The sequence below is a fragment of the Zingiber officinale genome, chromosome 1A, assembly GCF_018446385.1.
Source record: "Zingiber officinale cultivar Zhangliang chromosome 1A, Zo_v1.1, whole genome shotgun sequence".
Taxonomy (NCBI): domain Eukaryota; kingdom Viridiplantae; phylum Streptophyta; class Magnoliopsida; order Zingiberales; family Zingiberaceae; genus Zingiber; species Zingiber officinale.
The window spans coordinates 117,603,826-117,665,907 of NC_055987.1; the positions used below are offsets into that span (position 1 = coordinate 117,603,826).

At 40.1% G+C, this 62,082-nt stretch overlaps 4 protein-coding genes and 1 non-coding gene across 6 annotated transcripts; 2 read left to right on the forward strand and 3 right to left on the reverse strand.

The window, feature by feature from the left end:
* Nucleotides 1-36,386: 36,386 nt before the first annotated feature.
* On the reverse strand, nucleotides 36,387-38,150 carry LOC122002073 (zinc finger MYM-type protein 1-like). The gene is made up of 3 exons (XM_042557131.1): nucleotides 37,520-38,150; nucleotides 36,700-37,402; nucleotides 36,387-36,612 (listed from the first exon to the last, which is right to left on the reverse strand). Exons 1-3 carry the CDS (start codon nucleotides 38,148-38,150, stop codon nucleotides 36,387-36,389), a joined length of 1,560 nt encoding a protein of 519 aa, XP_042413065.1.
* A 3,812-nt stretch (nucleotides 38,151-41,962) lies between these two features.
* LOC122009463 (cytokinin riboside 5'-monophosphate phosphoribohydrolase LOG-like) lies at nucleotides 41,963-43,840 on the reverse strand. The gene is made up of 7 exons (XM_042565635.1): nucleotides 43,648-43,840; nucleotides 43,383-43,480; nucleotides 43,280-43,310; nucleotides 42,760-42,859; nucleotides 42,590-42,660; nucleotides 42,362-42,505; nucleotides 41,963-42,214 (listed from the first exon to the last, which is right to left on the reverse strand). Exons 1-7 carry the CDS (start codon nucleotides 43,780-43,782, stop codon nucleotides 42,140-42,142), a joined length of 654 nt encoding a protein of 217 aa, XP_042421569.1. The 5' UTR covers nucleotides 43,783-43,840; the 3' UTR covers nucleotides 41,963-42,139.
* A 1,401-nt stretch (nucleotides 43,841-45,241) lies between these two features.
* On the reverse strand, nucleotides 45,242-45,312 carry TRNAG-GCC. The gene has a single exon. It is a non-coding gene; the product is annotated as a tRNA-Gly (tRNA).
* Nucleotides 45,313-45,831: 519 nt separating this feature from the next.
* LOC122029122 lies at nucleotides 45,832-50,587 on the forward strand. Of its 2 annotated transcripts, none has more exons than XM_042588075.1 (3): nucleotides 45,832-46,015; nucleotides 47,602-48,274; nucleotides 50,200-50,587. In XM_042588075.1, exons 2-3 carry the CDS (start codon nucleotides 47,736-47,738, stop codon nucleotides 50,267-50,269), a joined length of 609 nt encoding a protein of 202 aa, XP_042444009.1. In that variant the 5' UTR covers nucleotides 45,832-46,015; nucleotides 47,602-47,735; the 3' UTR covers nucleotides 50,270-50,587. The 2 variants fall into 2 exon arrangements, with proteins under 2 accessions (XP_042444009.1, XP_042444015.1); XM_042588081.1 differs by having other exon boundaries at nucleotides 45,833-46,015; nucleotides 47,623-48,274; nucleotides 50,200-50,584.
* Nucleotides 50,588-50,843: 256 nt separating this feature from the next.
* Nucleotides 50,844-54,211, forward strand: LOC122029136 (light-harvesting complex-like protein OHP2, chloroplastic). Its single transcript, XM_042588088.1, has 2 exons — nucleotides 50,844-51,329; nucleotides 53,940-54,211. Exons 1-2 carry the CDS (start codon nucleotides 50,950-50,952, stop codon nucleotides 54,052-54,054), a joined length of 495 nt encoding a protein of 164 aa, XP_042444022.1. The 5' UTR covers nucleotides 50,844-50,949; the 3' UTR covers nucleotides 54,055-54,211.
* The last annotated feature ends 7,871 nt before the right edge of the window (nucleotides 54,212-62,082 follow it).

Genomic DNA, 62,082 nt, shown 5'->3' on the forward strand with positions numbered 1-62,082 from the left:
ATTGGTCGTTGACATGCATGTCATGATATGATGCGCCAAATGCAACAGTCATCATACAAATATAAGCAGAAATTAGATATGCTACATGAAGCTAGCATACTTAATATAGTACATAAATAAACAACAGTCAAAACATACAAACATGGTATCTAGTATCTGCTGCTTATCATGGACAACAACAAGAGACTGTATAGATATGGAAACGAGTTTCTCAAAGATCACGTGGAAGTATCAAGCGCAGGAAAATAAGAGTGGAGTCAACGTAAAAATAGTTTCTATCCAAAGATAGCTCATGTACCAAGTTCAAAGAACTACAGAATCAAGGTAAGAAGTATCCGCCTTTATCTGTCGGTCGTATAAGACTAAAACTCACATCATGACGCTCGTCTCAAATCAACATCCTGCAAATCATGTGATGTATAATTTAGTTAATTTCATAAACAACTAGCTAAATCCAAACCTAACTTAATTAGGGAAAAACCCTAATCTAACTATGAACCTCGATTCACTCAAATCCATCCAGAAATCCGAGAGTAGCATGCTAAAATAGAACCAACATCGAAATCATCTCACAATCTTCCAAATCCATCCAAAATTCAAGGTTATCTGCCGAAACCAAAACAATATTGAGGTTGATTCAAAATATACAAATCTGCTCAGAAATCCAAAGTTGTCTTGCCGAACAAAAACTACATCAAAATTGGTTCACCGTCTCCAAATCTATCAAAATTCCCAACTACCTTAAAGAAACAAGAACCACATCCAAAATGAGTTACAATCTACTAGGTCTGTCCCAGAATTCCAATTAAAAGAAACAATGAACACCGCATCAAAGATCAATTCACCATCCCTCAAATCCGTCCAGAAACCCAGCATCATCGCAAGGCCCAAGATCGCAACAAGGAAACAAATCACTACCTTCCAATCTATTCGGAACAAAACTATCATAAAGGAACAATGCATAGAAAACAAATCAGATATCAAAACTCTCAAATCTGTTCCAGCAGATCCATACACTATGAAAGGACAAAATAATATTGGCAATAGAACCAATAATAGCTTCCCAAATATGAAACCCAAAACCGACACAAAAACTTCATGAATAATCCATGGTCATCTTCGAAATCTCTTTGCACGTCTACACCCATTCCCCTGTATTCATGAACCCATACCTACAGAAAAGATCATACCTGCTAGATCAATTAGGGCACAGCTGTGTTGGTGGCAGGGCTCGAGAGTGAAGAAGATTTGGCGACTGGGGTGCTCGTGTGAGGAAGAAGGATCACTGGCTGTGCTGCTCACATGAGGATGTAACGACATGCCTTCTACTACTAAGCTGTAAGGTCGATCGCTACATTATGCTGTGCTAAATTACTATTGCGGAAATCTGGATTGATTAAAATTTTACTAAACTGATTACTGTAAAATCTGAACTTAATACTCTAGGTGTACCTAGGAGTTGCACACATGCTAGGGAAGATAATCTATGCCTCTAGCTATAATCAGGCATTTCAATCGATCCATGAATCGATTGGGCTGTCGGATCGATCCAGTGATCGATCCAGCTTAATACTGGCACGGAGAAAGCTCTGGATCGGTCGGCTGACCGATCCACAACCCATCTCGCTTCTGTATGCGGCTGGATCGGTCTACCGACCAATCCAAGAGTACACTGATCGGTCGGTAGACCGATCCAGTGGCTCACTGATCGGTCGGTGACCGTCGGTGAGCTTCTGCACTCCATTACGCATCCGGATCGGTGGTGACCGATCCATAGACTTCGTTGTTGGATCGGTCGCTGACCGATCCGGCACAACCCAACTCTGATCGATCTGTAGATCGATCTGGGTTTCTGAATTCGAATCAGAACCCTGATTTCAACACTAGTTCGTGCCAAAATCTCATAAAAGAGTTCTAAAAGTAATTGAAATAAGTTCTAACATCTATTAACTAGCATTCCAACATAATTACTAACAACTTAAACAAATCTTCCATGGTTTAAACATTCTAAGGTCTGAAAGTGCATAAAGGTACTTGAGAAAAGAAACTAAGTTCTCAATTTGCTAAACTCCCTAAGGATCTTCATTCCAGGTTCCTGCCACACACACCATCACTGCATTGACCTCCAACTTCCTCTGCTAGTCCATCTTTCCTTTACCCTTATCTGCAGTATAAGGAAAAATAGTATCTGTAAGCTTTAAGCTTAGTAAGAAACCATCTACCTCACTAAAACATGCAACGATGCAAACATGTTTTTAAAGAATGCTATTTGAAAACATGCACTGAATTTGTTAAAGCATGGCATACTGGAGTTACATGGCATAAACACTGAAACATGGCATGCATAATAAAATCTAAGCATAAAACTATCTCATGATATCAACTAGGAGAAAATAAGCTGAAATTGTAACTGAAACTGAGCTAAAACTGAGCTAGTGCTGATCTTAAACTATAATCACATAACTAGATTATGAGTTTGAAAGCTATTATCGTAATAAGTGAAAATATATAATCATGTTGCTAGTGGGCCCGACAACTGTACTTTGCTGTGTGCGTATCCCTAACTAGACCCGGGTTTGCAAGTCCCGAATTTAGTAGGGTTACTAGGTTGTCTGAACCTAGCGACGACTGTGGGAGCCCAACCCAATGGATATCTAATCCAGTACAGTGCCACTGAAAATAAAATACTGAATATAGCTACTAGTTGCTTATTTTGCTGTTTCTAGGTTATCTGAACCTAGAACTAGGTTATATGAACCTAGAGGCAACTGTGGGAGCCCACCCATTGGATCGTAATCCCATGTAAGCTGAAACTAGACTAATATACTGATTTAAATGCTACTAATGCATTTAACTGAGCTGTTAAAAATATATGAGGTGGTATCTAGCTACACTAATCATTTTGTCGAACACTTGGTGTGCCCCAACTCTCCCCTCTAATAGGGAGACCACCTCTAGGCACCCGACAACGTCTAGAGCCTCCAACTGAAGGAGAATAACGTGTCTGGCCCATCTAGAGGTGCTCAACTAGATCCCTAGTCTGCGAGGAGGGTTTAAACACACCCTGGGCGCCGAAAAATCTGCATATAGCTAAACTAAAGGCATACAATCAAACGAAAGCTACTTATACTGCAGGTGAGGGGTCTCTTACCTCCTGTTCGTAATTTCTTACGATTATAATCGCTAGGTTTCACGGAGGAGAGATCTCTTCAACGATCTTCTCGCGTCTATGCGTTCCTCTTGCGGAGGGGAGCGTCCTCGTGCCTTTGATGTTGCCGGGAGGTGCTCCTAGGGCCCTTGGCTTGGTGCACCGAGAGAAGGAGAGGAGAAGGGAGGGTTGCGGCGTGGCTAGGGTGAGGAAAGAGAGGTTGCCGATTAAAATAAAACCCTCACTTAATAATTTCTTATTTATATTAAGTGGGTAATTTCACCCAACTCTAATATAAATTTAATTGCCTCCCTTTTCTTTCAGCACAGCCCTGTTGGGTTCAACTGGTTACTAGTATTATCCGTAAACCATAGGTCTCGGGTTCAATCCCCGCTTAGGCCATTTTCGTTTTCTATTTATTTTTGCTACTTCTGCTGCCCTAAGAATTCCGGAGAAATATCTAAAAATTCCAGAATAATTATAGAATATTTCTAATATAGTTTTAAAAATTTTCGGGCGTTACAATCCCCCATACCTTATAAAAAGTTCGTCCTCGAACTTAGAATAATTCTGGGTACTTCTGTCTCATGCTGGCTTCTGTCTCCCATGTTGCCTCTTCTGCTGTGTGACTGTGCCAAATGACTTTGACTAATGGTACTTCCGCAATTTCTTAACTGCTCGGTCTATTATCTGAATAGGCCGACTGTCATAGCTGAGGTCTTCGCGGATTTGTACCGACTGGGGCTCAATCACCTGGGTGGCATCTGGGATATGCTTCTTCAGCATAGAGACATGAAATACATTGTGGACAGCTGACATTTCCTGGGGTAGCTCTAGCTCATATGCTACCTTGCCCACTCTTCTGCTGATAAGGTATGGTCCCACATATCTGGGACTTAGCTTGCCCTTCTTCCCGAAACGCATTACTCCCTTCATGGGAGCTACTCTGAGGAACACTGAATCCCCAACTGAAAACTCTAAAGGTCTGCGCCGTGTATCAGCATAGCTTTTCTGGCGGCTCTGAGCTGTCTCTATCCTCTGGCGGATCTGCTGTATAGCTGCTGTGGTATCTGCCACTAGATCTGTCTGAAGTTCTAGTTCTTTCTGTTCACCACTCTCATACCAGCAGATTGGAGATCTACACCTCCGCCCATAGAGAGCCTCGTAAGGTGCCATGCCGATAGTGGCCTGATAGCTGTTGTTGTATGCAAATTCTGCTAGACTCAGATATTTGCACCAACTTCCTTTGAAATCTAGGGCACATGCTCGGAGCATATCTTCGAGTACCTGATTTACCCGCTCCGTCTGTCCATCTGTCTGAGGATGGAAAGCTGTGCTAAACTTCAACTTTGTGCCCAAAGCTGACTGTACACACTCCCAGAAGTGTGATGTGAATCTGCTATCTCTGTCTGAAATAATGGTTCGTGGGACTCCATGTAATCTAATGATCTCCTTGAGATACAACTGTGCTAGCTGTTCCATAGAGTAGGATATCCTGATAGCTAAGAAGTGGGCTGATTTAGTCAATCTGTCGACTATTACCCAGATGGTATCAAAACCATTCGTGGTTCTGGGTAATCCCACTATGAAATCCATAGAAATGTCTTCCCACTTCCATTCTGGGATCTGAATAGGCTGCAAAACTCCTCCTGGTCTCTGATGTTCTGCCTTGACCCTCTGACAGGTCAGACAGGTGCTAACATATCTAGCGATGTCTCTTTTCATCCCAGGCCACCAAAAACGTATCTTCAAGTCCTGATACATTTTGGTGGAGCCAGGATGCATCGCATAGGGAGTCTTGTGAGCCTCATCTAAAATCTTTCTTCGTGGTTCCTCCTGATCTGGAACGCATAATCTGTCGCCAAAGTACAACACCCCACTAGCGGACACTCAAAATTCTCCACTTTCTGATTCTGCAAATCCTTGCTTGATTTTCTGAATTTCAGGATCCTGCTCCTGAGCTGTCTGGAGATCACCAAGCAAGGTAGACTCTAATGTCATAGTAGAGAGTTGTCCGACTATGAGTTCGAGACCGAAATCTGAGATCTCCTTCTGTAGGGGCGGTGTTATGGCTGCTAGAGATAATAGGGTAGCGCTGGACTTTCTGCTGAGGGCGTCTGCTACCCTATTCGCTTTTCCTGGGTGGTAGAGGATATCTATGTCATAGTCTTTGACCAGTTCTAGCCATCTGCGCTGTCGCATATTCAGATCCTTCTGAGTGAAGAAGTACTTCAGAATCTGATGATCTGTATACACTCTGCACTGAGCTCCATACAAGTAATGTCTCCAAATCTTGAGAGCGAACACCACTACTGCAAGCTCAAGGTCATGAGTAGGATAGTTCTTCTCATAATCCTTAAGTTGTCTGGAGACATAGGCAATCACCTTGCCATCTTGCATTAGCACTGCTCCTAGTCCCAACTTCGAGGCATCACTATATATGTCAAAGCTATCTGCGTTCTCTGGTAGAGTCAGAATAGGTGCACTGGTCAATCTCCTTTTCAGCTCGCTGAAACTATTCTCACAGTCCTCTGTCCACTGAAATTTTCTGTTCTTTCTGGTAAAAGCTGTCAGTGGGGAGGCTATCCTGGAGAAGTCCTCTACGAATCTTCTGTAATAACCTGCTAATCCCAGAAAGCTTCTGATTTCACTGGCGTTCTTGGGTCTTTTCCAATTACTCACAGCTTCTATCTTACTGGGGTCTACCATAATACCATCCTTTGAGATGATATGGCCCAGGAAGGACACCTGATCTAACCAAAATTCATATTTCGTGAACTTGGCGTACAGCTGGTTTTGCTGAAGGGTCTGCAATACTATTTTCAGGTGCTCTGCGTGTTCTTCCTGAGTTCCTGAATAGATAAGAATGTCATCGATAAACACGATAACGAACTTATCTAAGTAATCTCTGAATACCCTATTCATGAGGTCCATTTTAGAGAACACTGCTGCTCTCTTTAGCTGATCAAACATGTCATCTATTCTGGGAAGAGGATACCTGTTCTTGATTGTGACTTGGTTCAGTGCCCGGTAGTCTATACACAGGCGCATGCTCCCGTCTTTCTTCTTCACGAACAATACAGGTGCTCCCCATGATGAGAGACTAGGACGGATGAAGCCCTTGTCAAGCAACTCCTGTAATTGCTCATGAAGTTCTTTCAGTTCTGCTGGGGCCATGCGATAAGGCGCTTTGGAAATAGGATTTGTACCGGGAATGAGCTCTATCTCAAATTCTATCTCCCTGTCTGGTGCTAAGCCTGGTAACTCTTCAGGGAAGACTTCTGGGTAGTCACATACGACTCGGACCTCTGCTAGCTGTCGGTCCTTGTCCTGACTGGTACTGACTACGTGTGCTAAAAACCCCGTACATCCTGAATCCATTAACCTCTGTGCATTCATAGCTGAGTGAAACTTCTTGGCCTTTCTCCTGGGTTCTCCGACGAATTCGAACTGTGCTTCCGTTTCAGGTTGGAATATGACTTTCTGTTTATGGCACTCGATGGAGGCACCGTATTTGATCAAGAAGTCCATCCCGAAGATGACGTCGTAGTCGGTCATATTAATCACTATCAGATCGTAAAAGAGCTCTCTGTCTGCTATAGTGACCGGCACTGCTCTGAGCCAGTGCGTAGATGCCATAACTTCTCCTGAAGGTAAGGTCGTCAGGAACTGACTACTGAGTACCTCTGGAGGTACTGCTAACTTCTCGGCAAATGCCCCGGATATATATGAATGGGTTGCCTGTATCGAATAAGACAGTTGTACTTTCTGTAAAATACTAATCGACTGTAACAACTGTCGAGGCATTTTTGCGTCCTCTCGGTGAGTGAGTAGATCCTCGCATTGGTCGTAGGCGGAGGGCTTCTAATGCCTGGCGATATGTGGACCATCTAAGCGGCTGCATCGATGTAACGGTGGTGGCCTCCATACTGAATTGGCTGTGGATGAGGAAGACTGGTCTTGTTTGGACACTGCTTGGCCATATGCCCTTCCTGTCCGCATTCAAAGCATCCTCGTGTGCCCTTACGACAAACTCCAGGATGGAATTTCCCACAAGTAGCACACTTTGAATAACTGGGCTGCTTGCTGGCTGGCCCTCCTTTTGGGTAACTCCCAGCCTTGCACTTGTTGTTGGAGTTCCCTTTCCAGTTAGAGCCATGGGAGCTGTGGCCCTGCTGTTTCTGAGTGCCTGAGCCTCCTTGACCTTTAGCTTCTGAGAGGACTTGCTTCTGCTGCTTGATGCTATTCTGGTAATGCTCAGTGATTAGAGCACTGCTCACTAATTCTTCTGTGGTTTGTGGCCTATGAACGCCACCAGCCACGTTCATCGCTATTTCCGGTCTCAGCATCTTGAGCATCAACCGGATTCGTTCCCTTTCTGTGCTGACTAATTCTGGGCATAGACGAGCCAACCTGTTGAATTTTTTCACGGCTTCCTCAACTGATAGGTTGCCCTGACGAAACTCTGTGAACTCGTCGTAGTGGCGGTTCGTGACCCGCATGTGAAAGAATTCCTCAAAGAACTCCTTCTCGAAGTCAGCCCACAACATCTGGTTCACTGGGCGCTTCGCTCTGATTCTCTCCCACCACATGTGTGCATCCCCTGTCACGCAGAAGGAGACACACTTCACCTTCTCGTGTTCTGGCCAGTCCAGAAGCTCCATCGTACTCTCTAGTGTTTTGAACCAGGCTTGTGCATCCCATGGTTCACTGGTGCCTGAGAAGTTCTCGGGCTTGACTCTCTGCCACTAGATCAGATAGGCTTCTCTCTGCGCTCCTGCTGCTGGAGCTACTGGTGCCGTAGGCTGGATTGGTGGAACCTCTAAAACTACTGGTGTTGCCAAGTTTGGCTCCGGGGTGACAGTGGGAGTTTTCTGCTGACTAGCCTTTAAGGTGGCTATTTCCTGTTGCTGTTCAGCTAGCTGCTGCTGTAACTGAGCCACTAGTGCTGTAAGGTCTGGGGGAGCCACTAAACTGCCTGCCTCATGCTGGGGCTCAGTGGCTGCTGCCCTTCTAGCTGGGCGTCCTCGTGCCATTTCTAAAGACACGAAGGACATACATGACTAACACAAGCATAATTGAGTAACTATTGTTATCATGTTAACTACTATCATAAACAAGCATGCTTCAGTTATATCTAAACATGAAAACAAGAAACCTAAAGAAAGTGAGAGATGTTCTTACTTGGAAGCTGTAGGTACAATGTTGATGTGTGTGTAGGAAGTATGGAACACGGCTCTGATACCACTCTGTAATGACCCGCCTTCTACTACTAAGCTGTAAGGCCGATCGCTACATAATGCTGTGCTAAATTACTATTGCGGAAATCTGGATTGATTAAAATTTTACTAAACTGATTACTGTAAATTCTGAACTTAATACTCTAGGTGTACCTAGGAGTTGTACACATGCTAGGGAAGATAATCTATGCCTCTAGCTGTAATCAGGCATTTCAATCGATCCATGAATCGATTGGGCTGTCGGATCGATCCAATGATCGATCCAGCTTAATACTGGCACGGAGAAAGCTCTGGATCAGTCGGCTGACCGATCCACAACCCATCTCGCTTCTGTATGCGGCTGGATCGGTCTACCGACCGATCCAAGAGTACACTGATCGGTCGGTAGACCGATCCAGTGGCTCACTGATCGGTCGGCTGACCGATCAGTGAGCTTCTGCACTCACTGTTCGCATCTGGATCGGTCGGCTGACCGATCCATAGACTTTCTGTTCGCGACTGGATCGGTTAGCTGACCGATCCAGCGGCACAACCCAACTCTGATCGATCTGTAGATCGATCTGGGTTTCTGATTTCGAATCAGAACCCTGATTTCAGCACTAGTTCGTGCCAAAATCTCATATAAGAGTTCTAAAAGTAATTGAAATAAGTTCTAACATCTATTAACTAGCATTCCAACATAATTACTAACAACTTAACAAATCTTCCATGGTTTAAACATTCTAAGGTCTGAAAGTGCATAAAGGTACTTGAGAAAAGAAACTAAGTTCTCAATTTGCTAAACTCCCTAAGGATCTTCATTCTAGGTTCCTGCCACACACACCATCACTGCATTGACCTCCAACTTCCTCTGCTAGTCCATCTTTCCTTTACCCTTATCTGCAGTATAAGGAAAAATAGTATCTGTAAGCTTTAAGCTTAGTAAGAAACCATCTACCTCACTAAAAGATGCAACGATGCAAACATGTTTTTAAAGAATGCTATTTGAAAACATGCACTGAATTTGTTAAAGCATGGCATACTGGAGTTACATGGCATAAACACTGAAACATGGCATGCATAATAAAATCTAAGCATGGAGCTATCTCATGATATCAACTAGGAGAAAATAAGCTGAAACTGAGCTAAAACTGAGCTAGTGCTGATCTTAAACTATAATCACATAACTAGATTATGAGTTTGAAAGCTATTATCGTAATAAGTGAAAATACATAATCATGTTGCTAGTGGGCCCGGCAACTGTACTTTGCTGTGTGCGCATCCCTAACTAGACCCGGGTTTGCAAGTCCCGAATTTAGTAGGGTTACTAGGTTGTCTGAACCTAGAGACGACTGTGGGAGCCCAACCCAATGGATATCTAATCCAGTACAGTGTCACTGAAAATAAAATACTGAATATAGCTACTAGTTGCTTATTTTGCTGTTTCTAGGTTATCTGAACCTAGAGGCGACTGTGGGAGCCCACCCATTAGACCGTAATCCCATGTAAGCTGAAACTAGACTAATATACTGATTTAAATGCTACTAATGCATTTAACTGAGCTGTTAAAAATATCTGAGGTGGTATCTAGCTACACTAATCATTTTGTCGAACACTTGGTGTGCCCCAACTCTCCCCTCTAATTGGGAGACCACCTCTAGGCACCCGACAACGTCTAGAGCCTCCAACTGAAGGAGAATAACGTGTCTGGCCCATCTAGAGGTGCTCAACTAGATCCCTAGTCTGCGAGGAGGGTTTAAACACACCCTGGGCGCCGAAAAATCTGCATATAGCTAAACTAAAGGCATGCAATCAAACGAAAGCTACTTATACTGTAGGTGAGGGGTTTCTTACCTCTTGTTCGTAATTTCTTACGATTATAATCGCTAGGTTTCACGGAGGAGAGATCTCTTCAACGATCTTCTCGCGTCTATGCGTTCCTCTTGCGGAGGGGAGTGTCCTCGTGCCTTTGATGTTGCCGGGAGGTGCTCCTAGGGCCCTTGGCTTGGTGCGCCGAGAGAAGGAGAGGAGAAGGGAGGGTTGCGGCGTGGCTAGGGTGAGGAAAGAGAGGTTGCCGATTAAAATAAAACCCTCACTTAATAATTTCTTATTTATATTAAGTGGGTAATTTCACCCAACTCTAATATAAATTTAATTGCCTCCCTTTTCTTTCAGCACGGCCCTGCTGGGTTCAACTGGTTACTAGTATTATCCGTAAACCATAGGTCTCGGGTTCAATCCCCGCTTAGGCCGTTTTCGTTTTCTATTTATTTTTGCTACTTCTGCTGCCCTAAAAATTCCGGATAAATATCTAAAAATTCCAGAATAATTATAAAATATTTCTAATATAGTTTTGAAAATTTTCGGGCGTTATAGAGGAAGAGAGGTCGGTGGCTGGGGCTCGTCGCGACCGGTGGTGGTGCAGCGTCTCTGGTGCTAGCGTGAGGAGGAGAGGTCAGTGGCATCCAGGGGCTCGCGAGAGGGCAACAAGGATGGAGAGGGCGGCGTCGCGAGGTGAGGGCTTGGGGACGAGGGAGAGGGGAAGGGTGAAGTCGGCGGTTTCGCGAGCTAGGGCACGGGAACTTGCGAGAGGGAGAGGAGAGGTCGGCGATGGGTTGGGGAGAAGGGTTTCAACGAAGGCACAGAGGGTGGCGGCGTCGTGTGAGAGCTTGCGGGAAGAGAGATCGAGGAAGATGGAGAAGAGAAGGAAATCGGCATGAGGAAGAGGGGTAATACTTAGGTTTATATATTAAACTTTAGGTTAATTAACCTAATCAACTCCCAATTTAATTGGGATATCTAAAGAGACTTTCTCCTACGCCAAATAGCTTTATCTCCTAAAACAGCTCATACGAACTCCGATTAAATCCCAGAAAATTTTTAAAAATTCCTAAAAAAAATCCAATAAGATTACTTGTCAAATAACCTTATTATTATTTAAATATTATTTGGGTACCGTATTTGATAAAGATAGTACTAACTGTTATACTCATGCATATTACTACTCATGTATTATAACTATGCTAACTTTGTTTTGCAGGAATATTATTGTTATATCGAACTAACTTTGTGTTGCAGAATCATATGACCCCTTGAACTTCAAATGAGCATAACTTTTGACTCAGAACTCATAACCAGGCTCTGTCAGCGGCCACGCAACCAACACTCAGAAACCTTCATTTAACCAAGGGTTCAGTCAATTGAACAGGAGGTTCAGTTGATCAAAAAATGCATTTTATCAGTCGACTGAGCAAAGGTTCGGTCGATCGAACAAGCAAATTTGGAAAAACATTTCAGGCTCACAAACATGGTATCACAGCATGATCAGTGGACTGAAAATGAGGTTTGGTCGACCGAACAGTAAAAGCATTAATGGAGCATTAAGTGCGAATCTCGACGAGAAGCGAAGTTCACCATTCGGTCGACCGAACAAGGTTATCGGTCGACTGAACTGTAACGATCCAAATTTCCTCATTCCAAGTCCTAATATCATTTAAAAATATTTATAAATGCTTTAGAAATATTCTAGAGATTTTTAAAAAATTTTAGAATATTTTTAAGTAATTTTTGGAGTTCGTTTGGTATTTTTACTAAACGAAAGAAGTTTCGACTAAAATAATGTCCAAGCCGAGATTTCAGCAGGAGACCTCCGACCGAGCCAACTCTTAAGCGAATCCGGCTCACCAAGTGCCCAAGCAGGCGTTGCTGATTAAAAGGAGAACAAAATTTATTTAAGCAGTAGTTAGGAAATAGAAAATAAATGGTAATAAAAGGTTCGGATGAGGAATCGAACCCGCGACCTCTAACCCGGTCAGAGGTTTCGGCGAAACGCAGCTAGCCAAGTGTTCAAGCGGGCATTGCTGATTAAAGGAGGAGTGAAAATTATTTAAGTGGTAGTTAATAAACAGAAAATAAATTGGAATAAAAGGGTTGCGGCCGAGATTCGAACCCGCGACCTCCGACCCGAACCGAACCTTAAGCGAATATGGCTGACCAAGTGCCCAAGCGGGCGGTTCTGTTTAGAAAAGGTAGCAAAATTTATTTAAGAAGTTAACAGAATATTGGAGATTATAAAAGGGATAAGTTAGGAGAGGGTTTTATTTCTCGTGACCTAGAAACCTTTCTCCTCTCCTTTCTTCTGCGCGCGGCGACGCCGATTTCTCGGGCGGAAACAAGCCGGAGCTAGGCTTCTCTCCGGCGGTTGGCGAAGGGCAAATCCCGAGAGTTCTTCACCTCCTTAAGATCCTCTCGTTGAAGAGAAGCTGTGGGCACGAAGAAGAGCCAAAATCTCAAGCTCTCCGAAAATCCTAGAAGCCTAATTCGGATTGTAAGACCAAGAAACCAAGGTAAGTGCTACTCACCTGCGGTAAGGGTAGGTTCGAGCTTTGATTTAGTGTTTCTTTTAGTTTTCAGAATATGCTGTAAAGGATTGTGGTTGCTTGGGAATTTAGAGTAGATCCAAGATTTGTTTTTCCCTTGTAATTAGAAATTCAGATTTTTATGTGAGCTTATAGTGCAGATTTTTAATTAAGCCTATAGTACAGATTTTAATTAAGCTTATAGTACAGATTTTTATGTAAGCTTATAGTGCAGATTTTAATTAAGCTTATAATGCAGAATTTTATGTAAGCTTATAGTGCAGATTTTAATTAAGCTTGTAGTGTAGATTTTAATTAAGTTTATAGTGCAGATTTTTATGTAAGCTTATAGTGCAGATTTTAATTAAGTTTATAGTGCAGATTTTGATTAAGTTTATAGTGCAGATTTTTTGTGGAACTTGTAGTGCAGATTTTTGTTAGAATTTATAGTGCAGATTTTAATTAAGCATATAGTGCAGATTTTAATTAAGCTTATAGTGCAGATTTTTATATAAGCTTCTAGTGCAGATTTTAATTAAGTTTATAGTGCAGATTTTTGGTGAAATTTATAGTACATATTTTTGGTGGAACTTGTAGTGCAGATTTTTTGTGGAACTTATAGTGAAGTTTTTTAAAAAAAATATTATAGTGCAGTTTGGTTAAGTATTATAGTGTAGAATTTATGTTTGCATAGTATGCAGAAATAGTGTAGCATAGAATGCAGAATCTTGATTAGTATAGTATGTAGAATTTTGATTAGCATAGTATCCAGATTTTTGTTTATGCATTTCAAAGTTAGAATTTGTTTAAACATTTCAGTTTTTAAAGAAGCATTCTTTTATTAGAGGTATTAACAAGTATAAGAAAGATAAAGAAAAGAAAGAAAAAGGCCAAGGCCTTAAGTAGATCCCAAAGTCAAGACTTTAGGGATTTTGACACACAAGGTGCTCGTTAAAATGCCAAGGCATTTAAAGAAGAAGTAATTAAGATAAATCAGCTTATGAATCAGTATTTTACTTTTATTAGTGGCACTGTGCTGGACTCTTAGTTATCCTTGGGTTGGGCTCCCATAGTCGTCCCTAGGTTTAGATAACCTAGTAAACCCTATTAGATTCGGGACTAGCTACCTCGGGTCTAGTTAGGAATGCGTGCATAGCAAGTACAGTTGCCGGACCCATCAGCAGCTTGATTATTATTTTTATCTATTATGAAAATAGTTTTCAAAACTTCACAAATTAGTTACGTGAATACAGTTCAGATTCGGCATTAGCCTAGCATCAATTTAGCTCAGCTTATGTATCAGTTTAGTTAAACTTATTATTCTGAAGTATAAAAGTATAAGTTTTGAACAAGTAAAATAAGCTTTACATGTTTAGCATTTCAGCATGTTTTGTTTCTTTTGCTATTAGATGAGCATGTGTAGTATTTCCTTTAAAGCATTCAGTTTTAGATTTATTTTATTCACATGAATATTCGAGTTTTGTGAGTTAGATAGCGCTTACTAAGCAATTTTGCTTATAGTTGCATTTCCTCTTACTGCAGATAAAGGAAAAGGAAAAGTTATAACAAAGGAAGGCGACAAGAAGGTGCGGATGGATGTGTGATGCCTGGACTATAGAAGCCTTGGGATTTAGTATAAGAATTTATTAAGATTTCCATGTATTTAGAATTCTTTCATTTAAATTGTTATGCACATTAGACCTATTATCTGATTTGTACAATGGTTGCATGCATGTTCAGATTAATACATATATTTCAGCACGATTAGATTGATGTATAGTTTTAGTTGTGTTCATATGCTGGAGTAGTATGTAGAGATAGTTGATTAGGTTTTCCGCTACTATCAGTTGCATGTTTAGAGAGTTTTATGTATTGATATTCACATGTGTGCAATGTTAGTTAAGATAAGTTAGTAGTCCAGTAGCGCTCCACCCTCGTAGACTAGTAATGAGGAGGGTGGGGTGTTACATGAACCATTAAAGATCAGTTGATGATCAAAGATCAAATCTCAGCACAGAAGGAAGAGAGCTGGTTCGGTCGACCGAACCCAGAGATCGGTCGACTTAACATCGATAGTTCTTATAAAAGAGAGCTCGAGGTCCAAGGCTGAGTAATACTGTTTTGGTTTGAAATTCATCTCTGTGGAAGCTTCTGTTGATCGTGCTACTACTCTACAACTTGCAAGCTACACCATCCAGAAGTACCGACCAAGCTGCATCCTAAATCAAATTGTCGATATATTTTTATTATAAGCTTGCATTGTAATTAACTCAAGTAAGATAGTAGGCTATTACTATCCTACTCATCTTTTGTACGCACTGCTTCTTTCTGAGGTTTTCGGAAAGAAGAGACTTTGTGGATTGCCCATCGGTGATGTCAAGGATCGCGGGCCTTGGAGTAGGAGTCGACCTAGACTTCGAACCAAGTAACCGAACGAGTTTTTCATTCTACTTTCTATTGCACGACTTTGTTTTCTAAAGTAAAAGAAAAGTTTTAAAAGCGTGATATTCACCCCCCCCCCCTGTCTATCGCACTGATCTGATCCAACACCCTATAGAGTACATAGTCATGAACTTGAAGGGATACTAACCTAAACATAATCATAGTGGGTACTCGCTCTCCCCCAAAAAAATATGAATAAATCGTATCCAAAGTAATGTGTGAGTAAGGATCAACAAATGGTAGATCCCTAGGAGGGTAGCACTGAAAAGCGCATATAGATGGTCATAGGTCTAAAAAGGTCCGGATTATGGTAGGGGATAGGGTGATGTTAGTACCAACTACCCTAGTAGTATATGTAAGATCATCTGCCCTGACTAAGTTGTTGTAAAATTCAGCACATAAACTTATGTTTACTGAACTGGTACAATAAACAAGGTTCTGCAAGCTATAGTGGTTAATGACCTCTACAGCTGGAATGTAGGAGCGCAAGAAAAACTGTCTATCCAAGCACCTAGTCCTGATAGACATATAAATGGTAGACTCAAACCTAATCCTAAGTTCGTCAATAGGGAACCTATGGTCGGCACTAGGAGTAGAGGGCCCAGCACCAGATCTAGAACGTTTCCTAAATTATTAAATAATAACTATACTAAGCATAAATTATAGAAATAAAGTATTTTAAAAATTTAGAAAAGAAAAAGAATTTACCGAGGCATCGTAAATAAGAATTTTAGAAATGGCGACCTCAGTTAACTAGTAGCAACGTAATAATCAAAGACAAGAAAAAAAAATTAATTATCAATCCCTCTCTCATTAAGGCTCGAAGAGAACCTTTGCAAGAGATGAAAAGATGAGATGCAAGAGGGGGAGGGGGGCGCCCTGAGTGCCTTCCGGGCCATACCAGGGGCGACCACCCCGGATTTTTTACCGGGACTTTTTTTAAGTTTTAAACATTTTAAAATAAATTTTTGAGTTAAAAAAATTAAGATAAAATTTTAAATTTTAAGTTAATATAAATTTTTTTAAAATAAATTTTAAGTTAAAAAGATTTTTTAAAAATAAATTTTAAGTTAAAAAGGATTTTTAAAAAGAAATTTTAAGTTTAAAAAAGGATTTTTAAAATAAATTTTAAGTTAAAAAGGTTTTAAAAATAAATTTTAAGTTAAAAATATTTTTAAAATAAATTTTAAGTCAAAAAAAAAATTAAAATAAATTTTAATACAAAATACTTTAATTTAAATTTAATTTTACTTTTTAATTTTAATTTAAGTCCTTAGTTATCTCACTCGATCTATGTTTTCAATCAAGAAATCTTATAATTTTGTGAGATGAATTATGTTAGGTTTTAGGGTTTTGTTTAACTTTGTGTTAGATTCAGGTTTAACTTTGGGCTCAACAAATAGGCATTCTTTGGATAAACTTCTGGGCTCTGGTGAGTCACTTGGATATCATTAGAGTAATCATGCCTTCGAGATTTTCCAAATAGTCCTATCCACTGAACTTAGTACAAAACTTTGATCAAACTGGTTAGGATCTGTAAAAGGTAGCTTCGGTTAGTTCCACTAAGCCAAATGCACCAGCTCGAAGTCATATCTTCTTAAACATGCATAGACATAGTTTTCCTAACATACTATCATCCAAAACTTCACCAGTACCGTAGGTCAAGTTAAACTATTGTCCCTTTGAACTAGTCCTAATTACCCTGCCGGGTAGGTTGGTTTTGGTTACCCTGTTGGGTAGGTTAATTTTGGAGGTGTCATTTATTATGGAGCCCCCCTAAATTATTTGCCTATATTTTTAAGTTTTAGTTCTAGGTTTATGTCTATTATTTTTATAAGTATATTTAACTTGATAATAATCTGATTTGTGATGGGTTCTAAAATTTTTTGATTTTGATTTTGTTGATCTAGGATTGTGTTTTGATTTTTGATTTGGTTTATTAGATTTTATATAGTATATTTTATCTTTAGGTATGTAATATTGGTTAATTCCTACTTATGTGGTTAAGCATGCTTTCGGAACTCAAGCTTTATATTGTTGTTTGTGTTGGATTATTAATGATTTAAATGTTTTATTTGAACTTGACTTGTAGCCAAGTCCAGTTTTATTGTAGACTGCTTTTTGATTGTTTAAAATAAGATCTAAATTTTTAGATCTTGTTGTAAATTTTTCTAACATACTTTTTAATTTATTATTTTATGTTTTTAGTGTTAAATTTTCCTCCTCAAGTGTTAGGTCTTGAGTTGGATTAGAATTTATGATTTGTTCCTTGAGGTTTTGGTTTTCCTCAAGGAGCAATTTATTTTCGTTTTCTTTTACTGTTAATTTTTTATTTAAACAAGCAATAATTTTAAAAAATTTCTTATTCAGATTAAAATTAACCTCTTCGGGACCTTCGGAAATGAGTACGGACTCGTGGCTCGATTCGAGTTCTGACCTGTCTTCCGATTCGTCCTCCGATTCTTCTTTGCAGGCCATCAACGCGAGGTGACTCTGGTGCTTCTGATCTTCGGCCTCTGATTCTTCTGAGGAAGAGTCGTCCCATGTTACTTTAAGAGCCTTCTTCTTGGATGTCTTCGACTTATTGTTCTTCAATCTCGGACACTCATTCTTGTAGTGGTCTTTCTTGTTGCACCCGAAGTAAGTCACGTTCCTTGGTTCAGATGGGGAGTTGATCTCCTGCAGGTCCTTTTTGCTGAAGCCATTCTTTCTCCTGGTGAACATCTTTCTTATCAGGTTCACCAGGTACTCTTCGTCTTCAGAATCTTTGTCGAACTCATCTTCAAGGTCAAGCTTGTTCTTTTTCTTATCCTTGGAGGGACCTGCAAACAAAGCAATATATTTCTCGGACCTGGCGTTAGTCTGCTCGTGTAATTCAAGTTCACAGAATAGTTCGTATAGTTTCAATTTAGATAAATTTTTAGAAATTTTGTAGGCATCCATGATAGGTGCCCACAATGTATTACGCGAAAAAGCATTTAGAGCGTACCTTATTAAATCACGATTTTCCATTTGGTGGCCTATCGCGTGGAGTCTGTTGAGGTTGTCTTTGATCCTCGCATGGAGTTGACTCGCTGTTTCTCCTTCCTGTATTTTAATATTAAATAATTTGTTTAACAAAAGGTCGCTCTTAGTTACCTTTGCGTCGCTTGTTCCTTCGTGTAGTTCGATCAACTTGTCCCATAACTCTTTAGCATTTTGGTGCGGTCCTACTCGGTTCAGCTCTTCCTTTGTCAGCCCGCATTGCAGCGTGTTGAGAGCTTTGTAGTCCATCGAGGACTTCTTTAGCATATCTGGAATCCACTATTCCGGGTCTAGTGGGTTTCCAGAGTTGTCGACCGACACGTTGTATCCTCTGGTGACTCTGAACCACTGGTCGAAGTTGATCTTCAGGTAGACCTCCATTCGCTTCTTCCAGTAGGGAAAATCATCCTCATTGAATAAGGGGCATACTGTGCTAAAGCCTTCAACTTGAGACATTTTTATCCTGCACACAAATAAACAAAGAGACAAAAAATCCGAAGACTTGGTCTTGGATTAGCAGTACGGAATAAAATTAAAAAAACTAAATTGGTGTTGCACCAATTCAGCTTAATTACTACGAAAAATTTTCAGAAATGACAACGATACCAGTTTGGATTTATAGTGCAAAACTAAAAACTGAAAAAAAAAAAAATCAAAACAAATTTCACCCCTTGTCTGATTGGTGGTTGTACCAAATCAAAGTGGTACCTACTCTGATACCACTTGTTGGATCGTGAAAGTCGATAGAGGGGGGGTGAATATCGATTTAAAAGTTGAAAAGAAGATTGAGTACACAGTGAAAAAATAAAATTAAAGCAACGCTAACACAAGTAAATTTTTACTTGGTTCGGAGCCTTGGTCGACTCCTACTCCAAGACCCGCACTCGTTGAGTGCATTCATTGGGCAATCCACTAGCAATTCGAAATATTACAAGTGAAATTACAATTTCTTTAAAAAAAAATATCGACAACAATAAGGAATGAAAAAGAGGCGCGTTGTCGGAGGAGCTTCGCAATGTCGCAAGAGCGCAGCACGGCAGAGCAAGCGTTGGAGGATCTTGTTATTCATTGTACTTTGCTCCAGGGTGTATCCTCCTTATATAGGAGGCTCCGGGCGCCCGGATCCCTTCCGAGTGCCTGGAGTGTGATGTAGCCTGTACAACCAGAGTGTTCCACGTGACGCCGTGCGTCGGGGATAACTTTTGCATCCCGAGCGCCCGGATCCCTTCCGGGTGCTCGGACCTTTGTTTTTTCAGCAACCTGCAAAAAATATTAGTCCGAGGTAAAATACAAAACTACCCTACAAAACAAATAAGTTATAAGACTAATAAAAGCAGTAATTAGATTCCGTCTCCTCGAGACTGGAATCAAGTCACGATCTCAACTTAGATTTTCGAAATGGATCTATGTTGGATCGACACCTAATGTTCCCTTCCCGGGAACGCGTCCTCACAGTCACTCCCTTCCAGTGACTTACCTTAACTTACCTGCCAGACGTCTGGTCAGCCCTTCGACTCGTCTAGACTTCATGCCAGACGTCCGGTCAACCCTTCGACACGTCTGGACTTCGTCCATCTATTAGGTCAGCCCGTCGACCTAGTTGGACTTCGTGCCAGTTATCAGGTCAGCCCATCAACCTAGCTGGACTTCGTGCCAGATGTCAGGTTAGTCCGTCGACCCATCTGGGCTTCTCTTTCACACTTGGTCAAAATGTTAGATCATTATGAAACTAACTTAGCCTATTTTGTCATTCATCAAAACTTGAGTTAGACCGTTAGTGCTAACCACACCAACACAAGTCACCACTTTTGACAATATCGAGTTGACGAACGCGCGGAAGAACTGGGCCATCACAGACCTCGAGGAGAAGAATAAGGAGGCCCGGGCTCTTGCCCAGAAACTCAAGGAGGCCGAAAACTTTTTGGTGGTCGAGAGGAATAGCTGCTCAGCCAAAGAAATGGCCCTGCGTGGCCAACTTGCCTCCAAGGATGCTGCGCTAGTTGCTGCCAAGGATGAGCTGGAGGGCTCCCGAGCGACTTTGAAGATTTACTAAGACGCCGAGTCGAGTAGGTTTGAGACCAAGAAGCAAGCCTACATCCGCTCAGATATTTTCAACAATGAAATCGCCGACCGGGCACTCCGACTGTTCGATCTGGCGATCAACGGGATGATCGACCAACTCCGAGAAGGAGGCCATTTACTAGCTTCTTTTATCGGTAACATCATCAGCCGGGACAAGCTCACCGCATCTCTGTCGGATGACGTCTTAGATTACATAGAGTGAGCTTAGCTCGACCGATGTTGTACTTCTCCCTTTTTTGTAATCTTCCAAGTATCAATGCACTATTGCCCGTTCGATGTTACTTTCTTATATGTTTGTTTGTCCTATTCAAATACGCCCACTCGGTGGTATTCTCACTACCCCTAAGCGGTATCTTTCCAGTCGGTCATGGAAAGCTATAGCAGAATAGCCGAGTCGGTCGGTCAACAGATCTCAGGTTGCTAGTCCCAGGTTTAATATCACCGCTTGACGGTTTTGATGTAGACTCGCATTTAACGTCGCTGCTTGACGATTTAATGTAGACTCACGTTTAACGTCGTCGCTCTACGATTCAATGTACACCTGCATTTAATGTCACTGCTCGACGATTCGATGTAGACATGGGTTTAAGGTTGCCGCTCGACCGTTGGTGGAGACAAGGGTTTTAGGTCACCGCTCGACCATCGGTGGAGACAAGGGTTTAACATTGCCGCTCGACGATTTAATGCAGACTCGGGTTTAAGGTCGTCGCTCAACCATTGGTGGAGATAAGAGTTTAACGTTGCCGCTTGACGATTTGATGTAGACCTGCGTTTAATGTCACCGCTCAATGATTTGATGTGGACATGCGTTTAAGGTCACCGCTCGACCATTGATGAAGATAAGCATTTAAGGTCGCTGCTCGACCATTAATGGAGACAAGCGTATAAGGTCGCCGCTCAACCGTTGATGGAGAGAAGTGTTTAAGGTTGTCGCTCAACCGTTGATGGAGACAAGCATTTAAGGTTGCCGCTCGACCGTTGATGGAGACAAGCGTTTAAGGTCGCCGCTCGACCATCGATGGAGATAAGGCTTTAAGGTCGTCGCTCGACCATTGATGGAGACAAGGATTTAAGGTCCTCGCTCGACTGTCGATGGAGACAAGGGTTTAAAATCACCGCTCGACCGTTGATGGAGACAAGGGTTCGCTCAACCATCGATGGAGACAAGGGTTTAAGGTCGTCGCTCGACTGTTGATGGAGATAAGGGTTTAAGGTCACCGCTTAACCGTCGGTGGAGACAAGGGTTTAACGTCACCGCTCGACAGTTTGGTGTAGACTCGGGTTTAAAGTCACCGCTCGACCGTCGATGGAGACAAGGGTTTAAGGTCGCCACTCGACCGTTGATGGAGACAAGGGTTTAAGGTCGCCGCTCGACTTCTGATGACGACTCACGTTTAAGGTCGCCGCTCGACTGTTGATGGAGACACATTTCAAAAAGGCTTTCACTTTTCATTCATATTTTGCCCTGCGTTCGGGAGACATACAAAAATACATAAATTCACTGACACACCTCTCATCTGGCCCTATAGGGTTGGAAATGCTTCGCGCTCTATAGCCATTATGCCTTCTTCTCATGTTCCCGATCGGCCGTAATTAATATGGCGGCCTCCGTCCGGCTTGGATGATTCTAGACTTGAGGTTCTTCATAGATCATCCCCCGAAGCTTTCTGATGATAGCGTTCACCTCCAAGCGCGGATTCTTCCGAGCACTTCTTGCTTCGGTCTTAACCATCTCGACGTTGTATCGCCTAGCGGCCAACTGATCGCCTCTGACTTCACCCACATGATCGTCCACCAGGAACTTGATCTTTTGGCAATACCCCTTGGAGGATAGTTACCACATGGAGGTCAAAGTCAAGGCAGTCAATGCTTAGAATTCATTTGCCGATCAGACGAGCATGTCCCGATCGGGAAGAGAAAGACTCGATCCGATATCACCTTTGACTCAGCCATGAGCCGAACACCCGACGCTCAAATAAGAGGACAACAAAGGGAGCAGTATGAAGAAATCGGGACAAGCAACTCTTCCGCTCGTCTTGGCAGCAGACTCGACATCAGCCGAGCTCGCGGATAGTGGACTTCCGGCCAAGCGGCTATCCCGCTCGACCCAGCAACAAAACGTGAGGACAATGGACTTTCGGCCGAGCAGCTATCCCGCTTGGCCCAGCAACAGAGTGTGAGGACAGTGGACTTCTGGCCGAGTCGCTATCCCGTTTGACCCAGCAACAGACAACACAGGGATGGCAAAATTCCGGCCGAGCGGCTATTCCGCTCGGCCAAGTAACAGACATAGCAGACTATCTTTTGACATCCTTTTGGGAGTTAGTGTCGCTGACAGATGGCATGATCAGACAGAGGATCATATGGTGGAAGCTTTCTGAACCCCCTTTATATAGAGCTTTTGTAGCACACGTGCATGCTTCCCAAGGCGGGCATGCATCCCCAAGTTTTCCCTGAAAAGACTCGTTAGTAAAGTGTCCCTGACACAGTACCTTAACATGCCGAGCATATCTCTGAAGTGACAGTGGAAGCTTCCGTCGTACGATCCTCTGTCTGACCATGCTGTTTGTCAGTGGCACTAGCTCCCAAAAGGTTGTCAAAAGATAGCCTGCTGTGTCTGTAGCTTGGCTGAGCGGAATAGCCGCTAGGCCGGAATTCCGCCGTTCACGTGTTGTCTTTTGTTGGGTTGTTGTTGGGCCGAGTGGGATAGCCACTCGAACGAAAGTCCACTATCCGCACGTTTTGTTGCTAGGCTGAGCGGGATAGCCGCTTGGCCGGAAGTCCACTGTCCGCGAGCTCGGCTGATGTCGAGTTTGTTGCTAGGCCGAGCGGAAGAGTCGCTGTTGGTGCGGGAAGAATCCGATGATCGAACCTATGTTTTGATTATGTCAAAGGGTTCAAAGTTAAGGTGTTTTGGTTTCTAATATGTTGAACAAGTTTGCAGAAAATGTTGGTGCAACATCCCTCAGGTCAAGGTTGACCTGGGTGACCAAGCTGAGTCTTGGTTTGAGTTTAGATGTTTGACAATAAGAAATTGATTGAAGAAGAGTCAAGTAGGTCAAGGTTGACCGGATACTTGACAGGGAAGTCCTGGTGAGTGAAGCCAGGCAGAAGGAAAACCCTAGTGAGTGAAGCTAGGTGAAAGTCCTAGTGAGTGAAGCCAGGTGAAAGTCCTGGTGAGTGAAACCAGGTGAAAACCCTAGTGAGTGAAGCTAGGTGAAAGTCCTGGTGAGTGAAGCCAGGCAGAAGGAAAACCCTAGTGAGTGAAGCTAGGTGAAAGTCCTAGTGAGTGAAGCTAGGTGAAAGTCCTGGTGAGTGAAACCAGGTGAAAACCCTAGTGAGTGAAGCTAGGTGAAAGTCCTGGTGAGTGAAGCCAGGCAGAAGGAAAACCCTAGTGAGTGAAGCTAGGTGAAAGTCCTGGTGAGTGAAGCCAGGTGAAAGCCCTAGTGAGTGAAGCTAGGCAGATGGAAAACCCTAGTGAGTGAAGCTAGGTGAAAGTCCTGGTGAGTGAAGCCGGGCAGGAAAAACCAGATGGATCGAGGATGATCGGACATCCGGTGTTGGGAAGTCAAGTAGGTCAAAGGATTGACTGGATACTTGGCACGAGGAATACAGATAGGTCAAAGGGATTGACCGGACATCTGATGGAAGTCCAAGTAGGTCAAGGGAGTGACCGGATACTTGGCATGAATAGAAAAGTCTAAGTGGGTCAAAGGGATTGACCGGACACTTGGTGGGAAGTCCTAGCAGGTCAAAGGAGTGACCGGATGCTAGGCATGATGTACCAACAGTCAAGGTTGACGGATGTTGGTTTGAGAGGCTTGGAACTTGGTTTGGGCAAAAACCAAGTGTTGGATCGATCGATGGATCGATCCGGGCTGATCGATCGGTGGATCGATCCGAGCTTTCCAAGCGAGAGAGCCTCCGGATCGATCCGTGGATCGATCAGATGTTCCAATCGATCGTGGATCGATTGGGGGGCTGCTTGCGCGATAAGGGCTGGATCGATCCGTGGATCGATCCGGGCATTTTTCCAGAGCGCGCTGGATCGATCCGTGGATCGATCCAAAGCCTCCCGATCGATTGGGAATATTCGAATCGATCGCGACCGTTGGCGTCGATAAAGGCCGCAGGCGTTCATTTCCTTCGGCATCTCTTCTCCGATTCACTCTAGATTTCTCGCCAGCTCCTCCACAGCACTCACAAAGCTCAGATCGCCAGTTCTTGAAGGATCTTGGAAGTTTTCCAAGTCAAGAGGCGGATCAAAGCCAAGAAGAGAAGCTAGGGTTAGGGTTTATACTCATTGTAAGCTTGTAAGCTTGTATTTCTTGTATCCTTTCCCTCTCTTCTTGTATTGAGTCTTGTAGGGCTTCTCCGCCCTTGGTAGTTACCATAAAGGAGAGTTTTATTTAGTGGAGGGTGTGTGTGTTGGTGTGGATCCTTGGATTAGTCACCTCTTGTGAGGTGGATACCAAGTAAACCAACCGTGTTAGCGTTGTGTGATTGTTTCTTTGTATTTCCGCTGCACATCTTTGAAGGAACAAGCAACGCCGAGCAACGAGCGAACGCGACGAGCGATTCACCCCCCCCCCCTCTAGCTACTTTTGGTCCTAACAAGTGGTATCAGAGCGAGGCCGCTCTTCACCGGAATCATCGCCGGAAGGGTCAAGCATAACAAGAAAAGCTAGAGGGTGAAGAAGTTGAAGCAAAAATTGTCAAAGTCAAAGATATCAAAAAGCTCAACTTCAAGATGCAATTCCAAGATGGACTTGGATTTGACACAAGGGTGGCTCCACCATACACTTCCACGAGTTTTGATTCTTGGAAATCAAGAATTGAAAATTTTCTTATGATGGAGATAGAGCAATAGTTTGCTCTAATGGAAGGCTTCGAGGCTCCAAGAAATTCAAAGGGCAAAGTTCTCAAGAGGAGCAAGTGGAGCCAAGAGCAAGTCCAAAGGTGCGAGGCAAATGATAAAGTGACCAAGCTTTTGGTAAATTTATTGCCAAGCACCATCCTTTGCAAAATTGGAGCATTTGAAGATGCAAAGGAACTATGGAGCAAATTGGCCAAGCTTCATGAAGAGATCCCCTTCACTGTACAAGAGCAAGAAGTATCCAGAGAGGGTGACTCTTTGGAGCAAGACCAAGAGGAGGGCTCCGAGGTTGAGAGATGCTCAACCTCCGAAGAAGAGGAAATCCAAGAAGCTTCATCCTCAAGGGAATGCAACGAAGGGAACAAGGAGGGAGCATACTCCTTGTTTCATATTCAAGATGATGAAGCCTCCACCTCTAGGATTGAGGGGGAGCAATCCTTGGTGACGCCGGATCAAGAAGAATGAGAAGCTTCTACATCCGGGTCAAGAGATGAAGAGATTGAAGAAGCTTCTACCTCCACGAGTCAAGAAAAATCAAATGGAGGAGAATCAAGGTCCGAAGCTTCTACCTCCGGATCCAAAGGAAAAGATGTCACCCCTACACACAAAGGTATAAATGTTTCAATTAAAAATAAAAATCATATAATATGTTTTGAGTGTAGGGAAAATGGACACTACAAGAGCAAGTGTCCTAAATTGGCCAAGAAGAAGGGCAAAGTGGCACAAAAGGGCAAGGAGAAGCCCAAGGAGACCATCCCCGGAATAAAAAGGAGCAAGGAGCACATTGTGTGTTTTTCTTGCAACCAAAAAGGGCATTACCGAAGTCAATGCCCCAAGGGGAAGAAGATGGTCAAGGCTCAAGGAGGCATTCGTCAAGGGGGAGCCTCCAAGGTAAAGAAGAAGGTATCTTTTATTGAGCCTACCCCCTTACATTATGGTGAAAAGCATGATAGTTCTAACTTTTATCATTTTAATGCAATTTACCATAAGAATAGAAAGCATGAGGGCTTTAAGGAAAAACATGTGGCCCTACATGCCAAAACTACCCAACCTAAGGTTAGGAAGGTAGATAGACACTTGGGCAGGAACACTAAGGAAGATAGACACATGCCCAAGATCAAAAATGCTCATGGACCAAAACCTAAGGATTTAATGATAGAAAATCAAGTCTTGAGGTCAAGACTTGACAAACTAGAAAAGACCCTAAAAAGGATGGAGAATATCCTTAAAGGGCAAAATGAGCAATACCTAGGGCTAGGAGCACAAAGGTCATCCAATGGCTATAGAGGTTTGGGATACAAACCCAAAGCTAAAAAGGATGTGCCTAGTTATCATAGGGTTCCATATAGCTATGGAACAAACCCTAAGTCTAGAGGTCAAGTCAAAGATACAAGGGAAGATATCCCTAGAAGTATCTTTGCAACCAAAGTAACTAAGACTTCTAAGAAGTCTAAGAAAGTCACTAACAAGGTCACAAGGGAGGCTATCCCTAGAGTTGACCTAGAAAGTGTGACCAAGGCTTCTAAGAATCCCAACAAGGTCACTAGGAAGGTATCTAGGGAAGTTATCCCTAGTGAGTACCTAGAGCATCCAAGGAGCACCAATAGGTGTTGGGTTCCTAGGAGCATCTTCTCTACCCCATAGATGGGTTAGAGAGTGTCAACTCCGATTAGAAGGGTAGTTAACCTAACTTTGAGGAAATTGACACTCAAGGAGCATTTTCAAGGTTTTAGTTAACCTTTGAAAATGAAATGGACCTATTGATTACTTCTTGAAAGAGTAACATGTGTCTATTGGTGGAAAAATTGATTTTATCTTAAAAAGGCACAAATTAGAAAAATATAAGAAATACCAAGTTGGGACTTTGGTATTTTCTTAGTGCTACTCTTGTGGAAAAATGAAATATGTCAACATTTGAGGATATGTTTAATTATTAAGTGGCATAAACAAATCAAGAGAAATAAGAAATGTCAATTTAGGTTTTGGCATTTCTTTGAAGTAATTAGGGCAATCTAGGTTTAATGTTTTAAATTAAAACAAGTGGTATCGTTTTAAGTTAAAACAAGTGGTATATTGTAAGTTTAGCTAAGACTTTAAGGATACTTAGATAGTTAATCTAGGTATATTTTATTTATGCTAAACATTGCCATGATTGCTTGCCCATCATATGCCATGACATCATGTCTATTTTTGAATTCATTGTTTTATTATGAAAACTCCAAAAATATCATGTCATGACATTCATACATCATGTAGTAATAGGATATTTTCTTTTGAAAATTATTTTCTTTTGATGTATGCCATAACATAATCATGCATTAAGTTTAATTCCTTGTAATTAAGGATGAATGGCATTTAACAACAATTATTGACAAGTGACATCCTAGGTGGATGTCTAATATCTCTAGAATGCCTAGATAGATATGCATGATCCCTAGATTAGGGAAAAATCAAAATCCCACATCTCACAAGGACCATAAGGTGACTTGTCCGTGTTTTAGTGTACATTAGATACAAGTGAGATGTTAGGAAGATGAACAAAACTCAAGATGTTGATTTAGTGCATTCTTTTGAGTTTTAGGTTCATCAAAACACATAGTTATGTGTTTTCCCATCATTGGGAAAGCTAATGTACAAGTCATGTGCATTATGCCCAAGGAACATGATGGGATATTGGTTTTGAAAATGTTTTTAAAATGTTTTTGGAAAACCTTGGTGAAGGCTATCTTTTGATAGTAATCACCATTGAATAGTTAGACACAAACTTGAAGAAAAACACTAAAGTTTTTGCAAGTTTTCAAGTTTGTGTCAATCTTTGAAAATATGACGTATTTTCATAGAAAGCTATTTTTCCATGATTAAGTATGCCCTAAATAATGTCTACACGAAATTTCATGATTTTTGGATTTTGTAGAATTTTCTAGGGTTTCTGAAGTTGACTGAAATGGAATTTCAGCAACTATCGAGCTTCGATCGATCCATGGATCGATTGGAGTGCCCGAATCGATCCGTGGATCGATTCAGAAGGTCGCGAGCAGAAGCTCGCTGGATCGATCAGCCGATCGATCCAGGTAGTCTGAATCGATCAGTGGATCGATTCAGAAAGGTTCAATCGATTGGAACCCAACTCCAATCGATCCAAGTTGCTGATTTTGGCTGGGAAGGCTTGATTTCAGCATCTTTGAACCTCTTTGAGTCTAGGTAACCATTCCAAACCCTTAAAATACATTTGTATACATACAAAGGGTGTTTTCATGTGAAAACAAGGATGGATTGGTTAAGGAAGGCTTCATTGAAGTTTAGGTTGAGGTTTGTTTCAAATTTTGAGTATTTGAACCTCAAAACTTCTAAATTTGGGTTTCCTAAAGGTTTAGGAATTCCAAGTCATTGTTGGTGCAATGACAGAAGTTACCACCATGTCTTTAGGGGGAGGGACTCTTTAAAGACATGAAAATTATTTTTCATGAACCTTGGAAGGTGGTCAACCTTCCGTTAAGAACATGCTCAAGGTTGAGCGTTTGAACTTTAATGGGGAGTGGATATCCTCATTGTTCAAGTGGCTTCAAGTGGATAATGCTCAAGGATGGGCATTTGCCTACATTGGGGGAAAATGTAGGGTTAAGGTTAATGAAGGGTATGGGACCTTCATTATCGTGTTGACCACAACGAGTGAAGTTGTGAACAACGATGAGCAACTCTTCAGGGGGAGAGTTTTCAACATTGGGGCATTTGTTGATGTGTACCCAAAATTGGGGCATGGGTTGATGTGTGCCCAAAGATGGGTTGATGTGTGCCAATAGGGGGAGAATGAAAGGACCTATGAATGGGTGTAAGTTAGGCTTTCATTACCTAGAGGGAGTGTGCCCTCGTAGGGGGAGAATGAAGAGCTTAATTTATATGTTCATTACCTAGTGGCGTGAAGATTGAGGCTATAGGATTAGCCTAACTTACATGTGGTATTGTAAGTGTTATTGTGGTATTATCAAACATCAAAAAGGGGGAGATTGTTGGTGCAACATCCCTCAGGTCAAGGTTGACCTGGGTAACTAAGCTGAGTCTTGGTTTGAGTTTAGATGTTTGACAATAAGAAATTGATTGAAGAAGAGTCAAGTAGGTCAAGGTTGACCGGATACTTGACTGGTGAGTGAAGCCGGGAAGGAAAACCCTAGTGAGTGAAGCTAGGTGAAAGTCCTAGTGAGTGAAGCTAGGTGAAAGTCCTGGTGACTGAACCAGGTGAAAACGCTAGTGAGTGAAGCTGGGTGAAAGTCCTGGTGAGTGAAGCCAGGCAGAAGGAAAACCCTAGTGAGTGAAGCTAGGTGAAAGCCCTAGTGAGTGAAGCTAGGTGAAAGTCCTGGTGAGTGAAACCAGGTGAAAACCCTAGTGAGTGAAGCTAGGTGAAAGTCCTGGTGAGTGAAGCCAGGCAGAAGGAAAACCCTAGTGAGTGAAGCTAGGTGAAAGTCCTGGTGAGTGAAGCCAGGTGAAAGCCCTAGTGAGTGAAGCTAGGCAGATGGAAAACCCTAGTGAGTGAAGCTGGGTGAAAGTCCTGGTGAGTGAAGCCAGGCAAGGGAAAATCCAGATGGATCAAGGATGATCGGACATCTGGTGTTGGGAAGTCCAAGTAGGTCAAAGGATTGATTGGATACTTGGCACGAGGAAATCTGATGGGGTCGAAGATTGACCGGACATCCGATGGAAGTCCAAGTAGGTCAAGGGTGACGGATACTTGGCATGAATAGAAAAGTCTAAGTGGGTCAAAGTTGACCGGACACTTGGTGGGAAGTCCTAGCAGTCTCAAGGGTGACCGGATGCTGGGCATGATGTACCAACAGTCAAGGTTGACCGGATGTTGGTTTGAGAGGCTTGGAACTTGGTTTTGGGCAAAACCAAGTGTTGGATCGATCGATGGATCGATCCGGCCGGATCGATCGGTGGATCGATCCGGAGCTTCTGGAGCCAGAGAGCCTCCGGATCGATCCGTGGATCGATCTAGATGTTCAATCGATCGATGGATCGATTGGGGCGAGTGTGCGCGATAAGCGCTGGATCGATCCGTGAATCGATCCAGGCGTTTCAGCATGGTCGGATCGATCCGTGGATCGATCGAAAGCCTCCCCGATCGATTGGGAATATTCGAATCGATCGGGATTCGACCGTTGGCGTCGATAAAGGCCGCAGGCGTTCATTTCCTTCGGAATCTCTTCTCCGATTCACTCCAGATATCTCGCCAGCTCCTCCACAGCACTCACAAAGCTCAGATCGCCAGTTCTTGAAGGATCTTGGAAGTTTTCCAAGTCAAGAGGCGGATCAAAGCCAAGAAGAGAAGCTAGGGTTAGGGTTTATACTCATTGTAAGCTTGTAAGCTTGTATTTCTTGTATCCTTTCCTTCTCTTCTTGTATTGAGTCTTGTAGGGCTTCTCCGCCCTTGGTAGTTACCATAAAGGAGAGTTTTATTTAGTGGAGGGTGTGTGTGTTGGTGTGGATCCTTGGATTAGTCACCTCTTGTGAGGTGGATACCAAGTAAACCAACCGTGTTAGCGTTGTGTGATTGTTTCTTTGTATTTCCGCTGCACATCTTTGAAGGAACAAGCAACGCCGAGCAATGAGCGAACGCGACGAGCTATTCCCCCCCCCCCCCCCTCTAGCTACTTTTGGTCCTAACAGAAAAATCCTAAGTATACTTAGGCAAAAGTCCTAACTGCAGTTAGGCAGGTGGAAAACCCTAGGAGTTGGTAACCCTAGGTCATAGGGGGTGGTAACCCTATGCGGAAAGTCTTGGCGGGTCGAGAGCTTCAGGCAAAAGTCCTGGGGGGATAACCATAGGTAGAAAGTCCTGGTGTCGCGAACCAGGTGGAAGACTGGACTAGCCGAGAAGCGGAAGTCTAGCAGAAAGTCCGGAAGCTTCGAACACTGAGCAAAAGTCCAATCGATCTGGAGGATCGCACTGGTAACAGGTAAATCTCCTGAGTGGAGTAGGTGAGGACGCGTTCCCCGTAGAGGGAACAGTAGGCGTCGGGTCGACCTAGGGTTTCCGGTCGAAAATCCGAAGTCAGACCCGGACAGTCTGACGACTATCAAGTATGTCTATCATATTGTTTCTGTGCTAACTTTGTTTTGTAGGTTTTGTGTTTGGGACTAACACATTTTGCAGGAACAAAGGAGCAACTTACACCTCGGATGAACAATGTCCGAGGCGCCTCCATGGGGCTTGGTCCGAGCTCAATAGATTTGTTGACTTTTTCGTCCGAGCTCTCGCTCCAGCTCTGCTTGCTTGAGTGATTTCGATCAGCTGGAATAAGGCTCACTTGAACCTATTTTCCAACCTTCTAGAGCAACCTTTCGCTCCGACTTCTCGTCCCTTGGAACCGCCACGCGTTTTCTTCTCGTCCGCTAGTGTACTCTTCCTCAGCGCCTTATCTCTCGAATGCACCGAGTCAGTCGGCTCTCTCCCGTGCTATCCTTCTCGCTAGCTGCGTCTTTCACTCGATCTCCTATGCTTCTAAGTTCCTGCACACTTAGACACAAGGATTAACATATAATATGACCTAACTTGACTTGGCTAATCATATCAAAACTACCACGGGATACTTACAATCTCCCCTTTTTGATGTGAGCAAACCAAATTAAGTTAGGGTGAACAAAAAGTAAATAACAGTAAAAATAATAAGCATATGATTTGTAAAAAAAGTACAAAAATCAAAATGTACTCTCCCCCTAGACTTAACATCTAATTCTCCCCCTTTGATTACATTAAAAATAGGGGTATGCTATGAAAATAACTTGAAGTAAATTCAAAATAGAGTCTAAGGGATAAAATGTAGTGACTATCATTCAGAAAAATCATGAATTTTAAATTTCAAAAATTTAGAGTTTTGCAATTGATAAACCATTTTTGGAAAAAAAAAAATAATTTAAAAAATTACTTTAGAATAGTTTTTAAGCTCAAAAAATCTTGAATTTTTTTGAATATGTATTATAAAAAGTAGCTTTGTAAAAAAATTAATTTTTTTAAAAAAAATAACTTTTCAAGAATTTTTAATATTAAAAGGTAATATTTGGATAAATAATTCATAAAAAAATCACCAATAGTTAAAAAATTTTAGAAAAATTTTTTTAGATAGAGAAAATAATAAGGTTTCATAAAAAAAATAAAGTTTACAAAGATAACTCTGAGAAATATTTTTAAAGTCGAAAAATATAATTTTTGTTAGAAAATTTATAAAAAAAATAATATATGAGTAGAAAATTCTGGGAATTTTTCTACAGATAAGAGATGAAATAATCTTTCTTAAAAAATTACTATCTACTTAATTTTGAACAAAATTTGAACAAAACACTTTATTTAGAATGTTAGTCAATTTTAAGCAAAATTAAATCAATTTAAAAGTGATATATGGATTAAAAATTAAATCTAAGAATGATTTCAGAATCCAAAATAGATTCCTTCCTACCGGATTGATTAAAAAATTTTTAGGAACATATTTATGTGATAAATTTTTAATTTGTCCCTTGTGGTATCTAAATTGTCAATTTAGTTCTTGATACTTTTTGAAATTTGAAATAGTAATATTCGAACATGCAGAATCCTTTAAATTTTCTACTTCTAATTTCAATTTTTTATTTTCAATATTTAGTTTGTCATAATTTTCTAATCAACAAGGGATGTTGCTAAGGTTCTTTTTTAACTCATTATTTTCTTTAATAATTTTTTATTTTTATTTTCTAATTGACAGGGAGTTTTAGACAAGATTTTTATAAACTTATACAATTTGTCAAGAAGCATAGATCGTATCTGACTTACTTCATCGATCCCTTTATCTGAAACTCCCCCTGTAGTGCTACTTCCTGTTAGGGATCGGACGGCCGGCTTGAAGAGGGGTTGGATAGACGACGCCCCTAAATCGATTGATCTTCCTACACTTGTTAGTATGTGCAGTGGAATATACAAAACAAACAAGCTAAAGGAAATTAAACTAAAGACAAGAAAGAATGCAAACCAAGCTATACGATCATTTACGTGGTTCGGAGATAAAGCTCCTACTCCATGGCGTGTCCTTGAGGTGGACGATCCCTATCTGTCGGTGGATTACTCCCCGGAAGACCTCCGGCTAGCTCACGTAGCTTCTTGTGGGTGGAGAAATCTCACCACAACCCTCACCAAGGACTCTTTACAAGCTAAGGCACAGATAGACTACTAATAGAGATTAACCACCTCTATTTCGTCGGGCCATAACCAAGCTTCCAAGTTTTGGCTATATAGGTCGAGGGTTGAAAACTCCGCCTACCAGTCAACTGCCAAAACATGCAATTGACTGCCCTCTGTGGAAATTCGATCGTTACATCCCAACGGCTCGATACCAATCGACTACTAAAACTAGCAGTCGACTGCTCCACACTGGTTGAGCGAACAGAAGAATTCTGTTCGCTCCCAGTCGACTACCAAGTCGACTGAATTAGTCGACTGATGAAACATGCAGTCGACTGGTACCGAGTACATTCTCTCATAGCACTCGGACCCTCACCCTTACGACTCATTTGATGCTTCCTTCGCAGCCTTGACCTTTTGCCTTCAAGCCTACTTCCTCTTTGGCTCTCGTCCCTCGGATACATGCAAGCCCGCGGCTCATCCCCAATGTCATCCTTCACGTATACTTCGAAGTCGCTTCCCTCGGCCCTTGTCCTTGCTGCCTTATCCACGGTCCCTCGGATGCTCCATCATTCACCAGACCCGAAGCCGTCAACCTGAGTCACATGTGTATCCTGCAGTCCTGCACAACTCAAGTACACATATCAAATAGCAAGGGTGAACCTAACTTAAACCCTTTGCCCAAACACCAAAACACTTGGTCCCACGGACCATTGGGATTGCTCCAACAATCTCCCCCTTTTTGATGTTTGGCAATACGTTTAAGTTAGGAAAAACATAATAGCAAATAAACATGCTAAAGCAAATGGACTTACGTTGCCAAGGCTACACACTTGGACTTACACTGCCGAATAGACTTACGATGCTAAGACTACACACTTGGACTTACAACGTCGAATGGACTTACGATGCCAAGGCTACACACTTGGACTTACAACGCCGAATGGACTTACGATGCTAAGGCTACACACTTGGACTTACAACGCCGAATGGACTTACGATGCCAAAACTACACACTTGGACTTACACTGCCGAATCAAAAATAATGCAACATGCATTTGAACCTATCACTAGCAATTCGAATAATTGATTACAAGAATTAAGTACAGAAAAACTAGAAATAAAATACCGACAAATATAAAACAATAGGAAAGGAATAGAACTTTGTCGGAGTAGCGTCGCAATATCGCAGGAGCGCAGGAGAGCAGATCATCAATTCTCAGAGTTGTTGTTGAACCTTCAGCCTTGACCCTCCTTATATAGGAGGGTTTGGGGCGCCTGGAACCTTCAGGGCGCCTCGATCATGATGTGGTTGACCCAACCAGCGTGCTCCACGTGTCGATGTCGCATTAAAGGATAAGACTTGCCTCCGGGCGCCTAGACCTCCAGGCGCTTGGATCCCCTCCGGGCGCCCGGACCACCTTTCTCCAGAAAACATCTTCTCCTGCAAGACAAGGTTAGTCTGAGGCAAATAAATAATGTATATCTTGCAAAACAAAGTGTTAGCACAGTTTATAATTAGACAGAATGAGTATGACTTAGATTCTATCTCTCCGAGACCGGAATCTAGTTAAGATCTCGACTTAGAGTTCCGAAATGGTTCTAAGTCGGATCGGCACCTAAGTTCCCTTCCCGGGAATGCGTCCTCACAGTCACTCCCTTCCAGTGACTTACCTTTACTCACCTGCCAGACGTCCGATCAGCCCTTAAACCCGTCTGGACTTCTCGCCAGCTATCCGGTCAGCCTGTCGATCTAGCTGGACTTCTTGCCAAGCGTCCGGTCAGCCCGTCGACCCGCTTGGACTTCTCGCCAACTATCCGATCGGCCCGTTGACCTAGCTGGGCTTCGTGTCAGACATCCGGTCAGCCCGTCGACCTGTCTAGACTTCGCCTGCACACTCGATCAGAGTATTAGACAACGACAAACCTAACTTAACCTAATTTATCATTCATCAAAACCTGAGTTAGACCGTTAGTGCTAACCGCACCAACAATTTTTAACTAATGAGATTAGGGCTATATTTATAGACCTGATTCGGGCGCTTAGAAGGGTTTTGGACACCTAGGTGTAGATAAACTTGTATCCATGGCTCAATAGATCACTTTAGCGTGGAAAATGATAAGTTTTATGGTCCAGGCGCTTGGACTAGGTCCGGGCACTCGGACCGGGTTGAACCAGCCTCGACTAGGGTGCAAGCTCGGGGCACCCTAGCTAGCCTAGGGGGTCTAGGCTATCGCTCGGGCTTCGCTTGTTTGGGTGATTTCAACCATCCAGAATAGGGCTCACTCGAACCCATTTTCTGGCCTTCTCGAGCAACCTTCCACTCCGGCTTCTCGTCCCTCTAAACCACCACCCATTTCTTTCTCGTCTGCCAGTGTACTCTTCCGTAGTACCTCATCTCTCGGACGTACTGAGCCCGTCGGCTCTCTCCTATGCTGTCCTTCTCGCTAGTTGCAGCTTTTGCTCAACCTCTTGTGCTCCTAAGTTTCTGCACACTTAGACACAAAGATCAACCCATAATAGGACTTAACTTGACTTGGCTAATCACATCAAAACTATCACGGGATACTTACAAACAGTAAAGAATAGATTCGACTAATCGCCAAATTGATTCGGTTGATCCCCAAATTGATTCAACTGATTACTGAATCAGTTGACTGATTAATAAATTAATTCCACTGATATTTGAAAATTTGACAAAATCAGGTAAGGTTTCAGAAAATTCAAAAGTCATTAATTGGTCGACCACCAAATCAGTCGACTGGTATAGGAAATCATTTGAATGGATATTAGAAAAAGCTGGGCTGATATAAAGGAGAAATTTAGACGTTAGTGGCTCATTTTTCATGCTCTAAGCTCTAAGTTTTCATGCTCAAATTCTCTACAAGTCCTCTGGTGCATTTTTATTCAACTTGATGCAATCCTTCGATCAGGGGCGTAGCCAGGATTCAAAGATGCCTGGGGCTGACTATAATTGATATAAAAAATTAATCAATTCAAAAATACAAATAAAAGTATGTGAATATTAATTTTTCAAAAACATGACATAAAATATTTAATATTCAGTACATTCAAAAGCATAGAATAAAAATATTATTGAAGTTGTGCTCTTCGATTTTTCTTAGAATCAAACTCATTAATTATTATATCATTATCAATAGTTTCCGCTAACTCCCTTTCAATATAGATGACCATAGAATCTGTTAAAAACTCTTCTTCCATCTTGTTACGAAGAGCTGTTTTAACAAGTTTCATAGCTGAAAATGCTCGTTCCGTTGTTGCTGTAGAGACGGGAAGAGTTAAAACAAGACGAATCAACCTACCAATTAAATAATATACTGCATTCAATATATAAGTAAATGATATAATTATAATATATATAAACTAATAAATGAGAAAAAATTACCTGTCAATCAAATTGTAACTTCCTGATTTGCTTGTTTCAATTAATCTTTGACATAATTCAGAAATAGTTGATAAATTCTGAAATCTTTTATGGGCAACAATATCAATCTTATAGTGCTCCAATTGCATTCTCAAGTGGTGTAAATCTTGTGTATCAAAATCAAGAGGATAGAATTTCTCAGCAAGTCGATAGATGTGATCAACATTAAAAAGCTTAAAGTTTTCTTTAGGTTCCAAAGCACAACTAAGCTTAAGAAGTTCCACTGCCTCATCCGTGAATCTACTATTAAGCTCTTCAACTTGAAAATCTATTGCAGCAGTAAATACATCAAATCGATAGTGATGCTCAACTGTGATTGAATCATTTTTTTGACAAGAACGACCTGTAGCAGATTTATAACGAGCTTCCATTTGAGGTATCTCAATGTCATACTTGGCACAAACTTCTTTCACATAACTAAGTAGAATAGCAAATCCTTCTTCTCTCAAAGTATGAAGCAAAGTTTTAGTAGTTGAAACATAGTCCATTGCATTTAAAATATCTAAAGATTTCTCTTGTAATGCTCGACAAAGAAGATTTGTTAACCCCATTATCTTTTGCATCAAATGTAATATGAATATGAAATCAAAAGACTTCATCGCTATCAGCAAACCACTAGCTTCACCACGGATGGAGTTAGAGGACCCATCATACACCATGTTTTCTAATACGGTAATCACAGAACTATACATATCAATCATGTTACAAATTTAGTCAAAATTAGAACTCCAGCGAGTCTTTCCAGGCCGTAGTAAATTTCTAATTTGATTACATCCTCTACCAGTATCACGTTCACCAATAGCTACCATATGCGCAACTTCAGCTTTTTGAGCAGAAAGTAACTCAGCATGACATTTAGGAGACGCATTAAAGAGATTACAAATGGAATTCAATTTTGAAAAGAATAACCAAATGGATACCTCTTTTTCAGCAGCTGCAGTTAATGCTAGTTGAAGTCGATGAGCGAAACAATGTACATAATATGCACATGAACAATCTTTTAAGAATAGAGCTTGTAATCCATTCCAAGAGCAACGCATATTACTAGCACCATCATATCCTTGTCCCCGCATGTTGTGGATATGCAAGTCATAATAGCCAAGAGTATCATATATTTTTTTCTTAAGTGTTGCAGCAGTTGTGTCAGTCACATGTACAATAGCAAAGAACCGCTCTCGTAAAAAACCATCAATATCCACAAATCTTAATACAATAGTCATCTGCTCTTTGTTAGATGTATCTCTTGCTTCATCAACTAAAATACAGAATTTTGCATCCCCGATTTCTTTACGAATCTTAGTTCTCACTTGATTGGCAAAAATATTCAAAATATCTTTCTGAATATCTGGTGAAGTATACTTTGCATTTTTTGGAGCTTTCTCTAAGACGATGTCCCCAATATTCTCATTCATTTTTCCCATAAATTTTATCATCTCAATAAAATTTCCACGATTATTAGAAGATAGAGATTCATCATGCCCTCTAAATGCGCATGCTTGTAAAGTAAGTCATCGAATGCTTTCAATAGTTGCTGTAAGCCGCAATCTGTTCTTCTACTTTTCTTCTGAAGATTGTGCATTCATCATTTTATCAATATGACGAGGTATATTCATCAAATTATCAAGATGTTCCATAGCATTATTATGTGGTGAAGTATTGCATCCTATATGCATCAAAAATGCACATCTATCACCATCATTAACTCGCTTCCAATATTTGAATTCATCCGTCGTAAATGCAGGATTATGAGGATGCTTATGATCAAACAAGAAGCATGGAAAACAAAATGCAGCATCTTTTGAATGAGAATACTCTAACCAAGTTAATTTTTTAAACCAATGACTTTGAAATCGTCGATTTTGACTTCCGAATTTGGTCGGTGGATACTCATTCTTAATAGGCTGATATGGCCCCATCTTAATATAAGCTCGTCTAATTTCATCCCTTTGATTAATAGGATATTTCCATATCGGAGTACGTAATCCTGGATCAGGTTCAAGAGAACTGATATCAATATCTGTTATAGGAGATTTGTTAGATTGTTGATCACTTGAATTTGATATATCAATATTGGATGAAGAATTCCCTTGACTTGTCAATGTCTCCTCTTTTGCTTTAAAAAAAGAATTAATAATTTTTCTTTTCTTCATTCCTTGAGTTTTCTGTATTAAAGTGAATAAATATAGAAATTATCATTATCCAATAATAAGAAAATATCCCTTAATAACAAATCAGATACAACATAATACGAAGTCATATGTTGCTAATATCGAAACATTAATAACTAAAATAACCAAGTATATAAATAAAAGTAGCCAACTTAATGATCTAATCTATATGTCATCGAATCATTTTATCTAACCGATTAAACTAAGTATTACTTATAAATCAATTAAACTGATTAATATTTAATTATCTAATTAAATTATCTTTAATTAATTAACTAATTAATTAATTAATTAAAATAAATTCAATTACCTGATTTGGCTGTAGTTCTCGGCAGTAGGATTGGGGCTTCACTTTCTCATCCCAAACATGTTCAGACTTGAAATATGTTACTCTATAGCAACCAAACAAAATTCCTGCAACAAATGATTTTAAATGATATATCGATTCTCGAATAATTTCATATTCATCAAAGTATCTTTCTTGTACCTCAGTTCTAAAATCTTTCCTCAATACAATATGTATATCACGATCCCAAAGAGCCCAAAACAACCAATTTGCAAAACGCAATACAAGCAAATTCTGAGCCAATTCTTTTCCCAGATATTTTGCGCGTTTAGGGAGAAGGGAGGACGCGTACGAGATGGGACAAGGAAAGCGGCGTCGGCGCTGGCGTAGGTTGTCACGCGGCAAGTAGAGAGTTGTGTGTGTTGTAGTTGTGGGTCTGTGGCTGTGGCAACGTCGTTGTGGAGGCGGCGGCGTGAGATGAAGCAGTCGTTATGGGTCTGTAGCAACGTCGTTGTGGAGGCGGTATCGTGAGATGAAGGAGTCGTTGTGGAGGCGGTATTGTGAGATGAAGCAAACGTTGGTGTTGCGGCGGCGGCAGCGGCGTGAGATGAAGGTAAAAAAATAGGTTTAATTTGATGAAAGCATACTAGCATAGGGCTAAAAAAAATTTTTTGTTTTTTTGTTTTAATTGGGTGGGGCTGGAGCCCACCCTAGCCCAAGGGTGGTTCCGCCCCTGCCTTCGATGAAGCGAAAGTAAAAACTTTCATTATCATCGTAAAAGTTCTCTTCTTCCCTATTTTTATGCTATTCCTATTGTAATTCTATTGTAAAATGATTTCTCCACCTTTGAATTTGGTCCAAGCATGAGAAGATTTAGTGGAAGTGGATAGCGATCCTTGGATTAGTTGCATTACGAAGATGGATACCAAATAAATCGAAAGTATTGTGTGCTTTGTTTCAAATTTCTGCTACAAATTATCTTTAAAGATGTGAAGCAGCTCTCACGATCCTAACAACGTAGAGAAAAGTCGATTGCAATGGCTAGAAACGATGACACAAGCTTACAAGTAATAAAGAGATGACCTATTGCTAGTCATGGAAATGATGGCATAGGCAACAAAAAGAAGAATTGTCGAGAAAAATGAGGTGGGAGTATAAGGTAAGATAATGAGGAGATGAAATAACATAAAGTGGAAATGTGAAATTTTATGATGGGAGTCTGAGGGAAGTAAATATAAAGGTGTCATATTTATTTTATTAATATCAATGTTATTATTTAATCAATTTTAATTTAATTTATTTATAAAAATAAAAAATATTAATATTATACACTATAAATACTAAATGTTAATTAAGAACCGTTAAATTACACTATTTTTTTATTTGTAAATAAAAAAGTAATAGTAAAATAATAATGTCTAATAATAAATAAATTGATAAAAATAAAAATTATCATGAAAAATAAAAATTGTAATTATTATTTTTAATAAAATTAAATAATAATAATAATAATAAGAGAATAAAAAAGAGAATGTAAATAATATTTTTTTTATCATTATGTAAATTAATCTAAAATTTAAATCCTAAATAGTCTGGAATGTGTGCACCCTTTATTAAATCTATGCATGCGATCTTTAAAAGTGGTCTTAACAGTTTTGAAAAGTAACTTATAAAATCAGTCAAATAAACCTCTTCTAAATGTGTCTAACCGTAATAATTTTTGAATAGCGTAAAAACAAAATTCTAATTAAAATAGTTTTGGGAGCGATTAACTTCAATTGATTCTCCTAGTTCTATTTTTACAATCACTTTGTCGACCTCTTCTAAAATTTTGATCTAGATAATCATTTTTTAGTGATGATAACTGTTAAAGTGTTAATTAGAATTTCAAAAAAGTACTCACTCTAATTTGTAACTACTAAAATTACCTAGTATTAACTAATGTTAACTAGATAAAGTATTCGCAATTATGTAATTGCAACGTTTATTAGTATTTATAAATATGAAAGGGTTGCCATTCTAATAATATTTTAACTAATTGTAATTAAGTTAACTTAATTTTGATTAAATTAGAGTGGTTTTGATTATTTAAATAATTATAATTATAATTATTTAATATTTTTTAAAAAAGAATTAAAATGCTTGATTTTTTTTTTTGATTTTTTCTTCTGTAAAATCTTACAGCTTGTGGCAGGTAGCAAAGCAAGCAATATTTATTGGTTATTAAAAAAACAAAAAACAAGCTCCAATATTAGTGGAATGTAAGACCAGTTCTCAAGCTGATTGATACACACTACAGAGAAATAAGAAAGCAAGATCTACATTTACCATTCTTCACTTCCTCGTATGGTTTGAAGAGTTTGATTAAAAAAAAAATACAACAGCAGAGAGAGAGAGACTCTCTGTGTTCATTGCAGACCAAAAGCTGTTCTAATATTCCTTGAAAAGAAAAGGTCAATATGTATTAGTTCTATTGATTGTTTAATTTATTATTATTATTATGAATTTGATTAAGATGGCAGCAGCCGAAGAGAATGCGAGTCATGATTTCATGAACTTCCTGAAGAAGGAAAAAAAAAGAAAGAGGAAGGAAGTGACTGAAAGGAGAAGACAAGCGACCCAGGCAAACTAAAGACCAAGGTTGAAAAGCTTGATGCCAAGATCGATGTCTTGAAGGCCAAAAGGGAAGGATCATAGAGCAATTCTATGGACTTGAAGAAGCTGCATCTTGATTTATTTATTTTTTATTTTTTAAAAAGGAAAGTATTTTTGATTCATATATATTCGAAGCTGACCAGCTCCCGCCAATAGTTCTAAATGTACATCTTGTTGAATGCGTATGCATAACAAAAAACATAGTTCTAGTTGCTATTTCCAAAAGCAAATTGATCGCGCCAAGCATGTCCAATTCAGCCTCATGTTTACGATAATTCAAACCAATTTAGGCTCAAACAGTGAGTTCTAGTGGCTGCTGGTTATCAGGATCCCAAACCAAGTTTATTTCATACTTGCGAGTGTAATCCTGCAAAGTCATTAGAACAAGAATGAATACTCTATTTTGTATATCAAAGGGCAATCGAGCAAGAACAGCGAGCTTTTATCGGTGGTATCTTTATCGACTAATTTACCCATTTCTTTAGTGCTAAAATGTTCCTAACAGGTTAGTTACCTCTAATTTTCTGATAAGTTCCTTGGCCGAGGGAGCAGAGACAATGATGTGCTGAGCTGCCTCACTTATGAACCCTTCATCAACAGCCATATCGATAAATAACAGAAGGGAATCGTAGAAACCTTCGACATTCAGCAGCCCAACCTGACAAATTCAAGATAAAACACACACAGAAACACTCAATTCTGCTATTTGTTAAGAACTCAAATATCATGAGCAAGACAATACCGGCTTCTTATGAATCCCTAGCTGAGCCCATGTAATGACCTCGAGAAGTTCTTCCAGCGTTTCGTATCCGCCTACAAACCAATTAATTCATATAACGATCGATGATGCCCGAAGGTTAACTAACTAGCAGAGATCAAAGCATCATATATATATCTATGGTATATCTAAACCAGGTAATGCAATGAAGGCATCTGCTCGGCGAGCCATCTCAGCTTTCCGGGCATGCAAATCGGTAACGGTTAGCACTTCTCCTACAGCATGATCAGTTAGCTGCAAATAGCTCAATGAGGTAAACAACTTGATCGTCACACGAAAAACAATTGAGCATACATCTGACAACAAATATTTAAAAATAATTTGCAGAAAAAGAAAAGCATAAATACTAAAGTACAAATTGAAATCAATAAGAATATATATAATCTGAATTCTCATAATACCATACAATAAAAAAAATCCAGAATTATATGGAACACTGCTTCATGTTCACTTTTGACTTAAAAGCACATACTTTTCCAGTCTATTTCTTTTCGATAAGAGGTTAGGAAACATTGAATTATTGAATAAAGAATAAGAATCCAAAATAAAAGTGTGAACCCCATGAACACTTTCTAAGGTAGACATTTGCTTAGTGTATATGAAATACATGAAATGAATAAGAATTAGAAGTTAGAAAAGCTCGATTACATATACCTCGCTTGGCATCAAGGACCTTGTAGTCACCCTGCCCAGAAAACATAGTAAAAGAAACATCACATACGGTGTTTAAGTATGCATATAGAGAAAGAGTATAAACCCTAGAACATGACGGCCGCCGTCATGCACTGCATGAGAAAGAAGCCCCATCAGTCCAATGCTCCCTCCTCCGTACACCAAATCAATTCCACTCTTCACCTGCATGTTATACCCAATAGAGCAAGCTAAGCTAAGCTAAGCTAAGCTAAAGAGGAAGAACAAAGAAGCATCTGTTTATCCTTTTTTTACCTTTTTATTATAATGGAAAAAAGAAAAAAAAAAAAAAAAGAGAGTTGATTTGGTGGAAAAAAGCAAGTTACACTTACCAATTCATTTCCTAGATCCACGGCAGCTTGTTGATAGCTTGCCTTCTTCCCTGGTTGACTTCCACAGAAGACACATATTCTCTTAAACCTTGATCTCTCCTCCTCCTCCTCCTCCTTCACTCTTTCTACCTCCATTCCTTTCTTGATTATCAGAATAAGGTTTCTCTAAGCTATTTATACGAAAAAAAAGAAGTCGAAACTAAATCTTATAAGAAAAAGGAATAGATTTGGAATAGAAATTTGCTTTTGTAATGGATCCGACGGCGTCGGATCACGTGCGCATCGTTGACTAAAGAGCGTGGACGATTGGTAGCAGCATAAATATACATGTATATATATCGCCGTATTATACATATGTCGGCGGTTATTAGTTGATTAAATAATAAACCGGTTTCATACTGACAATGGCGGCTTCTTCCTAATTAATTATTATTTCAGAGCGAACCATACCATTTCCGTGATAACAAATTAACAATAACGAAATAAACCGGTTTGCTGACGTCCTGACTGACGCCGCCACCGCGCCCCGTGCGTACGCTATCTTCCTGCTAAGCTGCTACGAGAGTCGGAACGCGACTCTGAAAACGAACGCGTTAAGGATTACGCAGAATATTACTCATTCGCCTATTGGTGGAAAAGCTGGACACAGGCGTGGGCCCAACGCTAGACAGATTAACCCACAATTGAGCCGGGTTAATTGAAGATGAAAAAAACACCTAATTGGAATAGGAAGCAATGATTATTTATGGCAGACATATTTAATCGCATGTCATTTCGTGTTAAAGAGAGTCCTCCCTTTCCGAGAAGGCTTTTTTAAAGAATTTTTTTTTGCTTTTAGAGCTACTCCAATGTAAAATTTATCAAAAGTTTATGAAATTGAAAAGCCTCACCAAACAAGTTTTTAATGATTATATATATAAGATTTGAGATTTTTAATTTAAGAATAGGTTTAAATTTTTAAATCTATTTTTTTCTCTTAAACATGGAGCTAATAATTAATATTAATGAATATCATAATGTTTTATAATATTTTATTTTATAAATAATTAATAATAAATTTATTTAGGAAGAGAATTAATATGTATAAATCATGCAATTACACGTAGAGAGAATTATAAAAAAATTCAGTTTTAATCATTAGAAATATTTCATGAGTTTTTATAATATTAATATAATATATTGAAATCTTAAAAAAAAATTTATTCAAAATTTTAATTATCGAAGATGTCTTTATTTTTGACCTAAAGAAGTAGGAGGAGAGAGATGGACGATGATGATGAGGGAGTTTTGGGAGAGGTGCTTCTTTAAATGCTCCGAAATGACATGACAGGGAAGATGGAAAAGCTCTTGCTATGGATTTATTTTATCTTTAAATACGCAAGAAATGTGTGCATGTTATTTAGATTTTACAGGATATGATAAGGTTGCCCTACGAGTTTACTTTACGTTTCAAACATCTTAAATGATATGATAGAAGGCTCACCTTTTTTTTTTGTAAGCTCCTGAAAAAAAATATTTTATTTTCCCATATTATTGAGATCGTTCTTCTCTTTAGGTAATTTTTGTTCACACTCTAAATCTGCAAAAATTAATCTGCACCAGCCGGGAATCGAACCCGGGTCTGTACCGTGGCAGGGTACTATTCTACCACTAGACCACTGGTGCTATTGGTAGATAAAGTGATTTAAAATATTCTATTATTTTGTTTCGGAAATGAAATAATGATAATATTAGAATAACAAAATAAGATTAGTGTTTTTTTTTAGAATATCTAATTTTGAAAAAAAAAAAAAAAACAACAACAACAAACCAAAAGGCTGTGAAGTCTAGACGAGACCCGTTTCAAAATGTACCGACACTTCCATTGGTCCACCTAATGCGTGCGACACAAGTCACGGAACGCGAGCCGACTTGACCTACGAACATAAATTATTCGAAGGGTGAAGTTGCGGGTGGGCGTCAATGCGTAACAATTAGAAATTCTCTCGACAATTTAAAAACTCTCGTCTCTTCTGATGAGTAGCATTCTGCAAAGCGAGTCATGAATACGTAATCCGAGCCGGGTCAGCCTGTGTCTCCATCGGGCGGCCCATGCGGTACGGACACCGACCTTTCGCTAATCTGACGGCCGTGATCGTTTCGCAGATCCGGACCGGGTCTGCGAGCGGAAAAGAAAAGGCGAAGGCGGTGACCGACTCCGCTCCCCGCTTTGGTGTGCGCTTTTTAATTATTTCCCGGCGCCGATTCGTTGGCGTGCGCAGCGAAGGAGAAGCAAAATAGATCTCCGAGTTCGTCGCAAGTACCACTGTCGCTGCCATTTTTGTCAAATCTCTCCGCTTCTGTTTCTGTGTCCGTGATCCCATTCGAGGTTCGATGTGTTCAGATTAGCTATGATCCTTGGTTTTTGTTTTGTTTGTGAAATAATGAGTTTTTAGATTGATTTTGTTGTTCTTTTTGGATGTGATAGCGTGGGAGCCCTAGATTTGTAGCCATGAGTACGCGTTAAATTAGGGGGGAAAAGGAAGATTACTGAGATTTCGGGTCGAGCATTTGTAGTTCAGATTCTTATCCATCTCCTTTGGTTCTGTGGATCCCTGACCTCACATGAATGCTAGATTTTGGTTGGAAGAGACTCTTTTGCCGTTCATCTAGTATTGCTCATGATTTCCTCCTCGGAGGTTATTTTCGTGGAAACTTCATTGGATTTTCGTTTCTGGTCCAGTGTTTTCGTTGACAGTATAAGAGGTTTCCATTTTTCCATACGAGATGTAACGGTTACATGGTGGTGTGTTGGTTCTAATGGCGGAAAGGGTTATGCCCATCTGAAAATGTTACCTGATCTTTCATGGTCTTTTTTTCTTGCGGTTTTTCTGGAAGGTTGGGAAAGAAAATAGCTCCTCGTTTCTGGAAAAAACAATGATTAACATCCTGACAGTCAAGCAGAAATTTTTTTAATAATATGCTGCATTTTAGTCTCCAATTCTATATTCTTAATTTGAGGATCTAATCATGACACTATGTCCCCGGACACAATTAAGACCTTTTTTTTGAAAAAAAAAATGTAAATTCTCTATTTAATGGCCTGCTTAGTGTCGGTTCTATGAAGGAAGATAAATACTGATACATAGGTCATAAGCACATGGTGAGGTAAACATTGACCCCTGGGCTACCTCCTTTCTTGAAGCATTGACAAAGGGAGGATTGTTGCTAGATTTGATAAGCTAACTGATGCATCCAATGTATCAATATGAGTAAATGACTGTGAGATCCTTTGATCGTGTGCAATCTTTTTTTTGTTTGGTTAATTTGTTAGCGTGTTGAGATGTGTCCTGTCAGCCGACTAAAAATTTAACTGGGGTGAGCTCATTCAAATTGCTTTTCATTTTCGTTGCTATCTTAATGCTTAAACGTATATCAAACTTTTTATTTGTTTCTCTCTCCATTGGCTAATGTGCATTTGTCAACGACAGACTGTGTAGACGTGCCCTTTTCCATAGGAAGAAGGCATTGTTATGATGCTGTCAGCTGTCAGTCTATACTATATTTTCATGGTCCCCCCTTTTGTTTGCATAACAGTAGTTCTGCCTATAATATGTTTATTTTGAATGATTTCTAGTTCTATCCTTCCCCAAATATATGATCCAAAGCAAAATTTGGATCTTACATTGGTTCCATATTGTGAAACTTTTTGCTACATACAAGTTCCTATTGATTCTATAAAAGAAAAATTGAAGAATTGAACACTAGCTTTCTTTTGCAAGGATTGATCTGGGATGGCCATTGTAATAGGTCACATCAAACCCACACTATTTTTTAGTCTAGTGCAAATGCACACTTCTTTTAACAAAATCATGATACAATTTTCACAAGCACATAGATTTACATTTGCCAGACTGTTACTAGACTTACATTTGGGGTTCCTTATTGATCTCTATTGTCTTCTATTGTTTTCAGAGTTTCTGTCACTGCATGCAGGAAGTTGAATTCATGGATTGAAGAGAAAAATTTTGATGTTTAAGAAAGCAATACATCTGGGCATCGACAAACTTGATGTGGCTTCAGCTAATTGGCTGTAGTGAACTGTGGAAATGCTTTTGACTGTTGAAGGAGGAGGATTCTTTTCTTCTTCTGCATCGGGATATACCAATGGTCTTGCCCTTTTGCTTTTTGGGCGGAAAAATGAACAGCCCATGAAAGTTTCACCTTGGAGTAGTTACCAGTTAGTGGAGCATGAATTTGAGCCTGAACCTCAGTCAACTACCACAAAATCCCAAGGATCTGGGGGCTTCATTTCCTTCAATTGCTTTAGGCATGCTCATGCACAACTTGATGGGCAATCTCCAAGCAAAATTCGCCTAGTTAAACAGTCTGAAATTTCAACAGATACCTCTTCTGACACAAGCAAGACAACAGCAAGTGATACTTGTTACAAGAGTGACAGAAAGCCTTGCCTAAAGGATAAGCTAAAGAAACCTTCCAGAGATTGTTCCACATACAAAGATGTTGATGCCAATGAGCTCATAGAGCAAACTGAAACTGAGACATCTTGTTGCACTGTGGGTAGAAAAGTTCAGTGGACAGATAAATGTGGCAAAGAACTTGTTGAGGTCAGAGAATTTGAGCTCAGGTATGTTTTACTATGATATTAGCAAATAAAATATACAAAGCATCATATGGTTAGTATTCTGTTCACAGTTCCTACCATACTTGAAATAGATTATTGTAGGTAAGGAATTTTATGTTTCTTTCATTTAAATTTGTAATCTGTTTTCCTGAGTTTTATCTCATTTTTTTTGCTTATTCTAAAGTCATATCATCAATGACTTGTGGTATTGTAACCAGGAACCACAAAATTGAGTTATGTGAAATATCTCAAACTTCATTTCTAGTGATCTTGTATGATGCCATAGAAAATAATAATAATAAGAGAAATTTTGGTTGTAATTATACTGGTTCACTTAACTGTTAATAGTTTCATATTTAAATTTTTTCACCTATTTTTCCTGTCATAGTGCTGAAGTGCTCACATAGAAAGCAACTTCATCTTGTTCAAATTGTCAGTTGCAACCACATTAGTTTTCTGAAATTTACTTGTCTACCTTTGTTGGGAGCTTTCTATTCATTTAACTATAGTTTAGAATTTATTGATGATTAATATAACCAGATGACTCGTAGGAAGAAACCTGTAGATCATGTATTCATTTCAGCTATGGTCCGCATTACAATTTGATATATTCATTTAAACTATTTTAAAGAACATAATGAGTGCAAGTCAGCGGAGATAGCTTGAGATTAGTCCAGGATTAGGGTAAAATCATTGTGTCTAACTAGCAATAGATGCAAGGTGATCAGTTTTTTTTTTTAGTATTTTCAGAAGGGCTTTCAAGCTATGGAAAAGTTGAAAAAGGGAGATGTTGCACGTCATGGGAAGTTCATGTAGGAACTTTAGTCAACATCTAGCTTTTAGAGGGAGTTTGTAAAAACATAGATATACTCATCAAGTTAATCTTCAAAAAGGTGGAGTTATTGGAGCCATTCACAATGCTCATGAGTGTTGCGATGCAATGCACATGATAGGCATAGTGCACTGCACTGTTATTGCACAATTGCCCGTGCGCGCCTGAGCTAATATGACACTTAGCAATGAAGCTTACATAGTGCAATGTGACACTTAATTCACATTTTATTTTGCTTTATTGCGTTGAGGCACATAATTTGATAATTGTCAGACGTGACAGTGCTCTCCACCTAGGTTTCTATATAGGAAGATGGATCTACCAATCAAATGTGCTTATCAACTATTGCCTTACTGGTGCAACCTAATGATTGAGCGGATCTGGGTTAAATAGTTTGGTACAAACTAGATTGTTCCAGCAATCCAAGAGCCAAGTCTAGTTGGGTGCAGTCTAAGAGATATAGTCCAGCCAAGGGACGAAATTAGTCTATGTTAAGGGCCAGAGTGGGCTTGGAAGACTCACTTGAATTTTATAGAATTCTCAGCAAGCAAGCAACGAGCTTCCTATTTTGCTCCTGCACTAACCTTCTTCCTCACTCTAGACTAAGTTTCAGCCATTGAATTTCCACACTCTGGTATACAGATTCAGCGACATGTTTTTTCTGTCAAATGGGTTGTCGGTTGTTCTTGGACAGTGCAAGTCTATAAAAGGTTACTCTATCTCATTGTATTGTTGAGGAAATTCATCGGCACAACATTGATGAGCACGAATGGAGCCTCTTGAAAATGATCTTGTGCAACGGCTATAATGTCGCTAATAAAATTTTATGCTGGCCAAATAGTGAAATCATGAGCAACTCATACACAGTATGAAAACCACAACTAATTTCATGTAAGCTCAGTAACACACTGTCAATTTTGCCTCCAGATTAATTCTTATTCTGGTATTCTGCATAAGCTATCAAATCCAGTATCACTGTGTCCTTATTTCTCTGTTCCACACATATTAAGCAAAAGATCACTGACTCGATGTTCTCTCTTTTCATTATAGTGCTCGTCCAGTGTTTATGTTGATATCTGCCTTTCAAATGTTACAGTGATTATGGTGTATCCGACGATGAATTTGAACACGAAAAATTGAGAAGATGTGAATGTGTAATTCAGTAAATTTGCATTTGCCATGCCTATGTAAAGGCAAACAGATCCGCGTATCACATAATTTACGACATCCACTGTGCTACTGCTCCATTACAATAATCAAGGATGCCCATTCAAGTGTTACGAGGAACCTCAGGACTGCAGTGAGGCAGCCTTTGTTTTTGGTAATTTTTTTTCTGTCCATGTATCCTTGCCCTCCTGATTCTTTGGAGGTTTTTTGAACGTTGGTAATCTATGTAATCTCTCGGTCGAGTCATTCAGTGTTTCCTTTTCTCAACAACGTGCTATTGTATTAGAATTGCTATGAGATAAAATCAATGATTTTGTTATAGAATATAGTAAATAAATATAATGCAATTATAATACCCATCTTTTTTTCTCAGTTCCTATCTATATTTCACAGATAGAGGATTTCACATTAAATTACTTGAAACATATTTCTAAAATTTGTAGATCTGATTTTAAAAGTAATTAAGCAACCACAACCAGAAACTGGAAATAACAAAGGAACTCAGCCAAATCTTATCCCGGCCGCAGGTCGCAACACAGACTTGTCTACGTCTCGTCCACTTCTTTCCTCCCCTTCCTTATATCCCCTATAAAGCCACTGCAAAATCCACAAAAAAAGAAATGGAAGATAGAGAGGGAGAGGTAGGGGGAGATTAAGAGAAAAGCAAATCTCCGGAATCATGTCGATAGCAGCTCCCTCAATCCCTTCCATCAAGATCAAGACTTCCTCTCCTCACCCTTGTTCAAGTCTGTCTTTGAGGCCGCTGATCACCACCATCAGGAGTTCCCAGGCTGAGGGTCCTCTGAGGAGGCCTGCAACCCCCTCTTTGTCCCCTCCCCCTCCTTTACCTTCTTCACCACCTTCCGTTTCTCCTCCTCCTCCTCCTCCTGCTGCTCCTGCTCTTGCTGCTGCGGCCTCCAAGGAGGTGGTGGTGACCTTGGAGTTCCAGAGGAAGGTGGCGAAGGAGTTGCAGGACTACTTCAAGCAGAAGAAGCTGGAGGAGGCGAACCAGGGACCTTTCTTTGGCTTCTTACCTAAGAATGAGATCAGCAATGGCAGGTAAATTGACTTATCTATTGATTTCTTAGGATCAGGGTGATCTTTATTTTGCCCCCTTTCTGTGTCTTTAATCTTCTTCTCGATATTCTAGCTTTTAGGATAACGATCTCTCACTCAAACTCAATAAAAACTTACATTTGAACCTCCAACTGTTAGGCATTGATTTTTTTTTTAAGATGAATTGTTGTTATACAGTTGGATTCGGCATGAGGAACTGATTTCTCATTCGAATTGTTTTTCGTTCCGGGCTTTTGAAATTATCTAGGGCATTCAACTGGTTGTGGGAGGCTGTGAAATTGGACAATTAGCTTTCATAATCCAGACAGAGTTGTGAACATGAGAATGACACAATTCAAAGTGGAAAAACAATCAGATCGGAAGATGGTAATTGTGAAATTTAGTTGAACTTCCAACAGTAGGTTAGTTGTCTTATGGTGCAATGATAAGATTGTTGAGGATACCGAAATTTCCATTAGCTTTTGCTGTGTGTTTGGATCATGGGAATAGCAATTCTATCTCCTATAAATCTCATGGAATAGACATTCTTGTGTTTAGTTGCAAATTGACCTTGGAATATCAATTCCCAGCAAATTGTAATCTCATATCATAAGGAATAATGATTCTTTTCTCTACTTTAGGAATCATTACTTATCAATTCAATTTTTCAAATAATACATCTAATTGACCTCCCAACCATCTTCTTTGGAATGGATAGAGGTTGCACCCGGGGCTATGGTGTAGCGATAAGGGTGCTCAGTTGTCTCCAGGCACTCATAGTTCGATTCCCAGCTACGGCATATTTGCAGAAATTTTTTCTCCAAATGGGACCTACAACTAAGGGATGTTGGGCTTCTAGGTCATTCGTCGTAAGTGCTTTCCGATTTATCTTGGTGGCCGGTGAGAAACTTTCGTAACGTCAGGTTAGTCTGGGTAATCATTTTTTTAAAATGGATAGAGGTCAGTCCAATCAAATGATCAAATTGGTTGAGTTGGGTAGGCTAATCAGATCAAGCAAGCCAAGTGGCTGGCTGAGACAATTAGACAATCATATCGATTGGGGTATAACATGATACTTGGGTTTGCAAGTCAGATGGGTTAGTAGGGTAAATTGAGCTAGATGATTGGATGGGTTGATTGGGCCAAGTGGCATAGCCTAGCCGCACTCACTAGTTACACTTATTGAGGCTGGTGCCCTTATCACGTTAGACTGGTCAAACAAGCCTGTCATGCCAATTAGGTTGATCAAACTTGGTGGCTAGAAGAGTAAAGTAGGCTCGACAAACTAATTGAGTCAGGGCTATCATGTTGGATGAGTTAGACAAGTTGACTATACTTGTGGTTAGGTGGACCAATCTCAACAGATGTGTGAATCAAGCTAGACGGTCACACTAGTCAGGCGGGGATTAGTCTATTGGTCGAATATGCTAGCATGGCCAAGAAGAGCAATCTACAGTCGAATGGACTAGTCGTTCAAACTGACAAGTTGAACCTAGTGACATCAATCATGTTGATTGGGTTTATGGGAGTAGGCAAATAGGCTTGATACTAGTAAACACAAGTGGAGTTGGAGTCAGGGGCAAAGGCAAGTGTTATCCTATTGGGCCTTGCCCTAAATCCCCAAATCAAATTCCACGATAAGCCCGGGGTCTTTTTTATATATATACAACTCTTATTATCGACCGATTAGCCTGGCTAGATTATAATTGTTGGCAACGCCACTAATTTAGGTAGTCATACCCGCTACCAAAAGGTCACGGGTTCGAATCTTGGAAACAACCTCTTGCAAAATGCAGGGTAAGGTTGCATACAATGAATCCTTCCCTGGGATCCGTATAGCGGGAACTTCGTGTACCGGGCTGCCCTTTTTATATATATATATAATGTATAAAAGTCAATATATATTTTTTTAAAAAAAAAAATTCTTAATGCCCCTCATGCTAAAAAAAATAAAGTGTAGTTTTGTCTCCCTACACTCAAAATCCCATGTGTGCCACAGGTATTGATTAGACTAGAAGCTTCAAGCAGGCAAGCCATTTGAGATAGATAAGTTGGATAAACAAAATTACAGAGGGATATTTGTTTTCTTTGTCAAAATTAGTCCTTGTAATTGATTATACCATTTCTACCAACCAATTATAAAAATAATTATATATGCCTATTCGATTCTATCAACCAATATAAAGAATAATTATTCCTTTTTTTCCCCTTATCTATTCTATTCTTTAGGAACATTTATTTCATATCTCATCTATATTCCGTGTATTAAAAGCATCATTAGTTCTTTTACATTATAGCAACAAAACAACATTGCTGTTATATACTGTATATATGTCTCTTCACTGCTAGCAACACTAACTTTGCCTTAAGAAAACTGCACTTAAAATCAATATTAATCAAGTCCTTACATGGTTTTACATCGACTGTCGTGTTAAATCTACAACTCTTCTTTTTCATCCAGACTTGGTTTGCCATTTACATCGTGAAGCAAACTTTTACCAGTCAATAAATTATACTTGATAATGAAAAAAAAAGGTTTACAGTGACAAGTATAATAACAGAACATCTAACAAATCTTGGTTTTGATGTGATTGTTGTCTGGTGCTTTGGCAGATGGGCGATGTTTGGATTTGCAGTTGGGTTGTTGACAGAGTATGCAACAGGTGCTAGTTTCGTCCAGCAGCTTAAGATCCTCGTCTCCAATTTTGGCATCCTCGATTTGGAGTGAAACTTGTGATTGTTAATCTGTACAAGATTTCAACCATCAACTCTCTTGTTCTTGAATTTGATTGAGAACTCAAAGCTCTACAGACTCTCACTCCTTTTCCTGTATTGTAAACATATGCTTAAGACAAATGGTGTGAATATCAGTTGAATATTTCAGATGGTGTTGTGTCTCAGTTTTCTTCTTCCATATAATTTCTTCAGTTTTATTCTTCTAGATAAAGAAGCATTCATCAGGTTCTTGTTCTCTGGAATATATTCTTTTTGGTGGTCAAGCACATCTGAACTATCCTCTGTGTTTAATTGATACCTTTTTGAAATTTTCATAATGAAGTGATGATCAATATTATCAATGACAGTTGAGTAAGTTCTCTAGTGAGAAATGGATCTAACAATGTTAACCGTCTGAATGAGCCTTTATTAGAACTTCTCGATTTATTTTGGTGGTTGGATCAATCACTCATAGGATTAGTTCGTTCAAGAGTTGAATACTTGGTGCCAAAAAAAAAACTTGAGAAAGTTAGATGACTGATTTAGGGATTAAATAATCTAATTTTATTGTCAATACATTTAGTCTTATTGTATTATCTTGTCTGAGAATGTCGATGGTCAACTTGCTAGTGATTGTATGTTGAGGTTGACTATCTGGGTGATCACTTGGCCATGTGATCTTGTGAAACTTTTTCAAGGAGCCTAGGATGAGAAACATGCCAAGAAAAGCAGGCTGGAGTGACAGCTAGGGGATTCTCTAGCACAGCCACTCCGATGTTTAAATAAGTTTTCGAAGAAAGAGGAGTAGAAGATGCGTAAAGGAATTAGGGTTTGATGCATTATGTGCACACACCTTTTCTCACGAGGAGATGCTACCTTTTATAGGATCGTGACTGTCCACATTCTCCCAATATCCCTAGTTTTTCGCGATCATTCCCACATTTCTGGGCGCTTTTATTTTGGGGTGTAAATATCTATGTTTCCCTCTTTTCTCGCGATAACGGGTATGTTGTCCATGTCTTTAATAAATGATGGTTCATTACTTTAATTTCAGACAACTGGGACCGTTTTGGGTTAGTCGTGAGTAGGGAGTCGAGTCTGAATTGGATTATGAATCGAGAACTGAGTCTGATCTTGGATCCATGCCGGGAGTCGAGAGTCGGGTCTAGATTGGATCCTGAATCGAGAATCGAGTCTGATGTTGGATTCAAGTATGAAGTAGGGAGTCATGCCCGTTTTGGGTTAGTTGGGAGTAGTGAGTCGTCTTAATTGGATCCTAAATCGAGAACTGAGTCTGATCTTGGATCCATGCCAAGAGTCGAGAGTCGGGTCTAGATTGGATCTTGAATCGAGAACCAAGTCTGATCTTGGATTCTAGTCGAGAGTAGGGAGTCGTGCCTCGAGTTGCCAAGGATCATAGCACAATTTCTTTCGGCTTTTGACCATCATCTTGACAAGACTACTGACCCCTCATTCCATGTGACACCTCCTAATTACCTCCTATATTACTAATATTCCCTTTAAGTCTGGTCGAAGGAGGTGGAAGTCCTACTGATTTGACCAGTAAGATGTGGCAAGACATCCTTCTTCATTTTGATTAGCTGGACATGTGGCGAAGAGTAAATCCTAGCGTGACTTTTAACAAGATTTACACCTTAATTGTTGCCACACCTCTTAAATGTAGAACATGATTTTATCAACTTTGGTTTCTGAACCCAAAAGGCGTCATTATCTCCAAAGTTATATTACATTAATGTGAGGTGACCCTTAGCAGGGAGGACTGAGCGTCTACCTCAACATAATGATGGTTTGGAGCTGCTATGACCCATGTACTTGATTGGGCAGCCAATTATCCTCTTTGCTTTCTAGATGATCCAGATCTAATGGTCATGACCAGACACATGCAAATATAAATTAGGTTGTGAAGGTTGTTGTCTTATTATACAACCCTTGTTCGTGTATACGCCTCTCTTTGTTGTCTTTATTTTAAGATTTTCTGAGTTTCTGCCCTTAATTAAGTTGTTCCCTTTCTTGTTATTTGTCATTCACCAGTTTGCCTTTGGCCCTCCCCTTTTTCTGCTAGTGTCAATCCGAGTATTAGTCTGGTGATGGCTGCAGGGTCTTCATCTACTACTTGGCATAAGTCTGTGAAGTCAAGTTTTAGAAGTGGTACGTTAGACCGACTAAGGATCACCTACGGGATTCCGACTGATCATGGTCTAATACTTTCCAACAAGAACAATCGCCTTAACTATCCTCCTTTGGGATGTGTGTCATTCTTCCAAAGTCACCTGTTACGCTTTCCTATTCCTATTTTTTCATTGAGGTGTCCCAATATTTTCGTATTCTCTTGTCTCTATTGGGGCCAAACTTATTCATAATTTTAACTGAAGTGGTTATCCTATTTTATTTGTACCAAATTTCTATACCTGCTTGACTATTCGATTGCTTCTTCTATCTAAAGAAAATGGAAGATGCAGTATTCTTCTTCTCCTCTCGAGTTGGGCATGCCCTACTCAAGGGCCTTCCCTCATCACATAACGTGTGGAAACTACAATTTTTTTTCGTCCGACCCCTAAGTCCCTTATCCTAACTAACTCATTGGCAATGCAAATTACCCCCACCTCCTCATCTAAAAGATCATCACCTAGATTAGGGTTATTTTCATGCCTTAGAGCGATTGCAAGACCTAAAGTTTGACAACACTTCATTACTGGAGGAAGGGTTGCTTCACATGTTTGAGCTAAGCCTCGTTTCACCTCCCCTTCAACTCCCTTTTAGTAAGGTTTTCCTCTTTTCTGAATTTTGATTTTTAACTGAAGGTTTATGTTTGTTTCTATAGCTTCCACTTGTTAGGATCAAAAGATTTCAGATATTTCCATAATAGTATGATATTATATATTTTGGGTCTAAGCCCTCATGGATTTATTTTTAAGCTCTACCCAAAAGTTATCATACCAATAGAGATATCTTCATCTTATAAATCTATGATCTTTTCCATGTATTTCTAATGTAGTACTTTGATAGTATTTCCAACAATCCTTCCCTCAAATGAAGGATCACTATTACTCTCATAGTTCGAACTTCTTTACAAGCATCTGGTCATCTTAACCTGCTCCAGATCTCCTCGCAAGCATTTGGTCACTCTTGTCCTACTCTGGGTCTCTCTGCAAACATTCGGTCACTTTTGACCTACTCTGAGCCTCCCCATAATTTAGTTCAAGACCATCCCACATGACATATGTCTGGACCATGTCTCTGATACCATTTATTGGAACCAAAATATTTCAAATATCTCCACAATAGTATGATATTATTCACTTTGGATCTAAGCCCTGATAGATTTATTTTTGGGCTTTACCCAAAATATCTCATACCAATAGAGATATCTTTATCTTATAAATTTATAATTTTTTCCATATATTTCTAATGTGGGACTTTGATTGTATTCTCAACACTACTATATTGAAAGTCTTTCTAGGTCAAGCGATGAAGTTGTCAGACGCCGAGTTGGAAGCTTGTGGTACTAAAATTACTGACCCAATGAAGGAGACAACAATCAATAGGGAAGTTCTACCTAATCCAACGCTCATCTTGGTGGAAGCAACACCTCCATCATCAGCATGTGCAGAGCCCCCACTCTCGGGGGACTCTAGGTCCCTTTATAGATGACCCGGAAATGCGTTGATTGTTTAAGCACAACCCCTCTCCATCGTGGGCTTAGGGCTCGGCTTCCCCTTCCCACTCATAAAATTCTCATGCAAGAATCTTGTCTCTCGATGGTCCTTCACATTTGCTTGTTCATCTCCCAACTCCCCCTATAGAAATGCCTAGTGATCCAATGGATGCTAGTTCTCCGCATCTGCTTGTTTCGACTCCTCTTGAGGCCACAACCTTAACTTCCCTCTTGCAAATAGACATAGGGGTCAACTCCTCATATCCCTCGTTGCAGCTTGATCTCCTGGCCCCTCAAGCCGACGACTACCACTCCCCCCTCCCTAAGGACAACCAGCTCTAGGAGAGTTCCAATTAGATCTCACTCTCTTTAGCCCGGTGACGACAAGGTGGAAGGATGGTGAAGTGGCTGCAGAAGGTTTTTCTCTTATAGCTCTAGTAGAGGAGATGATGGGAATCGGGGTCAATCATATGCCGAAGCTGATAGTCTTTAGTCAATGATTCCCAACGATATGGTAGGGTCATCATGAAATGTGTGCACATATAAACAAACTAGAGACCCAGTTGGTTTCTCTGAAAACCAAAGTTACCTTGGCGTAAGTAGAGCTGACTCGTCTGAAGAACCTGAGGAACAATCCAGTTATAGAGCAATCAGAAATTCTTCATTTAAGGAAGATTATATCTGAGGGGAAATCAGGCAGTCTCTAAGCGAAGTATGAGATTGATTGGCTAAAAAAGGAGATATATTCCTTGGAAGCTCAGAATAAGAAACTAGAGTCGAGGAGGAAAAAGCAACAGAAGGAGATCAAGAAGCTAAAAATCACAGTGGAGGCACAAGAGGTGAAACTCGAGATAGCTAAAGCAAGGATAAATACTGCCAAAGGAGAGCTAGATGTCTGTTAAAAAAAGGCTTAATCATTTTAAGGTGGAGTTGGGAGCTACTCGGGAGGAGACTGAGTCTAGCAAAGCTTTGGTGGAGGATTGGCTGCGTGAGTTGGAGTTTTTTTGTGGCAAGGCGGAGGCCACTCTTGCAGGAGTTGAGAACGAGCTTTGGGTGGGCAACATTAGAGGTTGCGCACTAAGAATGGAATCTACACAAGCATTAGCTGAGGCCCAACTCCGTGAGCTTGAGACTACCCGTTCAATGGCTGAGATCATTCAAGATGAGGTTGAGGGACTAAAAGTCCCTAAGGTCGAATTGCAAACATCTCATGAAGCCTAAAGAGACAAGCTAGCAAGTACAATGATTGAGCTCTTGGCGTATCGCACTGGGGAACACTCTGAGAAATTTTATGGCATAGTTGGTAGATGTTTTGTCCGAATGGTACGATATGGTGTGGATGGTACTTTGAAGCAGTTGCAAGAGTTCGGCCATGGGCCCGTCAACAAACCTCCTCAAGTCGTTAAATTTTTGAAAATTACAAACAGTATCCCCGAAGAGGATGTGGAGGATTTTACTTAATGTTTCTTCCCTTTTAGGGCCAAGTCTGCTGGTGCAGCAGGGCCGACAAAAGAGGGGGGAATTACTTATCAAATATAAAAAAGAAATCTTTCCTGATCTCTCAACTCAGATTAGTAGAAGTCGCACAATTATAACAGGTTAATTGAATAACTACAAAATAAAAGAGGCAGAAGAATTTACTTGGTTACAACCTAGGTGGTTGTTAATCCAAGACAAATAAAAAAGCACTAAAAATCTCCTTCGTTGAAGACGGAGAAGCCTCTTACACTTGTTGAATTCTTAGAAAAAATTAGGAAATGAATACTAGAGTTGTTGTCTATTTCCAAGGTCTATGAGTCTTTTTATAGCCCTTGGAAAACTCTATCACAGCTTGAAGACGCCTCCAAGTTAGTCCAAGGCATCTTCCATTGGATAAGTTTTATCTGCAGCAGATAAAACTCTATCCGCGATAAACGACCATTGGAAGGCACCTTCAAAGGCTGGAAGGAGTCTTTGTACTGTTCATCGAAGGCGCCTTCCAACCATAGAAGACATCTTCCACAGCGCAAGTGTTAGAATGTATACTAAAAGTCTAGCTTTTGTATAAACATTTATTTTGAAATGAGAATTACATTGGTCAAATATCTGCATTTAGTTAAATGCAGTTGTCCATTTAATTTATATTATAGATAACATGGTGTGTGATGTTACACAGAAGATCATGTTATCAGTTCCTTATAAATTATAAATAGTAACTCACAACCAAGATGGATTGGGACAAACCATTGGAATGGTTGTAGTGTAATTTGGTATTAGTTTATCTTGACTATAAAATTACACTAGTACACTATGTGTGTATTGAGCAGGATCATTTGAGGTTATTCCTTTTATACTTACTGCATAAAATAACAGAACCTCTGTTATTATGGATGTGCGTACTCTTAATCTCGATATAATAACAAGCACATGTACTTAGTATTTATTTTTTTAATTTATTAAAGGGTGAGATTTATTCGTTAAATCAATAGACCCGATAAGTTGAGAAATAATATTATTTATATGGGGTGTTGTTGATTATAGAAGGAAACTGTGTCTTAGTTATCTAGGTTGACGATGTCCCGTTGAGGAGCTCATAAGGATTGTCATGTAAACCCTGCAGGTGGACTTAGTCTGACATGACAATGAAGCTGAGTGGTACTACTCTTGGAGCTAGATGTTAATTAAGTGAGTTGTCAGTAACTCATTTAATTAATGGGCATTCGATATCTTAAACACATGGAGATTAACACACTCATGATAAGAAGGAGCTCATAATGTAATATGGGATTGGTGCGGTAGTTCAATAATAACTCTTTAGTGGTATGAGTTATTATTGATAAACTTGAGTTGGGTGTTCGGGTCAAACACAAGAAGCTCAAGCTCATTAGGAGGCCAAAACCAATTCCTCCTCTAGGTCCCTGTTGTAGCCTCTATAAAGCCTCGCACTCACCCATTTTGATTATCCTTCCTACCCAAGAAAGGGGTCGGCCACATCCTTACTTTGTGCCCAAGCAAGGGGCCGGCCAAGCCTTGCTTGGTGCCCAATATGTGGGCCGGCCAAGCCTTGCTTGGTGCCCAAGATGTGGGTCGGCCAAGCCTTGCTTGGTGCCCAAGCAAGGGGTCGACCATAACTTCATAGAAAAGGAAGTTTTTTTTAAAAAAAACAAAATTTTGCTAAAATTTTTCCTTTTATGGTTATCTACAATGGTTAAAAAGAGAGATTTTAATTTTGTTAAAATCTTTCCTTTTTGTAACCAACCATAATAGGAATAAAAGAAAGATTTTATTTAAAACAAAATTTTGTTATAATCTTTTCTTTTATAGCTATTTACAATGGTTTAAAAAGAGATATTTTAATTTTGTTAAAATCTTTCCTTTTTTATAAATCATCCACAATAGAAATAAAAAGAAAATTTTATTAAAAACTTTCCTTTTTAGCCACTAGCAAAGAATATAAAAAGGAGGAGGATGGTGCCCAAAGAGAACCGAAGTTATCTATTCTCTTCTTGTGTGGTTGGCCCCCTTCTTCTCCTGTTTTCTTTCCTTAAGGTTGGCGGCACCTATTTTCTCCTTCCTCCCTTTCTTCCCTCTAGGGCCAGTGCTCATCTCACCTTGGTGGTCATGGCTTGAAGGAGAAGAAGAAGAAGAGAAGAAGCACTTGGTGGCCGGTTGCTTGGAGGAGAAGAAGAAGAAGAAGGAGGCGCCTCTTCACTTCGCATTCTTTGTGGCCGAGAGTTTGGAAAGGAAGGAGAAGGCCGGGTGTCTTTGTCTTGGTAGATCGTCGCTCACACGACGTCCAAGAGGAGTAGAGAAATACAACAGAAGATCAAGAGGTCTTTAAGATACAAAGAAAGGTATAACTAGTTAATTATTTTCGTTGTGTACTAGTTTAGTTTTCCTTTGTATGGATCCTGAAATACCAACACAAGAGGCTAGCTATCTTGTGCTTCGATTGAGGTCTCTATAGTTAAACCTAGGGTTTACTATAAGGAGTTTAAATATTCAATTTCTTTGAAAGGCTTTATCTAGGAAGTGGCGGATGATCTCATACCCAAGAAGGTCGAGTGTCTCGCCAACGACCTGGAAACCAATCCTTGAAATAGATATTTAATCAACTTCTGTAATACGGTTTAACTTCTGATGAACACATGGGTTGAACTTGGATTAATAATGTTAAGTTTCGTTTGCAATCCAAGTTTAACTTCTGAAAAGCACATAGGTTGCTAGGAAAAGTTCTGTGCTTGTACAAATTTTTGTACAGGGGAAATAGAACGGAATTTCTAGTAGCGCCAACAGCAAGTTAGCTAAATACTGATCTCTTCTCATAGGTAATTCTCTGGCTAACCGGAGTTGAGCTCACCCGAACCCAACTCCGACCTTCTCCTC

What these genes read in the sequence shown, in the direction of transcription:
- LOC122029136 (XM_042588088.1), top strand. Translation starts at nt 50,950, where the DNA reads ATGTCGATAGCAGCTCCCTCAATCCCTTCCATCAAGATCAAGACTTCC. An exon ending in AATGAGATCAGCAATGGCAG is followed by an intron (nt 51,330 to 53,939) that starts GTAAATTGACTT and finishes GTGCTTTGGCAG; the next exon opens with ATGGGCGATGTTTGGATTTG.
- LOC122029122 (XM_042588075.1), top strand. Translation starts at nt 47,736, where the DNA reads ATGCTTTTGACTGTTGAAGGAGGAGGATTCTTTTCTTCTTCTGCATCG. An exon ending in GTCAGAGAATTTGAGCTCAG is followed by an intron (nt 48,275 to 50,199) that starts GTATGTTTTACT and finishes CAAATGTTACAG; the next exon opens with TGATTATGGTGTATCCGACG.
- LOC122009463 (XM_042565635.1), bottom strand. Translation starts at nt 43,782, where the DNA reads ATGGAGGTAGAAAGAGTGAAGGAGGAGGAGGAGGAGGAGAGATCAAGG. An exon ending in TGGATCTAGGAAATGAATTG is followed by an intron (nt 43,481 to 43,647) that starts GTAAGTGTAACT and finishes TATAACATGCAG; the next exon opens with GTGAAGAGTGGAATTGATTT. An exon ending in AACTTATCAGAAAATTAGAG is followed by an intron (nt 42,215 to 42,361) that starts GTAACTAACCTG and finishes ATGACTTTGCAG; the next exon opens with GATTACACTCGCAAGTATGA.
- LOC122002073 (XM_042557131.1), bottom strand. Translation starts at nt 38,150, where the DNA reads ATGAATGAGAATATTGGGGACATCGTCTTAGAGAAAGCTCCAAAAAAT. An exon ending in TATTGGTGAACGTGATACTG is followed by an intron (nt 37,403 to 37,519) that starts GTAGAGGATGTA and finishes TTACCGTATTAG; the next exon opens with AAAACATGGTGTATGATGGG. An exon ending in AGTTACAATTTGATTGACAG is followed by an intron (nt 36,613 to 36,699) that starts GTAATTTTTTCT and finishes TTTAATTGGTAG; the next exon opens with GTTGATTCGTCTTGTTTTAA.